Source organism: Rhinatrema bivittatum, chromosome 19, assembly GCF_901001135.1.
Source record: "Rhinatrema bivittatum chromosome 19, aRhiBiv1.1, whole genome shotgun sequence".
In the NCBI taxonomy this organism is placed as follows: Eukaryota; Metazoa; Chordata; class Amphibia; order Gymnophiona; family Rhinatrematidae; genus Rhinatrema; species Rhinatrema bivittatum.
In genome coordinates this window covers 10,446,150-10,507,097 of record NC_042633.1, presented here as the reverse complement: position 1 = coordinate 10,507,097, position 60,948 = coordinate 10,446,150, and the positions used below count along the sequence as shown (strand labels likewise).

The 60,948-nt window shown below is 44.8% G+C and overlaps 1 protein-coding gene across 1 annotated transcript; it reads right to left on the bottom strand.

The window, feature by feature from the left end:
* Nucleotides 1-3,939: 3,939 nt before the first annotated feature.
* Nucleotides 3,940-51,724, bottom strand: LOC115081135 (extracellular calcium-sensing receptor-like). The gene is made up of 5 exons (XM_029585643.1): nucleotides 51,689-51,724; nucleotides 50,578-51,417; nucleotides 34,595-34,822; nucleotides 22,030-22,153; nucleotides 3,940-4,862 (listed from the first exon to the last, which is right to left on the bottom strand). Exons 1-5 carry the CDS (start codon nucleotides 51,722-51,724, stop codon nucleotides 3,940-3,942), a joined length of 2,151 nt encoding a protein of 716 aa, XP_029441503.1.
* Nucleotides 51,725-60,948: the final 9,224 nt, after the last annotated feature.

Here is a 60,948-nt window from a genome sequence, read left to right as displayed (position 1 = left end):
AGTCAGAAACACAATTACTTCAGTTTCACCAATGGCTCAATCAGATTGATCCACACCTTAAATTCACCATATCATATCACCAGGATCAACTTTCATTTCTGGACATTCAAATCAACAAATATCAGTCTGGTATTACTACGACTCTCTTTAGAAAACCTACGGATCGCAACAACTACCTACGCTTTGAGAGTCACCACCCCAGGAAATTTAAGGAGGGACTGCCAGTTGGCCAATTTTTTCGGTTGCGAAGACTCTGTTCAGATAATAGTGACTTCCATTTGCAAGCGCGCCTCCTTTCGGATAGATTTACAGAAAGAGGATATCCATCTTCTGTCATCCGCAAGGCATACAAGAGAGCCACATTTTCGGATAGAACTCAATTATTACAATATAAGCAACGGAATGAGACGCCGAGTCTAATTTGTGTTCTCCGACACACAGAGCTCACATCTCATATCAAGCAGGCTATCATTTCCAACTGGCATGTTCTGAGTCCGCACTCGGTTTTTCATGAACTTCCCATGTTTGCCTATTCACGAGGCACTAATATTAAGCAAAGAGTTGTCAGAGCTGCATTACAACCCCATCTCACGATTACATCTGGTGAATTTACAGTATGTGGCAGATGTACTTTATGCTCCTTAGCCATCGTTGGTTCTCATTGGACAGATCCCCAAACAGGATATCGTATCACACATAAACACACAGTAAATTGCAACACTGATTTTGTGATTTATGCACTTTTGTGTCCCTGCAACAAAATATATGTTGGACGTACAAGGCGCAAGATCCGGATACGCTTAATAGAACATCGCAGCAGAATTAATAACAGAGATGTTAAAGCTCTGGTTGTTTCACATTGTATATCACAAATGCACACTTTTGAAGATCTCAAGTGGCTTATTGTGGAACACGTGCCTCCACATTGGAGAGGAGGGGACAGAGTCTCACAATTGAATTATAAAGAAAACCGCTGGATTTTTCAATTACATTCCACTGAACCTCGAGGTCTCAATGAAAAGGTTGAATGGTTTTCTCTGATCTGACTGACACAGTTCATATTTCAACCCTATCATTAAAATGACAGATTGCAGAGTTGTTACATTGATTGTAGAGCTGATACATTGAATCCCTATCCCTATTATTAGAATCACACGTTGTAAAGATTGTTTCTGCTATGCATAGTTTCTTTGTACTAGGCATAGTTCCTTTGAACATCGATAGTTTTATTTTAAATTCAAAACATCCTTACACGTCAGTATTCACATTCAGCCAGCCCACATTCACATATTAATTTTCCCCGGTGAGTTTTTTTCAAGATGGCCACCTGTCAGACGTCATCACCCATATAAGGTGAGTTATTCAAATCACAGCATCCCCAACAGGCATTCCCCCTCAAAATGGCCGTTCTCTGACGTCATTTCCCTTATATGGATTTCAAAGTTTTTTTCTGCAATCAGCCCTTCGGCGTCATTTCCGTTCTCTGTCATTACTACACGGAGGATTTTCCTTTAAATACCGGCGTTTTTCTCAGCGCTTTGCCTGTCATCCTGCAGCACAGCCGCCGCGAGGTTTCACTTCTTCAAGTGCCTGTAAGTACTTCTTTGGAGGCTTATTGAGTGCATTTAAGCAAGAATCTTTTGTTTTAAAGTTGGTTTGTTTTCCAGCACATTTTTAGCTCATACAAGTTTACTTTTCTTTGCAAGTTGCTTTAACCTCGAGCACAGTGTCAGCAGATAGCTCAACTAACTGACATATGCCTTTTGCATTTCCATTGAGTTCATTTGGTTGAATGTTAGGCACAACATCAGCACCAGTCTCTGGACACTTATTGCATTTATATTTTGTGTCCTCAGTGAAATTCTACGAGCGTGCGTATTGACTGCAACCAAAAGGCTCAGTAAGTTTTCCTCACCAGCCTGATATTGTTTCATTGTCTCTTTTAGCCCCGTAGGCATATTTAAGAACTGTTTTTTGTTTCCACACAGTATCATAAGCATATCCTGAAGGATCCCTGAGGAAGGAGTCTAACACTCCGAAACACCGCAGTGTTGGAGCAGCCCTTCAGGGTTATATGCATAAATCTTCTACATGTGGAATCAGATAAGTGCTCACACGGTAGTTGTTCGGCACCTAGTGGTAGCACTTTCTAAGATTCTCAGCAACCGATGATTATTCAAGCCCAGTAGCCATACGAGCTTGCATATATAAGCCACTCAGCTTACTGTGGCCATGTATGATGGTTGCTAGAGAACACATATAGAGTTCTCTTTAGCCAAATCTTTGTTTGTTGCTTGTTGTGGTTTTTTGGCTTTTATAAGAGTATTCCAATTCTATTTTCCTTTTTTATCACAGGCATTACTCTTGTGAAATTTATAGCAAAACGATAAATCTAGGTCTTAGATTGTTATTCTTCCTTGCAGGCCTTCTGCCTGGCTCTTTGGTGTTCCAGGCCTAACTGACTTACTGTTGCCCTTCCAGGCCTTCTGGCTGTGCTCTACAGCCTCCTAGACCTATCTGCCATGGTCACTGTCCTCTTGGCTTTCCTACTTTAGCTTGCGGCCTCTGGGCCTGCTAGGTTTTCCTAGTCAGTCTTGTACCCTGTTGGTCTTTCCTGTTTATTGTTCCCTTTTCTTTCATGTCCAGTCCTTGTTCTGTCTTGCACTGCCCAGTCCAGTCCCTTGTCTGTTTCCAAGGCTTTGCCATTATCCTTTTGCCATAGGCCTTGCCCTTGTCCTCCAGCCTATGCTCTGTATCCAGCAGCCAGCCTGTGCTCTCTATCCTGCCTCTAGTGTTTGATTGCATCCAGCTCCCAGTCAGTGCTTGGATCCAGCTCTCAGCAAGTATCTGATCCCTGACCCCAGCCTATGCCTGCACCCATTTCCCAGCTTGTGTCTTACCCCAGCTTCGATCTTGTGCCTGATCTCAGCTTCCAGATTATACCTGACCCCAGCTCCCAGCATGTACACCCCACCCACTCTGTGCCAGCACCATGATGATCTCAAGGAAGAAAGTCCTACTGGCCCTCAGAACCCAAGGGCTCAACATGCAGGTTAGGGGGATGGTTATGCAGAAGACCAGCTCTAATCAAGCCCTGTGGTCCTCTCTGTCTTCTGTGGGGAGGGAGGGGAGGGCTCCCTGACTCCAGTTCACTGTCCTGTGATAAACCCTAATCTCTTTGCCCCCAGTTTGCAGTGCCCAGAATCCGTCTACTAGACCAGAATCACCTCTCCCTTTCCACCCCAGCCTCACCTGCCCATCACAGTGTCCACACAACACACCCACTCCCCCCAGCATCCTTTCTCTCTCTCCACCCCTTTCACATCTATACCATTTCTATTCCCTTCTCTCTTGTGGTGTCGTGCATTAAAAGTACTCAAAATAATGATCCAGATGATGCCAGACACTTATATGATAAGTATTGCATGAAGTTTTGTATACAGCATCTTAGCGTCATAACTGTGAGTCTTGATTGGTATAACATCTGTGTTTTGTATACCACTACAGTTGACCTGCACTGGACTGTCAAGATAGCCATTAGAATTATAAATTGAGCATCTTGCAATTCTGGGGTTTACCAATGATTATAACCTTTCTCTAACAACCACTAAGTTGGAGTTGGACTAAGTAGCCACAGAGGCATCTTTATATAGACTATTATTGGCACTTTATGAGGTTTCCCCAGTCCTATCACAAACAATCTACTCATTCTTGAGCTAGACTTTTTTTATAATTTAGTATTGTGCATTAAAAGTAGGCAGGCAGTAGTAAGCAGCACATGAAGGTTATTGCCACCTGCAAAATGTTTTGGTTCAGTTGCTCACCAAATTCTTACATTATTTTCTTTGCCAGAGTGCCTGCTTTAAAAAAAAATGATGAGCACAACATGATTATATCATTCATGTTCAGGTATTTATTGACCAATGTGTTATAAAGCAATTACTTTGATTTCTTGAGGCTCCCTGTGGTTTTCCCCATTAGGAATTCCTTGGTGTTCATGTCTGGTCTGATTAGGATGATATAACATTTGGGGAAGAATATACAACCCAACAACCCAGCACTGGAGGACAAAATTGCAAATATTTCCACAGCCACTGTGTATTTCCCTCTTGTGCTTAGGTAAGCAGGGATGAAAGAGAGCCAGACAGCAATGAATATAAGCATGCTGAAGGTGATGAACTTAGCCTCATTAAAGCTGTCAGGCAACTTTCTAGCTAAGAAGGCTACAATGAAGCTGATAGAAGCCAAAAAACCCAAGTATCCCAGCATGCACCAGAATGTAGTCAAGGACCCTTCATTGCATTCAATGATTATTTTCCCTATCTGGGATTTCATGTTCCTTTGTGAAAATGGGGGAGCCACAATCAGCCAAGTGACACAGATGAAGATTTGGACCAGGCTGCAGGAAATCACCAGGACATTAGGCAGTCGTGGCCCCACCCATGATCTCAGGTTGCTGTTTGGCTTGGTGGCCTTGAAGGCTATGACCACCATCATTGTTTTGGCAAGTAGACAGGAGATGCAGATGGCAAATACAATGCCAAAAACCATCTGACGTATCATGCAGGTCAGTTTTGTGGGGTGTCCTATGAACACTAATGAACAACCAAAACATAGGATGAGGCCTAGTAACAGGAGATAGCTGAGCTTGCTGTTGTTTGCTTTCACAACTGGGGTGTGGTGATTGCAGATGAAGATGACAAGGATAACAGCCGGCACCAGGGTACCAAGCACAGAAATAACAGCCAGAGTCATGCCTAGTGGTTCTTGGTAGGACAGGAACTCAACTGACTTCTTCTGGCATCCATCATGTCTCTTGGTGGGCCATTGGTCTTCGGGGCACTTCATGCACTCTGTGGCATCTGGAGGAAGAAAATTTCCATATGTGGCTTTGATTAGAGAAAATCCTTACTTTGAAAAGGACAGTTTTCATAGTCAATTACCTATCTAAAACACTATGGGGCAGATTTTAAAATGTATGCGTGCGGCATACATTTGTGCGCGCTACCCGGTGCGGACAAATGTATGCCCAATTTTATAACATGCGCGCTCAGCCGAGCTCATGTTATAAAATCAGGGGTTGGCACGTGCAAGGGAGTGCACACTAGTGCACCTTGCGCGTGCCGAGCCCTCAGGGAGATCAGCTGGCTTTTCCCGTTCCCCCACATCTTCCCCTCCCTGTCCCACCCCCCAGCCTGAAAAAAAGAACCCTGTCCCTTTATTTCACAAGTTACAGCTGCCAGAGGCAGGCGTAACTTGTGCGCATCAGCTGACTGCCGGCGCGCGATCCCCCGGCCCAGTGGCCTTGCAGAGGCCTCTGGCCACGCCCCCTCCCCGCCCCCAGACTGCCCATTTTTTCAAGCTTTATGTGCGATGCCGGGCCTTTTGAAAATAGGCCTGGCACGTGTAACCCTTTGAAAATCTGCCCCTATGTAACTAGTAAAACAACTTGGCAGAAAATTACCATTCTCTGCCTGGCTAAACCCATGCACTGTCTTTAATGGCATATGTGTCAAAAAGAGACATCTCCTGATGTGTTTATATTTCTGGAGTAATAATGTGTGTACGCTTGATCGGGGTTTCAGTAGGTGGCTAGATTTAGCTGTGGCAAAAAAAAAAAAAAGGCCATTTTTAGAGAGCAGATAGATATTTGCCTCACTAAATACAGTTTCTTACAAGGGAATGTGTTAGTTAATATTCTAATATTTGGCTAGTGTATATCAGTCTATCAAATTCTGCTTTAAATAGAAACAAAGAATTACCCTGCAATGTTTTTTATGTCATTGAACTGACTGTGACAGATGTACCAACAACTCCCTCATTCTACCTTAAGATGCCCAGTTCAGGTAGCTAACCTAGTCCTCTTTAAGGCAGAATGCCACAAGGGATTCTGGGTAAAGGTAGATTCCCTTCACCCTACCATAAGAACCCAGGCCTAGAGAACTAGAGGAGGCCTCAGGGGAGCTGGAAGGACCTTACAGAATATCCGTATGCTGTATGTCTACCTAATATGTATGCCTGATGCAAGGTGAGCTATTACTTTGATATATGCACTTTTGACATATCTGAACCAAGTTAGTCAAGTCTTGTGGTATTCCTGAAACTGTTCCTAATATGCTACACGTGGTGTTAGTTCAGTGATTTCTTTTGCTTAACCGGCAAACACAAGTAAAAACCCACAGCCTCCAAGAAGAAGAAGAAAAATAAAACTGCTTGAAGAGTTTTTTCCTAGGGCCCTCTGAATTCTATTTCTACTATAGCAAGCCAAGGGGACTATCCCGACCTGAGCAGTCAGGGGTCAAGTAGTAAATTAGGTCAAGACAGGCCAGCAGATGTTTTTTGTTTCCTCAGCCTCGTGTGAGTTATCTATTTGGAAGCTGGCCCCAAAGGGAGATAAACTGGAGCAGGTAATACAGGTCCTAGCCACAGGACAGCAACAGATGCAAAATGTTGTATAAACACAAATAGATAAACAACAGCAGCTACAAGATCAATTAATGCAACAAGGAACAGTCTTAACTCAGCTAGCTGAGGCCCTTTAATTGGCTATGTCCAGAATACCTTAGTTAGCTTCACCTTCGCATATCCTGTTTAAGATAAAGGCAGGAAAGGACCCATTGTTCTTTCTAAAGGACTTTGAACAGACTGCCTGCCTGTCAGCCTGGCCAGAGATCAGCTGGACAACATACTTGGTTAATTTGCTCACAGACGAAAGTCAACAGTGTTCCAGGCCACTAATCCAGATGGGAAGGCTTCCTATGAGGTCATCAAGGCCGCTTTACTACAGAGTGGAGTACTCCCTAGAATGCTATTGGCAGCAGTACCAACAGGTGGCCCTACAGCCTGAGAAGAACCCAAGAAAACTCTTTCATTGTTTGAAAGATGCCGGGTGGAAGTGGCTCAAGCTAGAGGCAAGGTCTGGACTCATCAAATAGTCCTGGAGCAGTTCCTAGATGGTCTGGACTTGCCCAAGCAGAACTGTGTCTGCTGACATACCGGGCTCACCCTGGAAAGAGAACCCTGGAAGTGGGGAAGCCTTCCACCAGGCACATTCAATGCCTGCTGGTATAAGGGGCTTGGAGAAACAACCCATAACAATGTGCTGGTGAGGTATAGAATACAGAAGACCTCAGCAATGAACCTCTGAGATAAGGGGCTTATCCTCTGTACCCGGGTTCCAGATGCCAATCTCATGCACATGTTTTAACAATGGACAGAAAGGACATTTGGCAAGGGACTGTCAGTATGGCCAAAGCAAACCTATGGACTTTAGCCTGGTGACCCAACCAACACCTGAGAAAGTATGCATACTTAAAAAAAAAATGCTTTGAAGCAGCGATGACCCACAACCTGAAAGAGAAAGGGGGATCCAGAGAGATGGGAAGAACCCAGAAATGGTATTTTGAGACCCTCTCTTTTTACATCATTTGTGCGGAGAACAGGCATGAAGAAGACCGCTGCCCATATATTCAGCAAGAAACTGAAGTCTTTAAATGAACCTGGTAGGGCAGAAACCCAATCAGCCCTACGGGAGTGTGCTTTCTGTAAAACAGAAGGTAATGCAAATTAAGAGTGTTCTTGGTTTGATGATCTGGAGTGCAAACACATGCTAATGGAGCAACGCAAGAAGGAGCAAAGAATGGGTTCAGAGCCCCAGAATGATAATAACATGTGGGAACACACCTGAGATCAGAAGTTGCCAAAATTCCAAAGATGCAATTTTGTGGATGGCCCACATGCGTGACTTAAGAACTTCATAATCCAGGTAGAACTGGTAGGAGCTTCTACCCAAGCTTTGGTGGATTCTGGATGTAGCAAAACCCTTATTTGCCAGGATTTACTGTGTCAAGTACATGTCGACTATAAGAGGAAAGAGACATTAACATGTACACATGGAAATGAACAGAAGTGTTCAACTTCCCATATCCTTTTGATGATGGCAGCTGAACAAGCTGTCTTAGAAGCAGGTGTCCTCCCTGAACTTCCATACCCAGTAATCTTGGGTCAAGATGATCCCCATTTTACAAGCATATGGCGACAACTCATGGGTAGTGGGGACAGTACAATCAGAGGGAAAGTGCAATGGAAGCTGAGCCGGGGAGGTGTACCCCGGGCACATCTGGACGCTTGACCTGACATAGAAACATAGAAATGACGGCAGAAGAAGACCAAATGGCCCATCCAGTCTGCCCAGCAAGCTTTCACACTTGTTTTTTTTCTCATACTTATCTGTTACTCTTGGCCCTTAGTAACCTTTTGGTTCTATTTCCCTTCCACCCCCGCCATTAATGTAGAGAGCAGTGCTGGAACTGCTTCTAAGTGAAGTATTTAGCTTAATTGGTTAGGGGTAGTAACCGCCGCAATAAGCAAGTTTCTCCCACACATATTTGTTTACCCAGCCTGTGCAATTCAGTCCTTGTTGGTTGTTATCTGAATATAAATCCACATTTCTTTGTGCCGCCCCCTGCTGTTGAAGCAGAGAGCTACTCTGGATATGTATTGAAAGTGAAGTATCAGGCTTAATTGATTCGGGGTATTACCGTCGTAACAAGCAAGCTACACCCATGCTTATTTGTTTACCCAGACTGTGTAATTCAGTCCTTGTTGGTTGTTGTCTGAATATAAAATCATCTTTTCTTCATTCCCCCCTGCTGTTGAAGCAGAGAGCTACACTGGATATGGATATGCATTGAAAGTGAAGTATCAGGCTTGTTTGGTTTGGGGTAGTAACCGCCATAACAAGCAAGCTACTCCCTGCTTTTTTGTGAATGCATATCCTTTTTTCCACATTTCCTTTTGCCATTGAAGCATAGAGCAATGTTGGAGTCGCATTAACCGTATGTATGTTTATTGAATAAGGGTATTATCTCCAGGTAGTAGCTGTCTTTCCCACAAGCCACCCTCTCTTCATTCACATCCTCTAGACTTTATGGATCCACAGTGTTTATCCCACGCCCCTTTGAAGTCCTTCACAGTTTTGGTCTTCACCACTTCATCCGGAAGGGCGTTCCAGGCATCCACCAACCTCTCCGTGAAGAAATACTTCCTGACATTGGTTCTGAGTCTTCCTCCTTGTAGCTTCAAATCGTGACCCCTGGTTCTGCTGATTTTTTTCCAACGGTAAAGATTTGTCATTGTGTTTGGATCATTAAAACCTTTCAAGTATCTGAAAGTCTGTATCATGTCACCTCTGTTCCTCCTTTCCTCCAGGCTGTACATATTTAGATTCTTCAATCTCTCCTCATAAGTCATTCGATGAAGACCCTACACCTTTTTGGTCGCCCTTCTCTGGACGACCTCCATCCTGTCTCTGTCCCTTCGGAGATACAGTCTCCAGAACTGAGCACAGTACTCCAGGTGAGGCCTCACCAAGGCCCTGTACAAGGGGATAATCACTTCCCTTTTCTTACTTGATATTCCTCTCTCTATGCAGCCCAGCATTCTTCTGGCTTTAGTTATCACCTTGTCACATTGTTTCCTCGACTTCAGATCATTTGACACTATCACCCCAAGGTCTCTCTTTTGCTCCGTGCACATCAACCCTTCACCCCCCATCGAATACAGTTCTTTCAGATTTCCGCACCCCATATGCATGGCTTTGCACTTCTTGGCATTGAATCTCAGATGCCATATATTTGACCACTCTTCCAGCTTCCTTAAATCCCGTCTCATACTCTCCACTCCTTCCTGTGTGTCCACTCTGTTGCAGATCTTAGTGTCATCTGCAAAAAGACAAACCTTACCTTCTATCTCGTCCGCTATGTCGCTCACATAGATTTTGAACAGGACCGGTCCCAACACCAATCCTTGCGGCACTCTGCTTAACACCTCTCTCTCTTCAGAGTAAGTTCCATTTAACATCACACGATGTCTTCTGTCCGTCAACCAGTTTGCAATCCAGGCCACCACCTCGGCACTCGCTCCTAAGTTTCTCATTTTACTCACCAGCCTCCTGTGCAGGATCGTATAAAAAGCTTTGCTGAAATCCAAGTAAATGACATTGAGTGCTCTTCTCCTATCCAATTCACTAGTCACCCAGTCAAAAAAGTCAATCAGATTTGTCTGACAGGATCTTCCCCTGGTGAATCCATGCTGCCTCTGGTCCAGCAATTCTTCCGACTGTAGATAGTTCACTATTCTTTCTTTCAGCAGTGACTCCATTACTTTTCCCACCACTGAGGTGATGCTAACCGGTCTGTAGTTACCAGCCTCCTGTCTGCTCCCACTCTTGTGAAGCGGGACCACCACCACTCTTCTCCAATCTCTCGGCACCACTCCCGTTTCCAGGGATCTATTGAACAGGTCACTCAGCGGAGCCGCCAGCACATCTCTGAGCTCATTTCATTTATTTTTCATTTATAAAAATGTACTAATCGCCTAACACTGTTAGGCCTAGGCGATATACACAATACACACACATAATAAAAGCAACACAAACAAATACATATACAAACAAAATAGTTTCATAGAAACTAACTGAAAAAATATTATCTGATATTCATTGCCATATGCATTAACTTGTTCAAGTATTACCTTTAACAATTATACACACGATTCAGTAAGTGTTCCTTGAAAGCAGTTTTAAATTTTTTGACATCTTCAATGGATCAAAGATCAAATGGAATCATGTTCCAGCAATTAGGTGCTGCTATGGAAAAAGATGTTTCTCTTCTGCAATGTAAATGGGCTAATCTCACTGAAGGGACCTCAAGTAAATTTAGTTGTGAAGACCTAAGTGCTCTGGCTGGCTTATGGATCCGAAGTAAAGCATTAAACCAAAAATCAGAAGAAGACGGGCGTAATTTAAAAACTATCATTCCTATCTTGAAAATTATACGTTCCGACATAGGGAGCCAATGAAGTCTGCATAGAATTAGAGTAATTCGATCAGAACGCTTGGAAGATGACACTAACCTAGCTGCTGAATTCATCAAAAGTTGAAGAGAACGAGTTGAATTTTTAGGTAAACCAATATAAAGACTATTGCAGTAATCAATGTGAGGAAAGATGATGGCCCGTACGACCATCAAAAAAATCAGATTCGTACAATAAATGTCGTAATCCAGCTAAAAGTCTCAGCTTAAAAAAACCTATTTTAATTACAGACCTGATCTGCGCTTTGAATGACAGAGAAGAGTCTATCAAAAAACCCAAACTCTTAATCGGCTTGGAAAGAGGAAAAGAAAAATTCTCAAATGATATAGTATCGGAAACAGGTTGAGAATGAGGACGATGAATCAACAGCATAGATGTTTTACTGGTGTTCAAAAGAAGCTTGTTATGTTTTAACCAACGAGTAATGGATTTCATACATAGAGGGGTAGATTTTCAGAGCCCTGCTCGCCTAAATCCGCCCAAAACCGGGCGGATTTAGGCGAGCAGGGCCCTGCGCGCCGGGAAGCCTATTTTACATAGGCCTCCCGGCGCGCGCAGAGCCCCGGGACTCGCGTACGTCCCGGGGTTCTCGGAGGGGGGCGTGTCGGGGGCGGGGCCGGAGCGCGCGGCGTTGCGGGGGCGTGTCGGCAGCGTTTTGGGGGCGGGTACGGGGCGTGGCTACGGCCCGGGGGCGTGGCCGCGCCCTCCGTACCCGCCCCCAGGTCGCGGCCCGGCGCGCAGCAGGCCCGCTGGCGCGCGGGGATTTACGTCTCCCTCCGGGAGGCGTAAATCCCCCGACAAAGGTAAGGGGGGGGTGTAGACAGGGCCGGGTGGGTGGGTTAGGTAGGGGAAGGGAGGGTAAGGTGAGGGGAGGGCAAAGGAAAGTTCCCTCCGAGGCCGCTCCGATTTCGGAGCGGCCTTGGAGGGAACGGGGGGAGGCAGCGCGGCTCGGCGCGCGCAGGCTATACAAAATCGATAGCCTTGCGCGCGCCGATCCAGGATTTTAGTGGATACGCGCGGCTCCGCGCGTATCTACTAAAATCCAGCGTACTTTTGCTTGAGTCTGATGCGCAAGCAAAAGTAGGCTGATCGCGCTTCTTTTAAAATCTACCCCAGAGAAAGTAGCTCAACTGTTTCAGGCCAAGACTTCTGAACTTTTATGTAAAATTGAATATCGTCCGCATAGATTTTATACCCGTCAGTAATGATGGCTAAGAGTTTAGCAATAGGAGCTAGATAAACATTGAACAGCATAGCCGAAAGGGCAGAGCCCTGTGGAACCCCAGTTGTTACCTGTTGTAACTCAGAGGAAGAATTATTAAATGAACCTCCTCAGGCTCCATGGCTTTTTCCACTTTCAGTTTCCCCAGCTCTTCCCATATATTCTCTACTGTAAATGGAGTTACATCCACTCTCCTCCGGTTTCTCGTTAACTAGTGAAGGTCCTTCTCCAAAGTCCTCTTTAGTGAACACCAAACTGAAGTATTTGTTTACTATTTCTGCCATTTCTTCGTCTCTCTCCACACATTGATCTTTTCCACCTTTCGGTTTTCACTATACCACTTTGGACTTTTCTCCTTTCTCTGATGTATCTGAAAAATGTTTTGTCACCTCGCTTTACCTCTTTGGCAATCCTTTCTTCCACTTGACTTTTTGCCTTCTTGATTAATTTCGTCTCCCTCAGTTCCACCAGATATTCTTCTTTGTGCTCCTCCCTTTGGGATCCTTTATATTTCTTGAACACTGTTCTTTTAGCCTTTATTTTGTCAGCCACCTCCTTTGAGAACCAGATAGGTATCATTTTTCTTTTGCTTTTCTTTACTTTTCTAACATATAGATTAGTTGCCTTGGTAATTGCTCCTTTTAGTTTGGTCCACTGTTGTTCCACATCTATCTCATTCTCCCAGCCTTCTAGTTCTTCCTCCAGATACTTCCCCATTTCATCAAAGTCCATGTTTTTGAACTGCAAAACTCAGGTCTTCGTGCTTCTTCTTCGTATCCTTTGTGTGATATGAAACCATACTGTTTGATGATCACTGGACATCAGAGACATTATCTCCATTAGTGAGCACTAAATCAAGTATAGCTCCCTCTCTCATGGGTTCCATTACCATTTGAACAAAGCCTCTTGCAGGGCATCAACTATTTCTCTACTACTGATAGATTCTGCAGAAGGGATTCTCCAGTAGGGGTGTGCATTCGGATTGACCGCATTAGTAAAACGCTACTCATATTTTTTTTAACTTAAAAAATTGATTCGACACAAACGATCGGATTTCCCACATATCCAACATAGATATGTTGGATATGTGGGAAATCGCGATTGTTGAGCCAAAATAAAAATATAAACCCCCTCACCCTCTTTAATCCCCCCCCCCCGACTTACCACAACTCCCTGGTGATCGAGCGAGGAGTGAGGACGTCATTTCTGCAATCCTTGGCGAGAAGCATGTGACGTCGGCGGCACGTCGAGTGATGTCGGCGGCACGTCGAGTGACGCCGGCGTCACGTGATTCCCGGCTCGTTCGCGCCGGACGGCTCGTTCGGCCCAAAAATAACTTTTGGCCAGCTTGGGGGGGTCAGGAGGCCCCCCAAGCTGGCCAAAAGTTCTTTTTGGGCCGAACGAGCCGTCCGGCGTGAACGAGCCGGGAATCACGTGACGCCGGCGTCACTCGACGTGCCGCCGACGTCACATGCTTCTCGCCAAGGATTGCAGAAATGGCGTCCTCACTCCTCGCTCCATCACCAGGGAGTTGTGGTAAGTCTGGGGGGGGGGATTAAGGAGGGTGAGGGGGTTTAAATTTTTTTTTTGCACATATGTACATATACCCAACTCATTGGATTTTTTTTATGTCCATATTGGCCGCAAGTGGGACCCCCTTTCGGACATAAGAAATATGAACATAAAATTTTGCTCTGCACATCCCTGTTCTCCAGTCTACATCCGGCAGATTAAAATCTCCAACAATCACCACTTCTCCCTTCTTTCCCATCTTTTGGATGTCTTCAACCAGATCTATCCAATCAGCAAAGGAGAACGTCTGCTCATCAAAGGTGATTAACACGAACACAAGAGACAGAGAGCAGGAATTTAATTAGTCCAAATCTTCATTACTGTAAGGTTAGAATTTATTAAACTTCAAAGCGGCTACTCCACAAACTCCAAGAACGCATACAGGTTTTCCATCCGGTCCCCCGACACGGACCATGTTTTGCCCAGAGCTGCGTCGGGAGGGACTGAGTACAGTGTATTATTCCAAACTCTAAAATGAAAACAAATCAATAATAACCAATCAGAGGCTAGAGGACTATATGTGGCAATTATTAATAGGGGTGTGAATCGTGTGATCGATCGTCTTAATGATCGATTTTGGCTGGGGAGGGAGGGAAATCTGATCGTCGTGTTGTTTTTTTTTTAAAAATCGTTAAAAATCGTAAATCAGGGGAGGGCGGGAAAACCGGCACACCAAAAAAAATCCTAAAACCCACCCCGAACCTTTAAAACAAATCTCCCACCCTCCCGAACGCCCCCAAAATGTTTTAAATTACCTGGGGTCCAGTGGGGGGGTCCCGACGCGATCTCCAGCTCTCTGGCCATGGCTGCATTGAGAAATGGTGCCGGTGGCCCTTTGCCCTTATCATGTGAAAGGGAAAAGGTAGCGCCGGCGCCATTTTGGTTCCTGGCTCCCGACGTCACGCGTGCAGGAGATCGCCCCGGACCCCCGCTGGACCCCCAGGGACTTTTGGCCAGCTTGGGGGGGCCTCCTGACCCCCACAAGACTTGCCAAAAGTCCAGCGGGGGTCCAGGAGCGACCTCCTGCACGCGGGCCGAATTGCCAATCTTCAAAATGGCGCCGGCGCTACCTTTGCCCTCACTATGTCACTATGTCACACTGTTTTTTTTTTTTTTTTAGTTCCTTAATGCCCTGTGTGAGTGGGGGGGGGGGGGGTAGACTTGTGGGCTGCACAGATTTCAAGAACGGGTGACCTTGGGTCACAGGTCTTATCCTACCTGAGCCCGCTGTAAATCTCATTTTCTTTGACTTTTGTTTTTTATGTGGTAATGGGGAATTAATTCCTGAATAATGTAAAGTGGGTGAGGCTTTCTTTATTGAAGCTAATTCAGCTTTAACTTCAGCCAGCTCCTTTTTCAATTAAGAGAGGTCTGAGCAAATGGGGCAAGCCCTAAGATTCCAGATGATTTCCCTCAGAATAAAGGCTCCACAATAGTTACATTGGATAGTCCTCATTTTGGTAAATTTATTTGATGGTTAACACCTAAGGAAATACCAATTTACTAATTTATCTTGTTGTCAATTATGTATTTAGGAAGACTATATCAGAAAAACAAACCTAGGAGTGGGTGGGCAGAGGGGCAGGGTGGGAGGGAGTTAAACAGTTAACCCTTGGTAAAGGTTGTTCTCAGGACTCTGTATCTGCAGTTGAGTTGGATAAGACCCTCCCCCTGATTGGCTTACTAAGTTAAAACTTTTACTTTGCTGGACACAAGAAGCTTTAGTGCTTCCTGTCGCCTGCCTAAGCAGAGACCAAAGTATCAAATAGACCCCTGGGACAAAATAGCTCACTTTCAGGTTTCAATATCAAATTTGCCCCTTACAAACAGAGCATGGCACAAACTTGGGCAAATAGACAGCTCTATTATATTAAAGCACAGGTAAATAAAATAAAATTGAACTTAGATTCAGCAGAGGTTCTGTTTCCTTAGAATCCGAGCTCCAAGGCCGAGCTGAAGGGGAGGCTATACGACAATGTGTATCGACAAGGCCCTAAGAACATAAGAACATAAGAAAATGCCATACTAGGTCAGACCAAGGGTCCATCAAGCCCAGCATCCTGTTTCCAACAGTGGCCAATCCAGGCCATAAGAACCTGGCAAGAACCCAAAAACTAAGCCTATTCTATGTTACCATTGCTAATGGCAGTGGCTATTCTCTAAGGGGCGGATTTAAGAGCCCTGCTCGCCTAAATCCGCCCAAATCCGGGCGGATTTAGGCGAGCAGGGCCCTGCGCGCCGGTGAGCCTATTTTACATAGACTCACCGGCGCGCGCAGACCCCAGGACTCGCGTAAGTCCCGGGGTTCTCCGAGGGGGGCGTGTCGGGGGCGTGTCGGGGGGCGGGCCCGGTCGTCGCGGCGTTTAGGGGGCGTGTCGGCAGCGTGTTGGGGGCGGGTCTGGGGGCGTGGTTACGGCAGGGGGCATGGCCGCGCCCTCCGTACCCGCCCCAAGGTCGCCTCCCGGCGCGCTAGCGGCCTGCTGGCGTGCGGGGATTTACCCCTCCCTCTGGGAGGGGTAAATCCCCCGACAAAGGTAAGGATGGGGTTTAGACAGGGCCAGGAGGGTGGGTTAGGTAGGGGAAGGGAGGGGAAGGTGAGGGGAGGGCAAAAGAAAGTTCCCTCTGAGGCTGCTCCGATTTCGGAGCGGCCTCGGAGGGATTGGAGGTAGGCTGTGCGGCTCGGCGCGCGCCGGCTATACAGAATCCATAGCCTTGCGCGTGCCGATCCCGGATTTTAGTGGATACGCGCGGCTCCGCGCGTATCTACTAAAATCCAGCGTACTTTTGCTTGCGCCTGATGCGCCAGCAAAAGTAGGCCAAATAGCGCGGTTTGAAAATCTACCCCTAAGTGAACTTAATAGCAGGTAATGGACTTCTCCTTCAAGAACTTATCCAATCCTTTTTTAAACACAGCTATACTAACTGCACTAACCACATTCTCTGGCAACAAATTCCAGAGTTTAATTGTGCGTTGAGTAAAAAAGAACTTTCTCCGATTAGTTTTAAATGTGCCCCATGCTAACTTCATGGAGTGCCCCCTAGTCTTTCTACTATCCGAAAGAGTAAATAACCGATTCACATCTACCCGTTCTAGACCTCTCATGATTTTAAACACCTCTATCATATCCCCCATCAGTCGTCTCTTCTCCAAGCTGAAAGTCCTAACCTCTTTAATCTTTCCTCATAGGGGAGTTGTTCCATTCCCCTTATCATTTGGTAGCCCTTCTCTGTACCTTCTCCATCGCAATTATATCTTTTTTGAGATGCGGCGACCAGAATTGTACACAGTATTCAAGGTGCGGTCTCACCATGGAGCGATACAGAGGCATTATGACATTTTACGTTTTATTCACCATTCCTTTTCTAATAATTCCCAACATTCTGTTTGCTTTTTTGACTGCCGCAGCACACTGTACCGACGATTTCAATGTGTTATCCACTATGACACCTAGATCTCTTTCTTGGGTTGTAGCACCTAATATGGAACCCAACATTGTGTAATTATCGCATGGGTTATTTTTCCCTATATGCATCACCTTGCACTTATCCACATTAAATTTAATCTGCCATTTGGATGCCCAATTTTCTAGTCTCACAAGGTCTTCCTGCAATTTATCACAATCTGCTTGTGATTTAACTACTCTGTACAATTTTGTGTCATCTGCAAATTTGATTATCTCACTCGTCGTATTTCTTTCCAGATCATTTATAAATATATTGAACAGTAAGGGTCCCAATACAGATCCCTGAGGCACTCCACTGTCCACTCCCTTCCACTGAGAAAATTGCCCATTTAATCCTACTCTCTGTTTCCTGTCTTTTAGCCAGTTTGCAATCCACGAAAGGACATCGCCACCTATCCCATGACTTTTTACTTTTCCTAGAAGCCTCTCATGAGGAACTTTGTCAAACGCCTTCTGAAAATCCAAGTATACTATATCTACCGGTTCACCTTTATCCACATGTTTATTAACTCCTTCAAAAAAGTGAAGCAGATTTGTGAGGCAAGACTTGCCCTGGGTAAAGCCATGCTGACTTTGTTCCATTAAACCATGACTTTCTATATGTTCTGTGATTCTGATGTTTAGAACACTTTCCACTATTTTTCCTGGCACTGAAGTCAGGCTAACCGGTCTGTAGTTTCCTGGATCACCCATGGAGCCCTTTTTAAATATTGGGGTTACATTTGCTTCCTCCAGTCTTCAGGTACAATGGATGATTTTAATGATAAGTTACAAATTTTTACTAATAGGTCTGAAATTTCATTTTTTAGTTCCTTCAGAACTCTGGGGTGTATACCATCCGGTCCAGGTGATTTACTACTCTTCAGTTTGTCAATCAGGCCTACCACATCTTCTAGGTTCACCGTGATTTGATTCAGTCCATCTGAATCATTACCCATGAAAACCTTCTCCATTACGGTTACCTCCCCAACATCCTCTTCAGTAAACACCGAAGCAAAGAAATCATTTAGTCTTTCCGCGATGGCCTTATCTTCTCTACGTGCCCCTTTAACCCCTCGATCATCTAACGGTCCAACTGACTCCCTCACAGGCTTTCTGCTTCGGATATATTTAAAAAAGTTTTTACTGTCAGTTTTTGCCTCTACAGCCAACTTCTTTTCAAATTATCTCTTAGCCTGTCTTATCAATGTCTTACATTTAACTTGCCAATGTTTATGCTTTATCCTATTTTCTTCTGTTGGATCCTTCTTCCAATTTTTGAATGAAGATCTTTTGGCTAAAATAGCTTCTTTCACCTCCCCTTTTAACCATGCCGGTAATCGTTTTGCCTTCTTTCCACCTTTCTTAATGTGTGGAATACATCTGGACTGTGCTTCTAGAATGGTATTTTTTAACAATGACCAAGCCTCTTGGACATTTTTTACTTTTGTAGCTGCTCCTTTCAGTTTTTTTCTAACAATTTTTCTCATTTTCTCAAAGTTTCCCTTTTGAAAGTTTAGCATGAGAGCCTTGGATTTGCACACTGTTCCTTTTCCAGTCATTAAATCAAATTTGATAATATTATGATCACTATTGCCAAGCAGCCCCAGCACTGTTACCTCTCTCACCAAGTCCTGTGCTCCACTGAGAATTAGATCTAAAATTGCTCCCTCTCTCGTCGGTTCCTGAACCAATTGCTCCATAAAGCTATCATTTATTCCATCCAGGAACGTTATCTCTCTAGCATGACCCGATGATACATTTACCCAGTCTATATTGGGGTAATTGAAGTCTCCCATTATTACTGCACTACCAATTTGGTTAGCTTCCCTAATTTCTCTTAGCATTTCACTGTCCATCTCACCATCTTGACCAGGTGGACGGTAGTATACCCCTATCACTGTAGTCTTCCCTGACACACAAGGGATTTCTACCCATAAAGATTCAATTTTGTATTTAGTCTCATGCAGGATGTTTATCCTGTTGGACTCTATGCCATCCCGGACAGAAAGCGCCACACCTCCTCCCGAGTGCTCCTCTCTGTCATTGCGATATAATTTGTACCCCGGTATAGCACTGTCCCATTGGTTATCCTCTTTCCACCATGTCTCTGACATGCCAATTAAGTCTATGTCATCATTTACTGCTATACATTCTAATTCTCCCATCTTACTTCTTAGACTTCTGGCATTAGCATACAAACATTTCAAAGTTTGTTTTTTGTTTGTATTTTCATTCTGCTTTTTAATTGATAGGGATAAGTTAGAATTTTTTTTAGCTCAGGTGAGTTTTTAGTTACAGGCACTTGGACTACTTTTCTAATTATTGGAACCTCACTATCGGGATGCCCTAATTCTAATGCATCATTAGTATCCTTTAAAGATACCTCTCTCCGAACCATGCGCTGCTGAGCGACTGTCGGCTTTCCCTTTTGTTCTAGTTTAAAAGCTGCTCTATCTCCTTTTTAAAGGTTAGCGCCAGCAGTCTGGTTCCACCCTGGTGAAGGTGGAGCCCATCCCTTCGGAAGAGACTCCCCCTTTCCCAAAATGTTCCCCAGTTCCTAACAAAACTGAATCCCTCTTCCTTGCACCATCGTCTCATCCACGCATTGAGACTCCGGAGCTCTGCCTGCCTCTGGTGACCTGCGCGTGGAACAGGGAGCATTTCAGAGAATGCTACCCTGGAGGTTCTGGATTTAATCTTTCTACCTAAGAGCCTAAATTTGGCTTCCAGAACCTCCCTCCCACATTTTCCTATGTCGTTGGTGCCCATATGTACCACGACAGCTGGCTCCTCCCCAGCACTGTCTAAAATCCTATCTAGGTGACGCGTGAGGTCCGCCACCTTCGCACCAGGTAGGCATGTTACCAGGCGATCCTCACGCCCACCAGCCACCCAGCTATCTACATTCCTAATAATCGAATCACCAACTATGACGGCCGACCTAACCCTTCCCTCCTGGGCAGTAGGCCTTGGGGAGATATCCTCAGTGCGAAAGGACAATGCATCACCTAGAGAGCAGTTCCTTGCTACAGGATCCTTTCCTGCTACACCTGGTTTGTGCTCTCCCATCATGAGACCTTCTTCCTCCAAGGCAGCACCAGGGCTGCCAGTCTGAAGTTGGGACTTGACTACTATGTCCCTGAAGGTCTCATCTATATACCTCTCTGTCTGCCTCAGCTCCTCCAGGTCTGCCACTCTAGCCTCCAGAGATCGGGCTTGTTCTCTGAGAGCCAGGAGCTCTTTGCATCGCATGCACATGTACAACTTCTCACCGGTGGGTAAAAAATCATACATGTGACACTCGATGCAAAAGACTGGGAAGCCCACCTCTTGCTGCTGGACTGCTGCCTTCATCTCAATTTTGATCAGTGCCTAGTTAAGTTTTAGGTTGCTATGGGAGTAGGAATGTGTCTAACTTCCTTTTAAATGTATTAGTGAATTCACTATGTGTCTGGGAGTGGCCTACCGGAGTCTGATCAAATTCTCAATAAAGTTTTTGTTGATGGGTTTTTTTTTTTTTGGTGAAAGTGGCACCTGCCTATAAATTAAGGGATGGGCTAGGGGTGGGTGGGCTGGGAAATACAAACAGTCTAACTTCAGTTAGTCAGCCTGAGTGACTCACTGCTCCCTTGATTAACAAATGTTGGTCCCTATTCAAACCCAATCACACTACCTCAACACCTTTCCAAGGTGAGTAACTGAGCTGAACTATTCAACTTTTTTACTTAGGTATACACTGCTCCTAGCTTATTTCTAGCTTCTGGCTACTTTTTGGGTTTTTGTTTTTTTTTTGTGGTTTTTTTTTTTCAATACAAGCACTCAGTTAGTATTAAATACAAACACTCAGCTCTTTAAAAGTCTGCAGAACACTCGGTTCTGCAGACTTTTAAAAATAAACACACTACCTACTGCTACCTCATTGACTGACTAAAAATACAAACAGTCTAACTTGTTTATTCGCTGTCTACCTACTGCTACCTTATTGACTGACTAAAAATACAAACAGTCTAACTTGTTTATTCACTGCCTTTCTATTAAAGGCACAAACACACAAACACATTAAATAATATTCCCAATTAGTTAACTTTGCCCCAATACTTTTAAAAAAGTCAATGTCCCAAGCAAAAACTTACTGATTCCTTTCAGCCACCAGCTAGGTGATCCTCTCCTCTCAGTGTTTCCACTCTACCTTAAGGAGCCTGGTTCAGGTATCTAACTCAGTCCTGCTTAAGGCAGAATGCTGCAAGGGATTCTGGGTGAAGGTAGATTCCCTTCACCCTACCATAAGAACCCAGGCCTAGAGAGCTAGAGGAGGCCTCAGAAGAGCTGGTATGAGCTAATGGGATATCTGTATGCTGTATATCTACCTAATATGTATGTCTGATGCAAGGTGAGTTATTACTTTGATATATGTACTTTTGACGCACTATCAATAAATAATTGCACCTAAACCAAGTTAGTCAAGTCTTGTGGTATTCCTGAAACTGTTTCTGCGGCTGACCTAGATGTAACCTCTAGATCTCCTGCTAGTATTATAATCCCCCTCCCACATGCAATTTTACTTCAGTTAGCCTTTCCGGACTCAGACTGATGCTCTTCCACCAAATACAGAAAGACGGATTACCTCCCACTAAACTGATACAGACATACCAAAAACTGCTCGTTCTTCTTCTTGCTAAAACTTCTATCATACTCTTCTTCTTCTCCCAGTTAGAACCATCCTTGTTTTATTGTAACTGATTTTTCTGCGCACTTTTATAACTTGTTATAATGTTTAAATGTTTACTCTCATATTTATGCACGTTTATAATGTTTTGATCACCCCTTGTTTTATGTAAACCGACATGATACGAATTCCGTGAATGCCGGTATAGAAAAAACTCAAATAAATAAAAAATAAATAAATAAATTTACCAGTTTTGTTGCTAAATTCTTCTTCAGAGCAGAGGACGCAGTCAAAGCAGCAGGCAGGTTGCCCATCCAGAATGGCCTTCCGGAACCCAGGACCACAGCTCTCACTGCAGGTAGAGACTGGAGCCTTAACAGAGATAAATGTGAAGGGGAACACAGCACACTTACCTATTAATAATGAACAGATCAACTCTTTTTTTAGACAGGCATTTTATCTTGCAGAGCTGTGATGCTGAACTGAGAGTCATTCATCAGTTTTTGAAAAAACTGAAGAGCAGCAGTGAGATATTATTTGTGTTGACATGTTAATGTTTATTACTATTTTATTTATTATTTATTTTATTAAAGGCTTTTATATACCGACTTTCTTGATACAAATCAAATCAACTCGGTTTACATCGAACTAAGCAGTAACTATAACCAACCAATCAACAAGAGATATATTAAAAGGAGCATAAAGTTACATTATAACAAGGAAGCCTTAACTGGGAGTGGGAAAAAAAGAGAGGGAGGACAAGATATAGTACTATATACAATGGAGTATGGGAGGGAGGCTAGGAGCCGACCTCATGACTTGTGAGCGTAATTAGCATTTGTTTATTTACATAAGTGATGGAACAGTTCTAGGTCAGGCTGTTGGGCTAGAGGCGGGGAAGGCATGGCAGAACAGCCATGTCTTTAGTTTCTTTTTGAAAGTTAGAAGACAGGTTTCCTGCCTGAGGTCCGGAGGCATGGCATTCCAGATGGAGGGACCTGTGATAGAGAATGTCCTGTCTCTGATATTTGAGTGTTGTTCAGTTTTGATTGGAGGAACATGTAAGGATCCCTTGTAGGCATCCCTTAAGGGTCTGGCCGTCGAGTGCAATTTGAGAGGGTGTAGAAGATCGAGTGGGGTCTGATGGTGAATATTTTTGTGGATAATTGTCAGTGATTTATGGAGAATCCTGAAGTTTACTGGGCGCCAGTGAAGATCTTTTAGAATGGGAGAGATATGCGCTCTCCGATTAGTATTCGTCAGAATTCTCGCCGCTGCATTTTGGAGCAGCTGGAGGGGTTTTATAGTAGAAGCCAGGAGACCTTGCAAGATGGAATTGCAGTAGTCAATCTTGGAGAACAGAATGGCTTGGAGGACAGATCTGAAATCGTAATGGAAAAGGAGCGGTTTGAGTTTTTTAAGTACTTGTAGCTTGTAGAAGCACTCCTTTGTGGTGTGTTTTATAAATTGCTTTAGGTTCAAGTGACTATCAATTATGACTCCAAGATCTCTAGCGTGGGATATTTGTATGTTAGATTGCAGTTGGTGATGGAAGGGACTGCCTTCTGGGGTAATTAGCAATAGTTCTGTCTTGGAAGTGTTGAGCACCAGATTGAGGCTTGAAAGGTGATGGTTGATCATTTTCAGGTGAGAGTTCCATAATTTGAGTGTTGAATCCAGTGACTTGGATATGGGGATTAAAATTTGAACATCGTCTGCGAATATATAGAACTTAAGTTTTAGATTTGAGAGTACGTGGCAGAGAGGGAGTATGTAGATGTTAAACATGGTGGGCGATAAGGAGGAGCCCTGTGGGACTCTGAATGGGGCTTTAGTGTGAGAGGATTCCTTGTTTTTGATTTTAACCTTATAGCCTCTTTTGCTAAGGAAGGAGTCAAACCATCTAAGAGCTGATCCTGTAATTCCTATGTCTGATAGCCGATTTAGAAGGGTATTATGATTTACAGTATCGAAAGCTGCAGAGATGTCAAGAAGTGCTAGGAGGAACGATTGTCCTTTATCAAAGCCAATGTATATTTGATCAAGGAGTGAGATAAGGAGGGTTTCGGTATTGTGTTCTTTACGGAAACCGTATTGTGACGGGTGTAGAATGTTATGGTCTTCTAGGTAATTTGAAAGTTGCTTATTTACGATTTTCTCTATGATCTTTGTTACAAATGACAGATTTGAAATGGGGCGGTAATTGTTGAGGTCGTTTGGGTCCAGGTTCGGTTTTTTGAGTATAGGTTTCAGGGTAGCCAATTTGAGAGCATCTGGGAATATTCCTTGTGAAAGGGAACAATTGATAATATCGGCTAGATATTATGAGAGTAGAGGCCTATATACTATGAGAGTAGAGGCCATGGAATGAAGAATGATAAAATGGGACATGGTGATGGATAATACTATGAGTATCGAAGATGTAATGGGAGATGACGACAAGGGGAAGGATGATGGTTATCAATGAGGATGTAGAGAATATGAGGTGAAGAATGATAGAAGAGGGCATGGTGATGGTTAGTAGAAAGCCAGAACAAGGTGTGGAATAACGAGCAAACAGCCTAAATATTAATCAATCCAGTAGGGGTTTGCGACAAGGTAGAAAAGGTCCAAAGATAAGTTTCAAACAATCAATTAAATCACAGAGGAACATTAATTCCAAGTGGTCAAATATATATTAACGCAAAGATACAAAAGGTATCGCCTCAAATTAATTAAATAAAGGCTTTCACCTTCAATATATACTGTAGAAAATATTTTATAGAACAATGGGATCACATCAGCAAGCCTCTTGACGATGTGCTCGGTGCAACCAAGCCGTCCGGTCTTATCAATCACTTGCGACCCGTTGTTCAATTTGTTTTTTAGTGTCCACCATCCGGCGGTTTCAACCGAAACTATAAATTTGCTATTCGCTCTTATAGCCCTCTATAACATGTTCTTTCGTTGATACTTTAGTGAATCTATAATTTAAACCTGTGACCCGACACGGCTGTGTTTCGCAGCCGTATCGCTGCTTCATCAGGAGTCATCAATATATATTGTAGACTATAAGAAAAAGCGAGATAAAATATCTATTAATAAATAGTAATGGAATTGTATTTTAAATACTTAGCTTGAGACGGTGCAGCCACCTACTTCATCGGGAACCAAGTCTCCTTCAGTATTAACTTACAGAACGCCAGGCTAGAGACCACTTTAAACTCGTACCCAGACTTAAATAGCCCGCTCTTTTCCGCGGGCGTGATGACGTCAGCAGACGTCTAACATCACCATAGTAATTCAAGATGCCAAGTCAGCCATCTTAGTATTGTGCTCTGTGTTCTTATGGCTATAAAAAGATATTCAATTCCAGCATGTTATTGAGACCCAATGGTTGTACAGTGTTCAAACAGTGTATCCAATGTTGTTCTGCTTTGAGTAAAAGCTTATCAAAATCACCTCCTCGCCAAGATGGAAAAAACTGTTCCAACACGCAAACTTTTATCTCATCAAATGTGTGTTGAAATTGTAAAAAATGTGTCACTAGTGGAGCCGTCTCCCGTCTCGTGTTGATGCAAGATTTATGTTCGATCAATCGTGTCTTTAAAGATCGTTTAGTCTTGCCCACATACCATAGATTGCAGGGGCACTGGATGATATAAATGACCCCTGTTGATTGACAATCAGTGTTACTTTTTAAAAAAACATTTTTGTGTAATCTCTCAAAATGTAAAACTGAAGTGGAGATCATTACATGACATACTATGCAGGACCCACAACTTGTGTGTGATCCGGTATGGCACATAGGTGCGTGAGGTGACGAATCAGAATGTACAAGCTGATCTTTTAAGTTACTCCCACGAGTAAAGGTAAAACGGGGACCCTTTTGAAATTCAGCATGTAGCTGTAGAATATGCCAGTTATCATGAATGATCTTTTTTACTTTCTTGATCATTGACGAGTGAGGTAAAACACAGGACAAAATGTCTTCTTTTTCTTCATTACGTGGTAAAAATAGCCATTCTCGATGTGAATATCTAGCTCGCTTGTAAGCTCGCTTAATGCATTGCGTAGGGTATCCTCTTTCTTGAAATCGCGTCCAAAGCTGTATTGCTTGATGTTAGAATTCAGTCGTTGCTGTACAGAGGCGCCTGATCCTAAAAAACTGACTAACAGGCAGATTTTCTTTTAGTGTTCTAGGGTGGGCACTAGTAAAATGGAGCAGAGTATTACTCGCTACTGGTTTTCTATATAAAGTGGTCATAAAACCTGAAGAAGCTTTTGTGATATGGATATCCAAAAAATCAATCTCTGTGATTTGAATATTCGCTGTGAAATTCAGATGTGTATTACAATTGTTTAACCATCCGATGAACATTTGAAAATCATCTAAAGTATCTCCCCAAAATACCAGAATGTCATCTATATATCACTTCCAAACTAGGATCTGTTGTTTGTAAGGATTAATAGAATATATCCACTCATCTTCAAACCAGCCCATAAATAAATTAGCAATATCGGGGGCCTTCGTGGCACCCATTGCCGTACCACAGATCTGCTGAAAAAAATGTCCCTCCCATGCGAAAAATTTTTTTGTCAATGCCAATCATATGAGGGCACATAAAAAAATAGATGGAATTCTGTGCGGTCTTGGTCTTTTCTCAAAAAACGTATAAGCTATGCTGATAGCATCTTCCTGTGGAATATGTGTATATAGGGCTTCCACATCCAATCCTAGTTTGGAAGCGATATATAGATGACATTCTGGTATTTTGGGGAGGTACTTTAGATGATTTTCAAATTTCATCGGATGTTCCAGCGGACAGTGAAATGCTAAGAGAAATTAGGGAAGCTAACCAAATTGGTAGTGCGGTAATAATGGGAGACTTCAATTACCCCAATATTGACTGGGTAAATGTATCATCGGGACATGCTAGAGAGATAACGTTCCTGGATGGAATAAATGATAGCTTTATGGAGCAATTGGTTCAGGAAACAATGAGAGAGGGAGCAATTTTATATCTAATTCTCAGTGGAGCACAGGATTTGGTGAGAGAGGTAACGGTGGTGGGTCCACTTGTCAATAGTGATCATAATATGATCAAATTTGAATTAATGACTGGAAGAGGACCAGTATGCAAATCCACAGCTCTCATGCTAAACTTTCAAAAGGGAAACTTTGATAAAATGAGAAAAATTGTTAGAAAAAAACTGAAAGGAGCAGCTAAAAAGGTAAAAAGTGTGCAAGAGGCGTGGTCATTGTTAAAAAATACCATTCTAGAAGCATAGTCTAGATGTATTCCACATATTAAGAAAGGTGGAAAGGCGGCAAAATGATTACCGGCATGGTTAAAAGGGGAGGTGAAAGAAGCTATTTTAGCCAAAAGATCTTCATTCAAAAATTGGAAGACGGATCCAACAGAAGAAAATAGGATAATGCATAAACGTTGGCAAGTTAAATGTAAGACATTAATAAGACAAGCTAAGAGAGAATTTGAAAAGAAGATGGCCTTAGAGGCAAAAACTCACAGTAAAAACGTTTTAAAATATATCCAAAGCAGAAAGCCTGTGAGGGAATCAGTTGGACCGTTAGATGATCGAGGGGTTAAAGGGGCACTTAGAGAAGATAAGGCCATAGCGGAAAAATTAAATTTCTTTGCTTCTGTGTTTACTGAAGAGGATGTTGGGGAGGTACCCATACTGGAGAAGGTTTTCATGGGTAATGATTCAGATGGACTGAATCAAATCACAGTGAACCTAGAAGATGTGGTAGACCTGATTGACAAACTGAAGAGTAGTAAATCACCTGGACCGGATGGTATACACCCCAGAGTTCTGAAGGAACTAAAAAATGAAATTTCAGACCTATTAGTAAAAATCTGTAACCTATCATTAAAATCATCCATTGTACCTGAAGACTGGAGGATAGCTAATGTAACCCCAATATTTAAAAAGGGCTCCAGGGGCGATCTGGGAAACTACAGACCAGTTAGCCTGACTTCAGTGCCAGGAAAAATAGTGGAAAGTGTTCTAAACATCAAAATCATAGAACATATAGAAAGACATGGTTTAATGGAACAAAGTCAGCATGGCTTTACCCAAGGCAAGTCTTGCCTCACAAATCTGCTTCACTTTTTTGAAGGAGTTAATAAACATGTGGATAAAGGTGAACCGGTAGACGTAGTATACTTGGATTTTCAGAAGGCGTTTGACAAAGTTCCTCATGAGAGGCTTCTAGGAAAAGTAAACAGTCATGGGATAGGTGGCGATGTCCTTTCGTGGATTGCAAACTGGCTAAAAGACAGGAAACAGAGAGTCGGATTAAATGGACAATTTTCTCAATGGAAAGGAGTGGGCAGTGGAGGGCCTCAGGGATCTGTATTGGGACCCTTACTTTTCATTATATTTATAAATGATCTGGAAAGAAATACGACGAGTGAGATAATCAAATTTGCAGATGACACAAAATTGTTCAGAGTAGTTAAATCACAAGCAGATTGTGATAAATTGCAGAAGACCTTGTGAGACTGGAAAATTGGGCATCCAAATGGCAGATGAAATTTAATGTGGATAAGTGCAAGCAGATGCATATAGGGAAAAATAACCCATGCTATAGTTATACAATATTAGGTTCCATATTAGGTGCTAAAACCCAAGAAAGAGATCTAGGCATCATAGTGGATAACACATTGAAATCGGTTCAGTGTGCTGCGGTAGTCAAAAAAGCAAACAGAATGTTAGGAATTATTAGAAAGGGAATGGTGTATAAAACGAAAAATGTTATAATGACTCTGTATCGCTTCATGGTGAGACTGCACCTTGAATACTGTGTACAATTCTGGTCGCCGCATCTAAAAAAAGATATAATTGTGATGGACAAGGTACAGAGAAGGGCTACCAAAATGATAAGGGGAATGAAACAGCTTCCCTATGAGGAAAGACTAAAGAGGTTAGGACTTTTCAGCTTGGAGAAGAGATAGCTGAGGGGGGATATGATAGAGGTGTTTAAAATCATGAGAGATCTAGAACAGGTAGATGTGAATCGGTTATTTACTCTTTCAGATAATAGAAAGACTAGGGGGCACTCCATGAAGGTAGCATGTGGCACATTTAAAACTAATCGGAGAAAGTTCTTTTTAACTCAACGCACAATTAAACTCTGGAATTTGTTGCCAGAGGATGTTGTTAGTGCAGTTAGTATAACTGTTTTTAAAAAAGGATTGGATAAGTTCTTGGAGGAGAAGTCCTATTAATTAAGATGACTTAGAAAATAGCCACTGCTATTACTAGCAACGGTAACATGGAATAGCTTAGTTTTTGGGTACTTGCCAGGTTCTTATGGCCTGGATTGGCCACTGTTGGAAACAGGATGCTGGGCTTGATTGACCCTCTTCGTTTGACCCAGTATGGCATGCTCTTATGTTCTTATGTCTCCAGTTCCAGCATCTCCTGTGTGTCCTGTCCAGCATCTCCTGTGTCTCTTGTTCCAGTGTCTCCTGTTCCTTTGTCTCTCCATCCCTGGTAGTACCCTTTGGACTGATCTCACGGTACTGACCTTTGCTTGCTCCTGACCCCGTCTGCTTGCTGCCTGGATCCGACCTCTACCTGTTCTCTGACTACTCCTGATTGCTGCCTGGACTTGATCTCTGCCTGTCCACTGACTACTCCTGATCGCTGCCTGGAACTTGAATTTGTTGCCAGAGGATATGGTTAGTGCAGTTAGTGTAGCTGGGTTCAAAACAGGTTTGTATAAGTTCTTGGAGGAGAAGTCCATTAACAGCTATTAATCAAGTTTACTTAGGGAATAGCCACTCCTATTAATTGCATCAGTAGCATGGGATCTTCTTAGTGTTTGGGTAATTGCCAGGTTCTTGTGGCCTGGTTTGGCCTCTTTTGGAAACAGGATGCTGGGCTTGATGGACCCTTGGTCTGACCCAGCATGGCAATTTCTTATGTTCTTACCTCTGCCTGGGCTGACTACTCCCAGACTGACCTCAGGGACCGACCCCTGCTTCGGCTGACCATTCTGGACTGATACTCTGGCCTTGATCCTCGCTATCCACTCACTCTCTTCTGGCCTCCTGCGACTTCTGGACATTCTTGCTTGAACATTGACCGTGCACCCTTGTTCGTTGTGGGCACTCCCCTGTGCTTCCTCTCTAGGAGACCCTGCGAGGCCCTCCTAAGACCAGGCGGCCCAGCTAACCAAGGGCTCAACCTGAGGGAACCCCGGGTTGCTATTGGCGAATCTCCAGATAGCCTCTGTCTCCTCCTGTGCTCTGCCTCCTGGTGAAAGGCACTCTCCAGGTCCGACCGGAGGGCTGTACCAATCCTGCACCAGGCCAAGGGTCCACCTCCAGCGCAACACTTTTAAAGTGATGGGGGAAGCAATCAGACTCTAGAGATTTGTTGACAATTAAAGTCAAAGTGGGAATGGTTGCCTCTTAGGCAACCTTGAAAAGTGCAATAAAACAATTGCTAGAAGAACAAACAACATAATTCATTGAAGAAATCATTTTACCTATCTCTGTCTGAGAAATGTAATTGAAGGATTTCCAGACAGCTAATGAACCATGCAGGAATGTTGGCAAAGCTTAAACTGAACTTTGCGATCTTGTAAGAAAACTAAAAAGTCATGGAATAGGAGATGTCCTTTTGTGGATTGCAAACTGATTAAAAGACAGGAAGCAGAGAGTAGGATTAAATGGTCTGTTTTCACAGTGGAAAAAGGTAAACAGTGGAGTTCATCATGGATCTCTATATGGACCGGAGCTTTTTAAAATATTTATAAATGACCTGGAAAGGGGTATGATAAGTGAGATAATCAAATTTGCAGATGACAGAAAATTATTCATAGTAGTTAAATCTCAAGTGGATTGTGATAAATTGCAGGAGGACCTTGTGAGACTGGAAGATTGGGCTTCCAAATGGCAGATGAAATGTAATGTGGACAAGTGCAAGGTGATGCATAGAAGGAAAAATAACCCTTTCTGTAGTTAAACAATGTTTGATTCTATCTTAGGAATTATCACCCAGGAAAGAGATCTAGGCGTCATAGTGGATAATACATTTAAATCGTTGGCTCAATGTGCTGTGGTGGTCAAAAAAGCAAACAAACAGAATGTTAGGAATTATTAGGAAGGGAATGACAAATAAAACAGTGGATGTAATAATGCCTCTGTATCGCTCTATGGTGAGCCTACACCTTGAATACTGTGTGCAATTCTGGTCGCCACATCTCACAAAAGATATAGATGCACTGGAGAAAGTGCAGAGAAGGGCGAGCAAAATGATAAAGGGCATAGAACGGCTCTCCTATGGGGAAAGACTGAAGAAGTTAGGGCTGTTCAGTTTGGAGAAGACTGAGGGGGGATATGATAGAGGTCTTCAAAATCATGAAAGGACTTGAACAGGTTAATGTAAATAGGTTATTTACTCTCAGATAATTGAAGGACTTGGGGGTACTCCATGACTTTAGCAAGTAGCTCATTTAAAACAAATTGAAGAACATTCTTTTTCACTCAGCGCATAGTTAAGCTCTGGAATTCATTGCCAGAGGATGTGGTTACAGCAGTTAGTGTAACTAAGTTTAAAAAAGGTTTGGATACATTCCTAAAGGAAAAATCCATAAAATGCTATTACCGGTAATTAATAAACAATAGTAGTTTGAGATCTATTTAATGTTTGGATACTTGTTAGGTACTTGTGACTTGGATTGACCACTGTTGTAAACAGAATGTTGGTCTTGATGGACCCTTGGTCTGACCCAGTATGGCATATCTTATATTCTTATTTTCTTATCATCAAAGAGAAATGTCTCAGAAAAGACTCAGATGATGGAGTATCAGGAGAAAAAGTCATAGCTTTTGACATACTGGTAAGATTTCTTGCCAGCTGAAAGAGGGCATTATGATTGTATCCAATTTGTCTGATCTGTGTAGAGAAAACATTATTTTTAGCTTCTAAAGTCTTAAGTTTCACAGTTTTAACAACCCTGTTATATTGTAACTTTTGCTTCCTCTGTACTTGTTAAAAGAACAAAGTTATTGCACCCCCCTGTTATTTGTAAACTGGCATGATATGATCGTATCATGAATGCCGGTATAGAAAAGCTTTAAATAAATAAAATAAATAAATAAGTTGATACTCATTTAAGAGCAATCTAAAATTATATGCTCTACTAGATGATGGGGACTTACGCCAAATATGTTCACATTTCCTAAGTGATTTCCTAAGAGCAATAAGAGAAGGGGTTAGCCACAGCTGAGGCTCTCTTTTAGTGACAGTAAAAGGTTTAAGGGAAGCTAATGAATCTAACACTGTGGTTATGGATCCATCTCACCAGGTGATCAAGTCATCCATATTGTCAGACTGAGAAGATGCTAAAATAGACAAACCATCTGCGATCTGAGAATCGTCAATGTGACCATGATGAATCTGAGTTTGAGCATGGCTTAAAATACCAGATATGTCTGTATGGGTAATGAAAAATGTAAATAAAAAGTGATCAGACCAGGGGACTTCCTGAATGGATAATGAGTCCATACAGGGTTGCCTGCTAGAATCATTAAAAAAATCTAATCCAATGAATGCCCTAAACAATGTGTGGGATTCTGAATTAACTGATGCCTGCCAAGTGAATAAAGAATATCCAGAAGTAAAGTGCAATATGACAGAAGAGGAACAGTATATAGAGGCAAATTAAAATCACCCAGATTGATCATATTGTTCAAGTTCAATTTTGCAGCAAGTAATTGCTCAATTGGAGGACAATACGTCAAACTAATGGAAAAACAAATGTTGCATAAAACCAATGTTTTGTAGGGTGATCATCCACTTAACTCTTCAAACTTAGGGTCCAAAATGTCCTTGTAAATAATCAATAAACCTCCTCCTCTACACTTTTTTCTAGGCTATGAAAAGAAGACATAATTAACTGGACAAATATGATTACGTATGGTGGCATCCAAATCAAGTAACCAGTTTTCTGTGATAGAAAAGAAATCTGGTTGTTCCATTGTTAGATCACAAATAATCTGTAATTTTCTCTTGAGAGCATGAACATTAATCAACATAATATCTTCAACAGGAGTTGAAGCAAGAGATTTAGCAGAACCTTAAATATCGATAATATAAGATGGCTGATGAAGCATGAAATGCTGTCTAATACCTGCTAGATCACCATATCACCCTTGTCCAGTGAAAACTGGTATGTTGGATTCTAAGAACTCAGAAGCTTCTGGAATCAGTTGAGTCAGGCACCTTATTGGCACTTACTGCGCATGAAGGAGCGAAAAAGGTGCACCTTTGTCATGCTCCATCATGCATGTGTACCACTGGCATGTGGGACCTCTGGCGTCAAACATAGGTTCTTTATCCCCCCACTAGAATGACATCAGCGAGGGGTGTGACCTCGGGCCAGAGTTGTTTTTAGAGCCAGTGATGGTGGGAACAACATAGAGCCAACCTCATCTCTCTCAATGGAGCCAGCTGCTGGTAAATGGCCCGACAGTCCAGAGAGAGGGGAAACAGCAGAAACAGTAAGTCCTCCAGTGGCATTGACCACCAGTTCTTGACTCCCCCCTGCCAGATGACATCAATGGGGGACATGGCTTCGGGCCAGAGTTGTCATCAGAGCCTGCGTCGGCGGGAACGGTACAGAGCAAATCTCAATGGGCCAGCAGCTGGTAAATGACCCGATAGGCCGCAGAGAAAGGAAACAGCAGAAGCAGTAATTGAAAGACCAGTTGAGCAGCAGCAGTTACTACCTTTAACAAAAGGCATAGGATAACTTTCACAGAGCAGAACTTACTACCCTAAACAAATTGCTGGATAGACTGAATGGAACATTTGGGCCTTTATCTGCCATCAGTTACTATGTTACTATATTACTTCCCTTTCTGTGCTAATGACATTTCTTTATGCAAAAAATTATGTTCTCAGCAATTTCACCAAATTAAGGCTTAAATTTACAAAGCTTTGATTTTTTTATCACGGAAGGAGCCCAATATCAAGAGGAGGCAGCCCCATGATATTTTTCCCCTCCCCAACAAAATATTGCAGCAGTATCACAGTGTTCTTTTGTCTCATAGTAAAAGTCCATGAGATAAAAGAACATGGTTGGGGCCTACTAAACACATGATGGCAGCCCCCAGCACATGGGGCCACTATCACTTTAAAGGGCCATGCGGCATAACACGAACATCCCCCAAAGTATAAAAATGTCCCAGTCCTATACAACACCAGCCTTTAATTAAACTTATCACCCCCAATGGCTGTCCCGTCCCCCCTCCCCCAACCCTCAAACATTTCCCTGGTGGGTTAGTGCCCCCAACCAAACCCACCTGAACCTCTACCTTTAAAAAAGTAATTGGTGGTCAGAGGACAGTACGGGGGGGGGGGGGAGGGGGTTGAATTTAATTGGAAGGGGTTTGGCCAAGGGGGCAGGACATCACAATATGGTGGACTTTATCTTTTACATTTTTTGGGGGGCTGCATCAAATGGCAGCCCTGGAAAGGGCAGGGGATCTAGTAAGACCCACAGTGAATTTTTTATGCTCTTTTTATGCTATTGGGTTGCATGGCCTTTTCATTCTAGAGCAAGAGCATTGGGACCAGCTATTTAATGTGTGTTACAGCCCTATCATGACTTACTAAATGACCCAGTAATAATGCTGCAAAGATGATTCTGACCAACCAGATCTATTCAAGTTAAATATTCACAGATCTGAATCTCGAATCCAACAAGGTCGAAGAACATTCACACCATCACTACATCTGAGTTTTTTTTTCCCAATTTGATTTTTTTTGAAAACACAGGAGCCATCATACCTGTATATATGTTTCACTCCACACAATGGCACTGGTATTGATCTTGATGTCCTGGCCAATAGCTGCTCCAGAGACATAGTGGCCGATGTTTATATAAGAGAAGGAGCCACTTGAAGACAGGTGCCAATTCAGAATGTCATAAGATGCTGGCGGGTTGCCCTTTTGGTCAAAGAATATCTCCCGGCCCATGGTATTCTGGAAATGTACCTTCTGTATATAATGCAGGAGCTGTGCCAAGAGAAGGAGACCCACTTGCATTGATGTTATAGAGTCATCCCAAGCATTTGGTTTCCAGATCAGAATAGATTTACTTTGTGTGGGGCAAGGGGATGGTTGGAACTTGAACTTTTGTAAACCATAGAATTCAGCATGGAGAAGTAGCCTACTGGTTAGAACAAAAGGCTAAGATCCTAAGAAGCAAAGGTTCCAGTTCTGCTTTTCTATCTGAATCGCCTTGGGCAAGTTACTTTACTCTCCTTTTCTTCAGGTATAAAATCGAATTATAAATCCTTTATGACAGTGAAATACCTATTGTACCTGGTTCTAGCTGAGAAGCTCCTGCTATGCTTGGGTTACGGATGGTAGAAGATGTGTAGAGGTGCTTCTCATCGATTGCTCACTATAACAAAAGCTCTTCACTCTTCTATTATCTGGTTTCCTTGAAACACCATGCCAGCCATTGAATTGTTCCAGGTTTTGGTGAAAATCTGTCAACAGCTCTGAAGAGCAATGGATTCCCCTGTGGCTTGTTTGCAGACCCTTAGTGGTGCAGAGTTTGATTCTTCCTATAGGTTCTGGATAAACTGGTTACTTTGCAGGCTGTGATGCTTTGCATTGTACGGCGGAGAAGGCCTCTGAGTGTGGTTTCAAATATAGAACAACTTCTTTGGATAATCCTTATGTTAATTTAACAGAAGGTATCACAACCTACAAAGAAACACTGAAACCTAGAAATTCTTTTAGTATTTTACACATCCTTGCACCATAAAACAGAAATGTTTTGGGAAATATTTACTGTGGCTTTCAAGTTTACCAAACCTTGCAAGACATACTTATTTAAAAATATCTGAAATAAAAATTGTATAGAAACATAGATATGTGACAAGAGAAAAGAGCATATGGCCTTTCTAGTCTTTCTATCCACATCAACTGCTCAACTCCCTCAGAGAATCCTTGAGCTTGTCCCACAATTTCTTAAATTCAGATACTGCTTGTGTCTCCACCATCTCCACTGGAAGGCTGTTCCATGCATCCACCATCCTCTCTATAAAGAAATATTCCCCAAGATTACTCTCCTCATCCCATGATTCCTTGTTCTAGACCCTTCTTTCTGTTGAAAGTGGTCTACCTCCTGTGCATTCATACCCTGGAGGTATTTAAATGTGCATATCATATTTCCCCTATTCTGACTTTCCCCTAGCATATACATTTTTAGATTTTTAAGGCTGCCTCCATATGCTTTTTAAAAAAAAAAAGACCATTGACTATTTTAGTAGCCACCTTCTGGGCAGACTCCATCCTATTTATATTTTTATTTAATTGTTCATTTATTAAAATGTATTTATTGTTTAATACTTGTGACCTAAGCAATGTACAAAATAAAACACTCATATGTTATCAAAAACAAATTCATGCACATTTACAGTCATACAAATGAACAAACAAAACAAATTCTCAATAATGCGGTACTCATTAATCAACTGCATTCCCTCAGGATTGTTTGGCTTCTTGAGGAAGGAAAAAATCACTGGAATAAAATTACTTGCTAATCATGATCAATGATATCTGTACACCTAACTAAACGTCTGCTTAAGAAGGAAACTTTCCAAAGATAATCTAAACATCTTAATACACCTGCTTAGCCATAATTCCACTGGTAGAGAGTTCTAAAAAGAGGTTGCTGTGCTGTCACAGAGAAGGAAGACTCTCAACAGGGCCCTCTTTTTGGAACTGTCTACCAATGGATTTAAAAAAGCGCGTTCGCGTACTTTTGTTTGCGCCTGGTGCGCAAACAAAAGTACGTGAACGCGCTTTTTTTAAAAATCTACCCCACAGTTTGTAGAAATCTGTTTTAGTTGTAGACTTAATTTGGGTGCGAAGTGAAAGGTGATGATCAATCCAGACTCCTAGACTTTTGATCATATTATTAATCAAAAATGTCATGTTCTCCAAAGAAATGGAGGGGTGATGAGTCTTGGAATGTGTCCGCTCAATCAAGAGAAATCCCATTTTTTACATATTAAGTGAGAGTTTATTGTGGTATAGCCATTGTCTGACGGAAGAAATACAAATTTGCAAGTGTTTCATGGTATCATTCCAGGAAGGATGAAGATGAAAAAAGAATTGCAAATTGTCAGCAAGGATTTTATAGCCATTGCGTACACTTGCTAACAATTTAGAGATGGGAGCCAGGTAGATGTTGAACAGTACTGCCAATGATCATTCTTAAACTTAACTTGCTGTGAATGGTTGCTTGAGTAAGATGTGAACTAGTTCAGCACATCTCCTGCTATACACATTCCTGCAAATGATACTGGAGTACGGCATGATCTACGGTATCGAATGTGGAAGAGATGTTGAGTGATACAATTAAAAATTGATGGCCACTATTGAGGCCTCTTCTGAATGTATTAGTCAAGGAAAGTAATAATAGTTCAGTGCACATTGAGCACCTGAAACCAAACTTATACAAGTTCAAAATCTCTTTTTCTTCAATAGAATCTGTCAGTTGCTTCAGGACAACACTTTCAATGATTTTAGAGACAAAAGGCAATGATGAAACAGGTCTATAGTTACTTGGATCAGAGAGATCAAGACCAGGTTTTTTCAGAAGAGGTCTTATTACTGCTTTTTTGAGACTATCAGGAAAATATCCTGAATTCAGAGACATATTGACAATTAGAGTAAGCCTCTTTAACTACCTTAAAGAGAACAATTGAACAATTGCTGGATGGACAGAGGGCATTGTTCATCCCAGAAATTATTTGACCTACTTCTGCCTGTGAAGAATATGAAAAAGTTGTTCAGCTGGGACAAAATGAATCATTGGGCATGAAAACCCATGCAGGGATATTAGAAAAACTTAAACTGAGGATCTCAAGCTTAAGCATAAAATGCCTCAAAAGGATTTCTTCAACAGAAGAGGCCAAAGGAACCATTGGTGCACCCGTGAGATTTTTTGCCAACTGAAAAAGGGCTTCGGGTTATAGCCTATTTGTCTAATCTGCTTTGAATAAAAATTATTTTAGCCTCTAAGGTCTGCATTTGATACTTATTCAGGAGTCTAAAGTTTACAGCAGAACTTGAAAGAGATGCACTAGTGGTGTTCACTTTTTGTAAATAACATTTGAAGGCGCGGTCTGAGAATTATTCAGTATTCAAAATGAAGTCTCACCAGGGACAATATCACCTCCTTTTTTTTGCAAGCCTCCCTATACAGCCAAGTATTTTTTGGGTTTTTGCCATCACCTTATGAAACATAGAAACATAGAAATGACGGCAGAAGAAGACCAAACGGCCCATCCAGTCTGCCCAGCAAGCCACGCAGTTCATCCATTTATTTGTTTATTTATTTTTTAATTTTTTTCCCCACCCTTTTTCTCCCTCCCACCCATCACTATTGGCTTCCAGCATCCTCCGGCCCCAACTCCCTTCCACCCCTCCACCATGCCGAGAGTAGCGCTGTATCCGCATCCCAATGAACATCCAGCTCTAACAGGGGTAGCAACCGCTGCAACAAGCAGGCCACACCCCTGCCCCATACTCTTACCCACCCCTGCTTTGTTTGTTTGTTTCTTGTTTTTGTTTTTTTTGGAGATGGCAGCCCTCCGTGAAGGCGGAACAGCAACCACTGGCCACTGGCATCCCGCTCCGTGAATGCCTCTGTGGCTACTGCCGCTCCGTGCAGTGTTTTGCTGCCTGAAGGTGGAACCCCAACTACTGGCCACTGGCATCCCGCTCCGTGAATGTCTCTGTGGCTACTGCCGCTCTGTGCAGTGTTTTGCTGCATGAAGGTGGAACACCAACTACTGGCCACTGGCATCCCACTCCGTGAATGCCTCTGTGGCTACTGCCGCTCCGTGCAGTGTTTTGCTTCCTTGTTTTGCTGCCTCCTCTTTATTTATGCCCACTAGACTTGATGGATCCACAGTGTTTATCTCACGCCCCTTTGAAGTTGTTCACAGTTTTAGACTTCACCACTTCCTCCGGAAGGGCATTCCAGGCATCCACCACCCTTTCCGTGAAGAAATACTTCCTGACATTGGTTCTTAGTCTTCCTCCCTGGAGCCTCAGCTCGTGACATCTGGTTCTGCTGATTTTTTTCCTACGGAAAAGGTTTGTCGTTGTCTTTGGATCATTAAAGTTTTTTAAGTATCTGAAAGTCTGAATCAAATCACCCCTGCTCCTCCTTTCCTCCAGGGTGTACATATTTAGATTCTTCAATCTCTCCTCGGACGTCATCCGATGAAGATCCTCCACCTTCCTGGTCGACCTTCTCTGTACCGCTTCCATCTTGTCTTTGTCTCTTTGTAGATACGGTCTCCAGAACTGAACATAGTACTCAAGGTGAGGCCTCACCAAGGACCTGTACAAGGGAATAATCACTTCCCTTTTCTTACTCGATATTCCTCTCTCTATGCAGCCCAGCATTCTTCTGGCTTTTGCTATCGCCTTGTCGCATTGTTTCGCACACTTCATATCATTAGACACTACCACCCCAAGGTCCCTCTCCTGCTCTGTGCACATCAGCCTTTCCCCCCCATCGAATACAGTTCATTCGGATTTCCACTCCCCATATGCATGACTTTGCACTTCTTGGCATTGAATCTCAGCTGCCATATCTTCGACCACTCTTCCAGTTTCCTTAGATCCCGTCTCATTCTCTCCACTCCCTCCGGCGTGTCCACTCTGTTGCAGATCTTAGTGTCATCCGCAAAAAGACAAACCTTACCTTCTATCCTGTCCGCAATGTCGCTCACAAAGATATTGAACAGGACCGGTCCCAACACCGATCCTTGCGGTACACCACTTAAAACCGCTCTCTCTTCAGAGAAGGTTCCATTTACCATCACACATTGTCTTCTGTCCGTCAACCAATTTGCAATCCAGGTCACCACCTCGGCACTCACTCCTAAGCTTCTCGTTTTATTCACCAGTCTCCTGTGCGGAACCGTATCAAAAGCTTTGCTGAAATCCAAGTATATGACATCGAGTGCTCTTCCTTGATCCAATTCCTTGGTTACCCAGTCAAAAAAGTCAATCAGATTTGTCTGACAGGATCTTCCCCTGGTGAATCCATGTTGCCTCTGGTCCATCAATTCTCCGGACTGTAGATAGTTCACTATTCTCTCTTTCAGCAGTGACTCCATTACTTTTCCCACCACCGAAGTGAGGCTAACTGGTCTGTAGTTGCCAGCCTCCTCCCTGTTCCCACTCTTGTGAAGCGGGACCACCACCGCTCTTCTCCAATCACTCGGCACCACTCCCGTTTCTAGGGATCTATTGAACAGGTCACACAGCGGACCCACCAGAACATCTCTGAGCTCCCTCAATATCCTTGGATGAATCCCATCAGGCCCCATGGCTTTGTCCACTTTCAGGTTCTTTTGCTCTTCCCACACATTTTCTACTGTAAAAGGATTTTCATCTATTCCACTTCCCTCCAGTTTCTTGTTGTGTAGAGATGGTCTTTCTCCAGGGTCTTCTTTAGTGAACACAGAGCTGAAGTATTCGTTTAATATTTCTGCCATTTCTTCGTCTCTCTCCACACATTGATCATTACCACCTTTCAATTTCACTATACCACTTTGGACCTTTCTCTTTTCGCTGATGTATCTGAAAAATGTTTTGTCACCATTTTTTTATCTCCTTGGCAATCCTCTCTTCTGCTTGACTTTTTGCCAACTTGATTAATTTCTTTGTCTCCCTCAGTTGATACAAATATTCTTCTTTGTGCTCCTCCCTTTGGGATCTTTTATATTTCTTGAATGCTGTTCTTTTAGCTTTAATTTTGTCAGCCACCTCCTTTGAGAACCAGATAGGTTTCAGTTTTCTTTTGCTTTTCTTTACATTTCTAACATATAGAGCAGTTGCCTTGGTGATTGATCCTTTTAGATTGGTCCACTGCTGATCCACATCTCTCTCGTTCTCCCATCCTTTAAGTTCTTCCTCCAGGTACTTCCCCATTTCCTCAAAGTCTGTGTTTTTGAACTGTAAAACTCGGGTCTTTGTGGTTCTTTTCCCTATTCTTTTAGTGATATTAAACCATACTGTTTGATGATCACTGGTGCTGAGGTGGGCACCCACCTGGACATCAGAGACCTTATCTGCATTAGTGAGCACTAAGTTGAGTATTGCTCCTTCTCTCGTGGGTTCCAACACCATTTGTTTGAACAAAGATACTTGCATGGCATCCACTATTGCTCTACTATTTTTAGTTTCTGCAGATGGGATTTTCCAGTCTACATCTGGCATATTAAAGTCACCCACGATCACCACTTCTCCCTTCTTACCTATCTTATGAATGTCTTCAACCAGATCTCTGTCCAGCTCTTCCTTTTGGTTTGGAGGCCTGTAAACCACTCCAATATAAATGGACGCTCCGTCATCTTTTTTTAGGTCGACCCATAGAGCTTCTTCCTTACCCCAACTTCCTTGCAGCTCAGATGCTTGGATGTTGTTTCTGACATAAAGAGCCACACCTCCCCCTTTTCTATCCTCCCTGTCCTTCCTTATCAAGTTGTAGCCTGGTATTGTTGTATCCCATTCATGATATTCTGTGAACCATGTTTCTGTGATAGCAACAATGTCCAATTCTGCCTCAGTCATTAGGGCCTGCAGATCTGGGATTTTATTTCCCAAACTATGAGCATTTGTGGTCATAGCCTTCCAGGTACTCTCTTAAGGTTATTGCTTTTCCTGGACTCCTTATGAGACTTTAGTTGAGATTTGTTATTCACTTCACTCTTTCTTTTTGCAGTTGTGCCACTGTAGACAGAGTTATCCATCTCAATTAGATTTTTCTTTTGGTTATGGATCTTGAAATTCTGCATGCAATGTGTTTTTTCTCTCTTTTCTGGTAACACTTCAATATTATTCTCAAGAACTTCTTCAGTTCTTCAGTTCTTCAGCTGAGGAGCTGGCCATCTTCTTCAGTAACAAAATTTCCAACCTGCAATCTCAACTAAAAACGAATACCCTAGCCCCACCCAGCACATTCCGCCATCACTGCAATGACATGGCTATACAAGCCTTCGAACCCATTGCAATATCAGAGACCAAGTTAGTATTGAAGAGAATGAAACCATCATCCCACCCATTTGACCAGATCCCTCCCAAACTACTGCTGCTAATTCCAGATACCATCTCCAAAACCCTAACTGACATTATCAATTGTTCCTTAGCCCAAGGAATTTATCCAGACGACCTGAAAGTTGCTTCTATCAAACCCCTATTAAAAAAACCGAACCTTAATCCTAAAGATCCATCCAACTTCCGCCCAATATCCAACCTTCCTTTTATAGCCAAGGTTACAGAAAAATTAGTCAACACCAGATTATCAGAATACCTCGAAGACAACAACATATTATTCCCCACTCAATACGGCTTCCGAAAATCTTTAAGTACAGAATCACTTCTCATATCTCTGACAGATTACCTCATCATGGGCCTCGATAAAGGTCACGCCTACTTGCTGATACTCCTCGACCTATCGGCGGCCTTTGACACCGTGAATCACTCCCTTCTCCTAAATCAACTAGCGAACATCGGAATTACAGGCTCTGCTCTTGCCTGGTTCAAATCATTCTTGGGAAACAGAGGATATAAAGTCAAAATACATAACAAAGAATCACAGTTTTACCCTTCTTCGCTAGGTGTTCCACAGGGCTCCTCTCTCTCCCCCACGCTCTTTAACATTTACCTCCTACCCCTATGTCAACTATTAACTAATCTTAACCTCAAATACTTTCTATACGCAGATGACATCCAGATTGTCATCCCTATCAAAGAATCCCTTACAAAAACTATCAAATCTGGGAAAACTGTCTTCAAAATATTGACAACCTCCTCTCCAGCCTAAATCTAATCTTAAATTCCGCTAAAACCGAAGTCCTCATAATTTCCCCTGAAAACAGTAACCTCACCTCAAATCCTCCAACCGGCTTTCAAACTTCACATGTAAGAGACCTAGGAGCCATTATCGACAATCGGCTAAATCTAAAATCTTTTATTAATCAAACCACGAAGGACTGCTTTTATAAATTACACGTCTTAAAAAGAATCAAACCACTTTTCCATTTCCACGATTACAGAACAGTTTTGCAATCAATAATCTTCTCTAAGTTAGATTATTGCAATTCTATTCTATTAGGTCTCCCGTCTTCTCATACTAAACCTCTTCAGATGGTTCAGAACACGGCGGCCAGAATTTTGACAAACACAAGAAGAAGAGACCACATATCTCCGATTCTCAAAGACTTACATTGGCTGCCAGTGCACTATAGAATCTTATATAAATCCATTACTACCATCTACAAAGCATTCCATCAACTCTCTCCGCTTAACCTCCAAATCCCATTTAAAAAACATACCTCCATCAGACCTATCAGAGAGTCCTACAGAGACTCATTACAGGCGCCTCCTGCAAAAACCTTTAACCATAGGACTCTCAGAGACAGGGCTTTCTCTACAGCAGGACCTACCTTGTGGAATTCTATACCACCAGAACTGAGACAGGAACCTTGCCTCCCCACTTTCAGAAAAAGACTTAAAACCTGGCTATTCTTGAAAGCCTTTCCAGACACCAACTGAACCCACTCTCAACTTAAGCAACTAAGAACTCCCGTCAGAGTAATCAACAACCTTTGACAACTCAATAATGTTCTCTCTTTTTTAATGAGGCAGGTTTATTTACCTTGGTTCTATTTACCTTGGTCTTTCTTTTGTTATCTCAGTGTTAATCTCTCTTTTGCCTTCTCTTCATTCCAAGTTGCATTTTATCCCTGTTTTATTGTAACTGCTACCTTATTCTTCTATCACATGTTAATGTTTTTAAGTTATTAAGTATTTATTCTGTTGTCACACCTTGTTATTTGTAAACCGGCATGATGCGACTCCCATCGCGAATGCCGGTATATAAGAAATTTAAATAAATAAATAAAAATAAATAAATATAGAGAAGGCTTTTTGTTCTTTTTGAATTTGATACATTGTGTGTCTCCTCATCACAGGTCTAATTCTACCAGAGCCCACTGTATTCCTGGATTTTAAAGAATTTCTTAATGACCTGTTTGAGTGGGGGGGTGTACCTGTTGGCTGCCCCTCTGTTAAGAATGGGTGACTGTGGGTCCTACCTGAGCCTAATGAATCTCCTTTTCTTGACTCCTGGTTTTTCTGTGATATTGGGGAATTATTTTCTGAGTAATGCAATGTGGGTGTAATACTTTTAATTGAAGCTAATTGATCTTTAATCTCAGTCAGCTCATTTTTCAAAGTTAAGAAAAAAAAAAAAAACCCCAAAAAAAGCTCTCCATCTTTTAATCTATTAAATTCTCTCTCTTTTGGAGTTAGCTGGCACAAATAATCTGTTCAAACTTAAAATTGGGGCATAAAGACTGTTTTTTAAAACAATTGACCAAAAAGGAAAGACAACCGTCTAGAAGTGACGTAATCTAAATGGATTGGGTGTGTCTCAGACCTTGGGGAAGGTAAACTTAGAGCAGGAGAGCCATTGTGGACCAGTGCACACGCTGGAGGGATTTATCTTGGTGGAAGTGAATATTGCATTGTGAAATCTGCATTGTGGCTAAGTATTTTTGCTAAGTATTTTTGCTTATTACTTTCAAGTTGTGTAGAAAGCTTCTGTGATTAACTCCTGTCTGTGTTTTAATTTTCTTTATAGTCTGTGTTCATTTCTTTATAGTAAGATATTATTCTAGTAAGTTAATTTGCTGTTTGCTGCATAAAGTTAAGAAAAAAAACAACAACCCCCCCCCCCAAAAAAAAAGCTCTCCAGCTTTTAATCTGTTAAATTCTCTCTCTTTTGGAGTTAGCTGGCACAAATAATCTGTTCAAACTTAAAATTGGGGCATAAAGACTGTTTTTTAAAACAATTGACCAAAAAGGAAAGACAACAGTCCAGAAGTGCCCTGCTTTACCCAGCTTGTCCCAGGCTAAACTGTTTGACTCCCTCCCACCCTACCCCTGGGGCTTGTTTTCTAATAAAGACTTCCTAACTTAACATTGGCAGCAAAATAAATTAGTACATTGGTAACAGTCAAGGAAATACAAATCACAAATTACCAAGATGAGGACTATCCAATGTAACTGCTGTGGAGCCTTTATTCTGAGGGAAAGCATCTGGAAACTTAGAGCTTGCCCAATTTGTGCACAACTCTCTTCCTTGAAAAAATCCACTGTAAAATCTTCAGGTATGATCATCTGCAGATCCTGCTCTTGTTTCATGTATGGAAGAATTTCTTCCCCTTCTTGTTGTGGCTCCCGGCCACGGCAGGCCTCGGCTGGTCCCCCCTACCTTTCCTGCTGCCAGTCACCGCCACAGTCCGGCGCGGCACCATCCTCCTCCGTCCAGCGGAGCTCTCCCTAAGCAGGTGCGTGCCGGAGACTCCGTCCTTTAAAGGGGCCGCGGCGGGAAACCACAGCCCGGCCCCAATGGAGGACGTCACTCCGGAGGGGTATTTAAACCCCACAGCAGTCTCCAACTCTTTGCCTTTGCAACAGGTCGTCTCCTCGGAGTGCTAGTTGCTGTTCCTGACGTCTCTCATTCCTGTTCCTGCCTTGATCCTGATCCTGGTTCCGTTCCTGCTTCTGCTCCAGTCCTTGTGTTCCTGAGTCTTGTCCTGGCGTTCCAGTTCCTGCCTTCCTGCCCATGCCTTTTTTCCTGTCTCTGGTCTTCTCCTCGTCCTCCAGTTCCTGTGAACCCTTCCTCAGCCTGATCTCCTGGTTTGACCTCGGCTTGCCTTCTCATCTCTGCTCATCTGCTGCCCTACTCGACCCTTGGCCTGGTACTTCGTTCTTGCTTGTTTGCTGCCTGCCCTTGATCTTTGGATTGGACTCCGTTCCGCACCTTTGCTGCCTGCCCTGACCCAGATCCCTGGCCCTTTCTTCATCCTCAACTTCACCGTCTTCTACGAGGCACCCGCACCTAAGTCCTGCCAGCCCCGGCACCCAAGGGCTCAACCTGCGGGGAACAAGGGCTGGTATAGTTGAAGCTCCTGCCGGGTTGTCTTCACCAGCTCCACCTGCCAGAGATGAGGTCCTCTGTGGGCAATCCCTCAGTGGTTACATCATCACTCGTCCCGATCCAAGGGTTCACAACCATAACAGTTTGCAAAGGTCATGGACCCGGTGGACTTGTCCGGTCTTCAGGCCATTCCGGTCTTGGCCTAACGTTTGCAGCAGCAGCAGCAATGCCTCGAAGTTTTCTCCACTACAGTGGAGCTCTTAACTAATCGCCTGGAGCCCGCTTCTGGGTCCGGGGCTGCTGCCCTTCCCCCGGTGATTCCCGCCTCACTGTCTCCATTGTTATATTTGCCAGCTCCACCTCGTTACACTGGGGATCCTTTTTGAACCACTGTTTTATGAGGGTCTCCCTCCAACCCATGCAGTTCCCAACTGATCAGGTCAAGACCACATACATCCTGTCCCTTCTGGATGGCAAGGCCCTGGCCTAGGCCTCTCCGCTGTGGGAACGCAGGGATTCTGTTCTTGGAGACCTGCCCCGGTTCATCCAAACCTTCCGTCAGGTGTTTGATGAGCCCGGTCACCAGTCCACTGCCACATCTGACCTGCTCCATCTCCGCCAGGGTTCCCATTCGTTGGCCGAATATGCGGTGGAGTTTCGCACCCTGGCTTCCGAACTGGGCATTCTCGAAGGGCTGTCCTCACGTATAAAGGATGAACTGGCTGCTCGAGAACTTCCAGAGGAACTGGAGGCACTCATCGACCTGGTGGGTCGGATTGACCGGCGACTTCAGCAGCGCATGAAGGAACTGAAACCGGCTCATCGAGCGGTTCCTTTGACACCAACCTTATCTCACCCCTTGGTCTCCCCAGCGGCTCCTGAGACTGCCGGAACACGGGGAGGAGCCCATGCAGCTGGGCCAAAGCCGTTTAACCGTGGATGAGAAGCAGCGCCACAGGTCCCTTGGACTTTGCCTGTACTGCAGAAGCAAGGGTCACCTGTTGGCCCAATGTCCTGAGCGTCCGGGAAACTCTCGGGCCTAGGTGTCATCGGGGGGCTGACCCTAGGCTGCATCAATCCCGCTCGCTCCCCAATGCACGGTTCCGGTGACACTCCAGTTTCCCGGAGGATCCTTTACAACTCTGACCTTCATTGACTCCGGGGCCGGAGGGAACTTCATTCTGGCCGAACTGGTACACCAACTGCAACTTCCAGTGATGCATCGTACCCCACCATTACTGGTTTCTTCCATCCAGGGTGATCCGCTTCCTGGTCGAGTCACTCTCTGCACAGCTCATCCAGGAGAAAGCCATTCACCCAGTGGTACTAGGTCTTCCTTGGTTGCAAAAACACTCACCTACTATCGACTGGAAGACTCTACAAATCACTGCCTGGGAGCCCGACTGCTTTACTTCCTGCCTACAACAGATGCCCCAACCTCAGCTCCTACTTGCAGTTACTGCCCTTCCTCTACCTCCACAATACACCGACTACTCTGACATGTTCTCCAAAGAGGAGGCAGAGACTCTTCCAGAGCATCGCCCTTTCCATTGTGCCATCGACTTCCTGCCCAACACAGTTCCACCCCGTGGATGGGTGTATCCGCTTTCTCTGCCTGAGACACAAGCAATGTCCCAATACATTAAGGAAAACCTTGACAGGGGGTTCATTCGCCCCTCCACTTCACCACTCGGCGCTGGATTCTTCTTTGCATTGACTACCGGGGACTCAGTGCTATCACTCGCAAAGATCGCTACCCACTCCCACTGTTTCCGGAACTCTTGGACCGTCTCCAAGGAGCCAGAGTTTTTACAAAATTGGACCTTTGTGGGGCCTACAATCTGGTGCAAATAAAGCCTGGGGACAAGTGGAAAACTGCTTTCAATACGCGCGACGGTCATTACGAATACCTAGTAATGCCTTTTGGACTGTATAACGTGCCAGCGGTTTTCCAAAACCTAATTAATGAAGTATTTAGGGACATGCTCCATAAGGGAGTAATATTCGATCTTGATTACGTCTTAATCTACTCTAAGGACAAGGCTACGCATCGTACCGACGTCCGTCAGGTTCTCCAGTGCTTAAGAGAACACCGCCTGTTTGTGAAACTTGAAAAATCCCTCTTCGAACAGGAGTCCTTGCCCTTCTTGGGCTTTATTGTTTCCACCTCCGGCTTCTGAATGGACCCAGACAAGCTAATCAGCATCTGGGAGTGGCCGCAACTGGTGGGACTTCGTTCATTGCAGCTGTTCCTTGGCTTCGCCAACTTTTACAGGAATTTCACCCTCGATATTCCCATATCATGGCACTACTTACAGCCCTAACTAGGAAGGGTTCTGACACCAGGCATTGGCCTGCTGAGGCTGTCCAAGCCTTCAAAGAACTTAAGAGGTCATTCTTGCAAGAGCCCTGTCTACACCACCCAGACCCGGCTCGCCCGTTCATTGTGGAGGTAGAAGCTTCCGACATAGCCGTGGGGGCGTTCCTCAGACAGCACTCCAGTCAAGGGGCTTTACTCCCCTGCTCCTTCTTCTCCCGCAAATTTTCTTCTGCAGAAAAGAACTATGGAATCAGAGATAAAGAATAATTGGCCATAAATATGGCTTTTGAAGAATGGAGACAATGGTTGGAAGGGGCGCAACACCCCGTCATGGTCTACACTGACCATAAGAATTTGTAGTACCTTAGCAAAGCACAACACCTGAACCCACGCCAGGCCCACTGGTCCCTTTTCTTCAGCCGGTTAAATTTTGTACTGTGCTACCGCCCCGCAACAAAAAGTACCTGGGCAGATTCCCTGTCTAGACTCCATGATGCAGAAGATACATCGGACCTACCTCGCTATATTTTGGACCCTACCAAAATCCTACTGGCCACCACCAACACCATACCTCAAGGGAAGACCGTGGTCCCACTCTGCCTTCGACCCAAGGTACTAACTTGGGCTCATGATTATCTCACGGCTGGACACCCAGGCTGGACACAAACCTTGGAACTGTTGTCCCGATACTATTGGTGGCCCCGTATGGCCCAGGATGTTCGTGCCTATGTCCAGGGGCGGATTGGCCTATCGGGCATCGGGCTTCCCCCGGTGGGCCAGTCGCTCTAGTCACGTGGTCTGCCGAGCATGGCTGTGACAGAGCCGTGCTCAGCAGACCACGTGGTATCTCCTAGGCCGGCCTGGGCAGCGAATCCCCGGGTCAGTCATCATCGGGAGTCTGCCCCTGCCTATGTCAGTTCCTGCTTGACTTGTGTGCAACAAAAGCCACTGCTCGGTCAGCCATGGGGACTCCTATAGCCTCTTCCAGCTCCTCGGGAACCGTGGACCCACATCTCCATGGACTTCGTGGTAGACCTGCCTTCCTTCTCCGCCAACTAGGTGATACAGGTAGTAGTCAACAGGTTCTCCAAAATGGCACATTTTGTGCCTCTACCCAAGCTTCCATCGGCTCCTGAATTGGCACGACTATTTACCCTACATATCTTCCATCTACACGGCCTCCCCCTGCACATCGCGTCTGATCGTGGTCCCCAATTCACGGCCAAGTACTGGCATGCTCTGTGTAAAATATTTGGTGTGCATTTGGACTTCACTACAGCCTTTCACCCTCAAGGGAATGGGCAAGCCAAATGGATTAACTGGGAGTTGAAGACCTTCCTCCGCTTTTTCGTAGGGAGCCACCATGATGATTGGTCCACACTATTGCCATGGGCAGAATTTTCACACAATTCACATGTACACTCCGCTACTGGAACATCTCCCTTCCAAGTTGTTTAAGGCAAGTGTCCAAGGCCTCCCTTGCCCTTGCCTCTCTCTGTACCTTCTCCAGTAGCCCAGCTCATGGCCAAACAGCTTCAAGACCTATGGGAGACTACCAACACTAACCTCCTGAAAGCTGCCAATTCAACCAAATGTGCATCCGATAAGTGCCATCACCCTGCAACTCTCTTTAACCCAGGGGACCGGGTTTGGCTCAGCACCCGCCACATTCACCTTCGGGTTCCATCAATGAGTCTGGCACCTAGGTACATTGGACCATTCTCTGTCAGTGAACGTCTGGGCCCAGTGACCTATTGCCTGTGGCTTCCCACCAGTCTCCGGATACATAATTCCTTTCATGTATCCCTATTAAAGCCTTTGGTACTCTTTCCTTTATACGCTGCTCCACCCAAACCTCCAGAGGTTGTCTCTGAAGATGACCCTGTCTACCAGGTCCGGGACATTCTGGATGTCCATAGAAACCACAGGCACTGGGAATATTTGATCTCCTGGGAAGGCTTTGGTTCTGAAGAGAACTCGTGGAAACCATCGTCCAATATCTTGGATAAATCCTTACTCCAGCACTTCCATTGCACACAACCCGGCAAGCCATGTCTTTCTGTGAGGGGGCGTAAGGGTGGGGGTGGGGGGGTACCGTTGCGGCTCCCGGCCATGGCAGGCCTCAGCCGGTCCCCCCTACCTTGGGGAAGATGTTAGTCACAGGCATAGCTAGGCCACAATCACTTATGAGAATGTTGACTAGAACCAGTTCACAGACTTATTTCGATGGAACATCATTAGTAACTGAGTATGAACTCCCTTTACAACTATCCTTTGTTGCCTCCCACTGAACTGGTTTTTAACCAAGTAGCTTTAAGGCACTCAGTTTGTTTATAAGTCAACTCTGCAGAACCGTTTCAAAAGCCTTACTGAAATCTAAGTTCACTACATCTACCTCTCTCCTCTGATCCAACTCTCTAGTCACCCAGTCAAGGAAATTGAACAATTTTTGGCACATACCTGCCAGGGTGCAAATTGTTTGATGTTCCCACATGAACCATTGAAGAATGGTCCTTTTCCAGGTTCACAGGAATGCATGGCATGCAGGGCATAGGCCACCACATACACAGCATTATAAGCATTATACACGAATCTTAGACTTGTCATATCAAAAAACTGGATATCAAGAGTCCTCAAGTCTTCTCTTCCTGTGCAGAATTTCATTTCTTTGCTTTGTTCTTGAAGAGTGACCACATCTATGTTGGGGTCAACCCATCTGCAGCCAAAGGCTTCTTCCCAAAACCAGCCAACAAATATATCTGCTGTAGTTTTGAAAGGATGAAGGTCATAGAGGTACTCTTTGAACCTTGGAATATTGCCTTTGGGGACAGAGAGTGCAATGGTTCCTTTAAGAGTTTTTAAGAACTCCTTTTTGCTAAATATTGCATAGTCAGCCCAGCCATCTGTAGCAATCCAGACTTTCCCAGATAATTCACTCTTTGCAATTGCCAGCATCACTGGATAAAGGTTGTTGGCAGTGGAAAAGACCACAATGACCCTTGTGGTTGTCTTCTTCACCACTTCCAAGATACGCTGGATCTTCTCTGGAGAGTAAAACAGGGGGATGGTTTCATAGAAGGCTATGCAGACCCCAGCCTTGACCAGCTCCTCTTTCAGCATTTGGGTCCCTATCTGTCCATAGTCATTGTCCTCAGCGAGGATGCCAACCCATGTCCAACTGAAGAAGGTGATCACCCGGGCGATGCCCAAAGACTGGAACTCATCACTTGGAGTAGTGCGGAGGAAAGAGGGAAATCGACTCTTATCACTCAGATCGGCTACAGAAGAGGCATAGCTGATCTGGAAGAAATGAACATATAACATTAGATTTTTCCCCTTAATAGATATTTTTGAAAGACAGCATGACCTAGATTTTCCTTTTTATTGAAGATTAGCTCAAATGATCAGCCTCTTAACCCCCACCCACTCTCTCCTTATTGAAGATGGAGATATTCCATATAATCATGTCTTCAATATAGCTTCTGCAGGATGCCAAAATATGCTTTGAAATAGTCTTTAGAACTCACTAAACCCAAAGGATATTCCTGACTTCAGTATTACTCATTCATACCTGTGTATGCTTATAGACACCCAGCAGCTGAGCCATGGTTATGGACATCCGAGACTTGTCATCTCCAATCACTGCAGCTAATGGAGACATCCCCCTGTAGGCATAATTTGGGATGGGGTCTTCATGCCCACTGAGTTGCCACATTGTGCCTTGCAGGGATCTGAACTGTGTATCGCAGGAATCATATATCCAGAACCCCAAGGTGATGTTGGGCAGTAAGAAATCATTTCTGTTAATTTCCTCTGTGGCAAACACCATTGCTTGCACATGCTGGTAAAAATTTAATTGTAGGCTAAAAATAAACAAAGAGTTATAATTGCACATCTAAGGACAGGAAATGTGTCAATTTCATAAATAGCCAATGTCTGTAGTTAGATAGATGGATATATAGACATTGTTGAGCCAATAGATAAATAGACAGATAGACAGTTCCTGGCTCCGAATGATTCAAAGATTAAGGCCTTTTAAGGAGAAATGTGATCTTACATTTCTAACTTTTGCTCTTGAATCACTCACATAGTCTTGTAATTCTCTGTAAATAGGAATATCTGGAACTTCTCTGAAGAGGATGTGGATTTTACAGAATACCTGCAGCTCATGTAAATGTTGGAATTTCACAATTTGAACATTACAAGAACTCCACTGTGAGGTGTCTGTGGATCCTTGGGCTGAGGTGAGATTGGCTCTACCTGCAAGGAGGAGCCCTGCAGGTTCTCACCAGCAGCAGGCAGATCCAGATGAAACAGAGACCAGTCAGGAGCTTCACCTTTACCAGCCCACATTCCCCTTGAGTTGAACATTTGGGTGCTGGTGACGGAAGGATGTAAGTGAGGGTCTCTGCTGATGACTGGAGACGTGGTCTGAGGCCAGGCTAGGGTCAGGCAGCAATCAGGCATATTGACTGTCCAGGCAATGATCAGTGGCAGGCAGTGGCTGTTATGAGAACCGGCCATGGAGGGCCGCGGCCGGCTCCCTCCACCTACCGCTCTCTGACTGGTACGGGGATCCTGGTTACGGTGGGGAGCCACGGTGAATGTGCCCGGCCGCATGGGCCCCGCACCAAACTTCAGCCACCAGCGCGGCCTTCTCAGCGTGCCCAAGCCCCGACCAGGCGCGCATGCCTCTGAACTTCATCTAAAGGGCCCGTGTCGGGAGGCTCCCCAGCTCCTCCCTCCTGACCCCGGCCTATATTAAGGCAAGGCCTGCCCCCAGACCTTGCCTTGGCTTCCTTTGGCTCCTGTTCCAGTTCCTGGAGGTTCCTGTTTCTGATTCTACATTCTGACCCGCTGGACCTGAGACCCACGCTTGACCCTGGACTACGAGATTCGCTGCCTGCCTAGATCCACGCTTGACCCTGGACTACAAGATTTGCCGCCTGCCCTGATCCTCGCTTGTATCTGGACAACGTGTTCTGCTGCCTGCCACTGCCACTCCGTACCAGGACCATGAGACATTCCGGACCTGAGACCCCACGTAAGTCCAGCTGGCCCCGGTACCCAAGGGCTCAACCTGAGGGGACTGAGGGCTGGTAGTGGTGAAGCCCCAGTGGTGTCTCAGCCTCTCTCCAACCTCGCCAGCCAACGGAAGGACCTGTGGGGCTCCTCCCCATAGGTAGCGCCAACTCCCCCTCGACCCAAGGATCCACGTTCCTAACAGTAAGCAAAGGCCATGGATCCAGTGGTGGTATCAGCCCTGCAAGCCATTCCTGGACTGGCGCAAAAGATACTTGAGCAACAGAAGGTCCTAGAGTCATTGGCAACTTCCATGCCTAGACATTGTAGCATCGGCGCGTTCCACGGCTTCTTCCGTTCCGAGCACCCCAGCTACAGTGACGCCTCCCTGACCAGTCATCTCATTGCTGGCTCCTCCTTGCTATGCGGGTGACCCGCAACAGTGTCATGGGTTCCTTAACCAGTGCAATATGCACTTCTGCCTTCAGGCTGCACTGTTCTCCGACAGCCTTACCAAGATGACCTACATTCTGTCCCTGCTTGAGGGCAAGGCCCTGGCCTGGGCATCGCCCCTCTGGGAGCATTGGGATCCCATCCTACTAGACCTCCACGGCTTCCTGCAGCATTTCCACTCAGTGTTTGAGAACCCCGGTCAGCGAGCTACGACCAGAACTGAACACCTGCACATTCATCAGGGAACGCCTCCCTGTTGGACTATACCATCGAGTTCAGAACCTTGGCTACAGAGCTGCATTGGGAGGAACCCTGCCTAAGAGCTATCTTTCTGGACAAGTTCTCTCCTAAAATTAAGGATGAGCCGGCTGCCTGCGATCTTCCTGCATCCCTGGACACGCTGATGGACTTAGTGGGCCGGATTGACCATCATCTTCAAGAGAGGGCCTCAGAGCTACCCGGTTCCAAGCGACACATGGCTGTGCCTGGTCATGCTCGACAGTCCTCTCCTGGCTCACTACCATGCTATCCCATGGAGGGTCCTCCTGAAGAACCCATGCAGTTGGGTCGAGGGCCTCTGTTTCCCGAGGAGTGACAGAGATGTCGGCGGGGCGGCCTCTGCCTCTACTGCGGGGCCTCCGGACACCTCATTGCACAATGCCCCATCCAACCAGTAAACTCTCCGGCCTAGGTCTCACCAGGGGAGTGACCCTACGCCTGACTGCACCAGCTCCCCGCTTAACTCTTCCGGTCACTCTCTCCATAGGGGGCAGTGACTTACCTACACTTGCCCTTGTGGATTCCAGGGCAAGTGGGAACGTTCTCCTGCAAGAGATTGTCGATCAGCTGCTGATCTCCATGCGACCTTTCCCCATTCCTCTTATGCTCTCCTCCATCCATGGGGATCCTCTCCCTGGGAGAATTACCCACATGACAGTTCCTTTGGTATGCCACATCGAACCCAACCATCACGAGCGCCTTTTGTTCTACGTGATCCAAAGAGCCATCCATCCCGTGGTTCTTGGCATACCCTGGCTACAACAACACAATCCTCAGTTCTACTGGACGTCACTCAAGCTCAATCACTGGGGTCCCTCTTGTCACCAGACCTGCATGACAAAGCCCACGGACTCTATCTGCTGTTCCACCACCTCATTACCCATAGGAGTGCCCTCTCAATATGCCCACTTTGTGGACGTCTTCTCCCAGAAGGCTGCTGACACCTTACCCCCTCATCGAGAGTTCGACTGTGCCATCAACCTTCTGCCCAGCTCAACACCTTCTCTAGGACATGTGTACCCCTTGTCCATGCCTGAGACCCACGCCATGTCCGAGTACATCTGAGAGAACCTGCAGAAGGGGTTTATCCATCCTTCCAACTCCCCAGCTGGGGCCGGCTTTTTCTTTGTGGGTAAAAAGGATGGTAGCCTCTGGCTGTGTATCGATTTCCTTGGCCTAAACACCATCACAGTGAAGGTTCATTACCTACTTCCATTAATAGAACTCTTCAACCATCTCTAGGGGGCTAAGATCTTCTCCAAGTTGGATCTCAGGGGTGCCTATAACCTCGTTCGGAGGAGGGAGATGAATGGAAGACAGCATTCAACACTCAGGATGTCCATTATGAGTATTTAGTCATGCCCTTCGGCCTCACCAATGTGCCTGCTGTATTCCAAAATTTCATGAATGAGATCTTCCGCGACCTCCTTACGACTGTGTTGTCGTATACTTGGACGACATCCTGATTTATTCCAAGACCTTAGATGCCCACCTTCGGGACATGAGCCAAGTTCTGCAACGACTCCGAGAGAACCATCTCTACGCCAAACCAGAAAAGTGTCTGTTTGAAAGGGACTCCCTTCCTTTTCTCGGATATATGGTATCCAGCCGGGGTTTTCTAATGGACCCGGCTAAACTCAGAAGCATCCAGGAATGGCCACGGCCCGGTGGATTGCGAGCCCTCTAACAGTTCCTGGGCTTCGCAAACTACTACTGAAGCGTTATAAAAAACTACTCTAGGTTGGCTGCAACCCTCATGGCTCTAGCACGTAAGGGGCCCAATGTCCAAGATTGGCTGGTTGAGGCTCTGGAGGCCTTCCGGGTGCTTAAAGAGGCCTTTCTGCGCCAACCGTGTCTCTGACATCAGGATCCTCGAGCTCCATTCATACTCGAGGTAGATGCCTCCTCTGAGGGAGTGGGAGTGGTGCTCAGCCAACAGGACCCATCCGGCACCTTACATCCCTGCTCATTCTTTTCCAGGAAATTTAATCAGGCTCAACACAACTACGCCATCAGTGACAAAGAACTCCTAGTGATAAAACTGTCCTTCAAAGAATGGCGCCAGTGGCTGGATGGAGCTTAACATCGAATTACGGTCTACACTGACCACAAAAATCTCGAGCACCTACATCAGGCCCAACTTCTCAACCCTTGCCAAGCCCGCTGGGCCTTGTTCTTCACAATTTTTAATTTTGAACTTCGCTACCGCCCTGCGGCAAAAAACCTCTGGCAGATGCACTGTCCCACACGTTCTCCCCAGAGAACCATGAGGAACCATCACCACATATCATAGATCCTTTGTGCATCACGGTGGTGGCTACTCGGATGGTGCCGCCAGGCATGACAGTAGTCCCTTGAAGACTCCTGGACAGGGTCCTAAAATGGGGTCATAACTCCCGCACCGCTGGGCACCCCTGATGGGCCCGGACTTTGACCTTACTTCAGCAATATTATTGGTAGAGATGTGCTTCATGAGTCCTGGCTATCCTGGGTCGGGCTAAGGGTCGGCCAAAAGTGGAAAACTGTTTTCCATTGGGTCGTTTATTTTTTTCTCGGCAATTTTTGCCGGAAAAAAAACCCCACCCAACCCTTAAAATTTAGTTTTTTATAACCCCCCCCCCCCACCCTCCAGACACCCCCCCAAACAAAACTTGCCTAAAATCCATGGTGGTCCAGCGGGGGTCCCGGGAGCGATCTCCTGCTCTTGGGCAGTCGGCAGCCAGTAAACAAGATGGCGCCGGTGGCCCTTTGCCCTTACCATGTGACAGGGACTACCATGCCATTGGTCGGCCCCTGTCACATGGTAGGAACAATGGACTTCCAGTGCCATCTTAGAAAATGGCACGGGCCATCCATTGCTCCTTCCATGTGCCAACTCCCCCTCGACCCAAGGATCCATGTTCCTAACAGCGGTCAGGCATATTGAGTGTCCAGGCAATGGTCAAGATATGAGATCCGTCTAAGGAAGAGGAAAGGATAGGGCTGAGGCAGGCAGGCAAGGTAGGACAGAATGACAGGGACTGGATAAGGCTGGGCAATGAAGACTGGAACAGGCTGGATAATAAAGACTGGAACAGGCTGGGACACTCTACAAGTGTAGCTGGACCTGTTACTGAGGCAGCGAGATAGAAGCAGAGGGGGCCCTTTATAGGACTAAGCATGTGAGGTCATCACAGGCTCTTTAAGTGGGATGGAATCGGCTGCACCCACACCTAGGGAGAGGCATGGAGTGTTACCAGTGTTTCACCGTGTGAGGTGGCTGAGTGGTCAGCCCAGCCATGGAGGTAAGGGCAGCAGTTTGTGGAAACAGGCCACAGACCACTGAAAACAACAGTATCCGCCTCTTAAGCCCCCTTCCATCCCCCCACCCGAGGCTTTGGTTTCATGGGGTACTGCTGATGAAATTCCTTTAGGAGGTTGGGGTCAAATATGTTAGAGGATGGCTTCCATGAATTTTCCTGTGGGCTGTAGTTCTTCCAGGGCATCAAATACTCTATACTTTTGCCCCTCTGGTGGGACTCCAGGATTCCTTGAACTTTGTATATTGTGTCTCGATCAACAACAATCTCCTGAGGTTCAGGTGGCACTTGGGAGGGCCAAGAATGCACTACTGGCTTGAACAGAGAGGCATGAAACACGTTGTGAATTCAGCTGATACGTGACAGGGCCTACTTATCGTAACACTGGGAAAGATCAAATAAAGCATGGTGCCAGATGCATTGAGGGAGGCATAAGTGTAGGGTACTTAACCAAACCTTCTCACCTGTCTTGAATTGGGGAGCTGGCCTCCTTCGGGCATTTACCATCTTCTTGGCTTGTGTGGTGGTCTGTCTGTTTGATCAATAAATTGGTTTGTTCCCATAGATCATGCAATTCTTGTGCTAAGAGTTGAGCTGCAGGTGAAGGAACTGTCATGGGTAGTGGCAGCAAAGATAGAGGCTGTTTCCTATAAACCAGCTGGAAAGGGGAAGAGCAGGTGGTTGCGTTAACATGGTTGCTGTAAGAGAATTCATCCCAAGGCAGAAGAGTAGACCAGTTGTTCTGGTGCTCATTAACATACGAGTGGAGGAATTTTTTGAGAGTTTGCTTAGTACGCTCTGCTTGCCTGTTGCCCTGCGGATGATTGGCCGTCTTATAATCAAGTGTGACAGGACCAATTTGCCAAAACACGGAAAAGGGCCCAATAAAATGGGGTGCTAGGCATATAAAAGAGAGTCGTAGGCATAAGTGCTGGGTACTCAGTCAAACTATCTCTCCTAGTTTAAACTGAGGAGCTCGTCTTCTATGGGCATCTGCTGTTTTCTTGGCTCTTGGAGCAGCTTTCTCAATCAAGTGATTGATCCATTACCATAGTTCATGCAATGCCTGGGCAGAGAGTTGAGCCACTGGAGACAGTACTGTCATAGGCAGTGGTAAAGGAGACAGAGGCTGTTTCCCATAGACCATCTGAAAAGGTGAAGAGCCGGTGGCTGCATTGATGTGAGTGTTACAAGAGAATTTTGCCCAAGGTAAGAGAGAGGCCCAGTTATCCTGGTGCTCATTGACGTAGGAGAGGAGGAAGGTCTTGAGAGTATGGTTGGTGCACTCTGCTTGCCCGTTGCCTTGTGGGTGATAGGCCATAGTGTAGTCGAGGGTGATTCCAAAATTTGGCAAAGAGAGCACCAGTATCTGGCGGTGAATTTAACTTCTCTATATGATACTATATGCTGAGGTAGGCCATGCAGGTGAAAGACGTGGAGGGTGAAGAGACGTGCAAACTCTGACACAGAAAGAAGGCCTAATAATGGGTAATGGCTGGTGCACCACAGGCCTGGCAGTCGGACTCCATAGATAGAGGAGATTACCAAAGGAGAGGTCCTCTGGAATAAAGGAATCTGAAATTTGTCAACTAGTTCCTTTAAGATGAAGTTTCCTCTGTAACCAGAATCCACGAAAGCCTAAGTGGTGAAATGAGTTGAGCCCAATTCCAACATGACCAGTAGCAGTATTTGGGGAACTGGTATGGTAAGTCCTAGGGTCATCTCCCTATGGGACCCTAGATATTGTGGTTTCCTGACCTCTGAGAGCATTAGGCCAAGAGATGGCTTCAAGCAGTGCAGTATGGGCAGAGACCCTGCTGACTACACTGGAACCATTCTTTTGGGGCCAAATTGTAACATCCCAGCTGCATTGGCTCTTCTGAAAGCGATGAGGTTGAGGGTGTGTCAGCTGGGGGTGAGAGCGGATGTTGAAATTGAGGAGCCAATAAGACATTCTTTCATACTGGCTGGGTCTCTCAAGCTCTCTGATGGAGATGGCGATCAATTTTGCAGGTCAGGGTAATGAGGGCCTCTAACGAGGTGGGAAGATCCCAGGCAGTGAGCTCATCTTTAATCTTCCCAGAAAGGACTTCCAAAAATATGGCAGCTAGGGTATCTTTGCATCAGTTCAACTCAGTCACCAGCATCCGGAATTCCACCACATATTCTGCTGGAGTTCAAGAGCTTTGGCTGAGGTGGAGCAGATCAAAGGCCATTTCTGCTGCACGACCTAGCTCCAAAAAGACAGTATGAAACTTCTCCATGAAGAGTTGTAGGCTGTGCAAGAAGGGATCCCATCGCCCCCAAAGGGGAGACACCCACGCTAGTACTGTTCCATCAAGCAAGGAAAGGATATACATAGTTTTAGCCTGATTATCTGGAAATAGCAGAGTGTGTAAATGAAAGTACATTTTGCACTGGTAAAGGAATCCCTGACATTGATTGTGTTATGCTCCTGCCCACAGACCCCATCCCATAGACATGCTCCTCACTCACCAGATGCCGGCCCAACACCGTAGGATCCTGCCTGCGGCCTAGGCCGCCTCTGGACCATACTGCCGCCATTCCTTCACTTTCATGGCATAGCGCCACTGCTGGGACTCCGCCTCTTCGCGGCTGTGTGCCGTAGTCACTCTGCCTTCGTGGCCCTGAGCTGCCACTGGGGTCCTCTGCTTGAGCGGCAGGGAAGCCGCTGTCCAACTGACTCCCATGCAGCAGGAACGCTGCCAATGCAGCCTTCCCTCTGGACGTCCCATAGGTGCGGGCACGCCTCGCCTGCTCTCTTAAAGAGCCAGCGGTGGGAAAAGCCCGTGGCCCCCAACGATGATGTCATCAGTCTTCGCCCCAGTCCAGCCCTATAAAAGGGCTCTGCTTCATTCCTTCAGGGCCTTCGGATCTGGTCAGCACAGTGGTCTGTGGTCTTTGTTCCGATCCAGGTCCTCCGTGGTCTTCATGTGCCTTATGGATCTTCGTTCCATGTTCTTTGTGTTCCTGATCTTCTTCAACTTGATGTTCCTGGTCTTGTCCCTCGTCATAGCTCCCTCGTCGCTTGTTTCTTGTTCCTGATGTTCCAGATGTCCCAATGTTCAGGTCTCCTGATGTACAGATGTTCCGTGTCCAGATGTCCTGATGTTCTGTGTCCAGAGGTACCATGTTCCACGATCCTGATGTCCGATGTCCTGTCCTGACTCCGTCCATCTCTTCTTCAGCCCTTTGTCCAGTTCTTTGTCTGTCCACCTTTCTTGGCGTGCCACCATTGTGGTCCATGACCAGCCTATGGGGAGGGTGGGGGGCTGTGTATGGCGCCTCGTGATACATGGAATTCTTCTCGTCAGCAGCGCAAGCCTCCAGAAGACTTCTGTTTTTAATGCCAGCTTCTGAATCCTGAGTCTTGAATCCCGGAGTTCCTTGTGCCTGCTCCCGTCCATGCCTAAGACTCTTCCAGAATCTGCTGTGCTTCAGGGTGGTCTGCGACTAGCCATGGGCGGCTGTGTAGGGTGTGCTGCGATACAGCATTCACCCAGTACTTTCTCCTGAACCCTTGCCTGAAACCTCCAAGTATCCTGAATCCTTGTCTGAGTCTTCTGATTAACCTGAATCCTTGTCTGAGTCCTCCAAGTATCCTGGGTCCTTGCCTGAGTCCTCCAAGTATCCTGAGTCGTCAAGTCCTCGTTTGAGTCTTCTGAGTATCCTAGACTACGTCTGAATCCTCCGAGTAACCTGAGTCTATGTCTGAGTCTTTTGAATATCCTGTCTTCGTCTTAGTCTTCTTGTTCCT

Bases quoted from the DNA above. Each gene is read 5' to 3' on its own strand.
- LOC115081135 (XM_029585643.1), bottom strand. From the start codon at position 51,724: ATGGCTCAGCTGCTGGGTGTCTATAAGCATACACAG. The intron at 34,823-50,577 runs GTATGTGCCAAA...CTCTTGGCACAG, and splicing joins AACAATTTGCACCCTGGCAG to CTCCTGCATTATATACAGAA. The intron at 4,863-22,029 runs GTAAATTTATTT...TTCTTCCTCCAG, and splicing joins AGAATTTAGCAACAAAACTG to ATGCCACAGAGTGCATGAAG.